Source organism: Nerophis ophidion, linkage group LG07 (assembly GCF_033978795.1).
Source record: "Nerophis ophidion isolate RoL-2023_Sa linkage group LG07, RoL_Noph_v1.0, whole genome shotgun sequence".
Lineage (NCBI taxonomy): Eukaryota > Metazoa > Chordata > Actinopteri > Syngnathiformes > Syngnathidae > Nerophis > Nerophis ophidion.
In genome coordinates this window covers 30,725,224-30,797,312 of record NC_084617.1, presented here as the reverse complement: position 1 = coordinate 30,797,312, position 72,089 = coordinate 30,725,224, and the positions used below count along the sequence as shown (strand labels likewise).

Sequence of the window (72,089 nt, the reverse complement as noted above, 5' to 3'; positions counted from 1 at the left end):
ACACATATATATATATATATATATATATATATATATATATATATATATATATAGGAAGTACATGTTATTGAATATGAGAGGGTGAAATCCTTGTTTTGAAAGTGTTGAAAACAAAGGTTATAAACAAAAAGACTGAAGGGGAGTCAGCCAAATGAGAATAAATATGAAAAACAACAAATATTAACACTTAATTAGTAATGTAACTTTTTAATTTGATCATATTCAATAAGTATGTCTACACTTGTGAGAGCACAAACATTATTATCAAGGCTTAGGTCAGACCGATTACTTGAATAAATACTTAAATCAAATATACTGCATAAGGAGGACTCGTAAAAATGTCAAAACACCTCATGTGTCTTGTCATTCATCTTTATGGTGTACAAAGTGTGGCCCAAAATCAATCAATCAATCAATCAATGTTTATTTATATAGCTCTAAATCCTAAGTGTCTCACAGGGCTGCACAAGCCACAACGACAACCTCGGTTCAGAGCCCACATAAGGGCAAGGAAAAACCCACAACCCAGTGGGATATCAATGTGAATGACTATGAGAAACCTTGGAGAGGACTGCAGATGTGGGATTTCTTGCCGGGACATGTGGTACAGTACAATCGGCAAGATAGGATGGAGCTAGACCGTGTAGTATTTTATACATAAGTAGTTAAACCTTAAAGTCACATCTTAAGTGCACAGGAAGCCAGCTCAGGTGAGCCAGTATAGGCCTAATATGATTAAACTTTCTTGTTCTTGTCAAAAGTCTAGCAGCCGCATTTTGTACCAACTATAGTATACCAAACACTGTATATAGGACTTTGGGAAGGCCATTCTAAAACCTTCATCATAGCCGGATTTAGCCATTCCTTTACCACTTTTGACGTGTGTTTGGGGTCATTGTCCTTTAGGAACACCCAACTGGTTCAAGACTCAACCTCCGGGCTGATGATTTCAGCTTGTCCTGAAGAATTTGGAAGTAATTCTCCTTTTTCATTGTCCCACCTGCTCTCTGTAAAGCACCAGTTCCATTGGCAGGAAAACAGGCCCAGAGCACAATACTACCACCACCACAACGGTAGGGATGGTGTTCCTGGGATTAAAGGCCTCATCTTTTCTCCTCTAAATATATTGCTGAGTATTGTGGCCAAACAGCTGATTTTTTCTGACATCACATGGACAAAGATAATGCCTTTTGAAAGAAAGTTCTGTGGTCAGATGAAACACAAATTGAGTTGTTTGGCCACAATACCCAGCAATATATTTCAATCATCAATCAATCCATGTTTACTTATATAGCCCTAAATCACTAGTGTCTCAAAGGGCTGCACAAACCACTACGACATCCTCGGTAGGTCCACATAAGGGCAAGGAAAACTCACACCCAGTGGGACGTCGGTGACAATGATGACTATGAGAACCTTGGAGAGGAGGAAAGCAATGGATGTTGAGCGGGTCTAACATGATACTGTGAAAGTTCAATCCATAATGGATCCAACACAGTCGCGAGAGTCCAGTCCAAAGCGGATCCAACACAGCAGCGAGAGTCCCGTTCACAGCGGAGCCAGCAGGAAACCATCCCAAGCGGAGGCGGATCAGCAGCGCAGAGATGTCCCCAGCCGATACACAGGCAAGCAGTACATGGCCACCGGATCGGACCGGACCCCCTCCACAAGGGAGAGTGGGACATAGGAGAAAAAGAAAAGAAACGGCAGATCAACTGGTCTAAAAAGGGAGTCTATTTAAAGGCTAGAGTATACAAATGAGTTTTAAGGTGAGACTTAAATGCTTCTACTGTGGTGGCATATCGAACTTTTACCGGGAGGGCATTCCAGAGTACTGGAGCCCGAAATGAAAAAGCTCTATAGCGCGCAGACTTTTTTGGGGCTTTGGGAATCACTAATAAGCCGGAGTCCTTTGAACGCAGATTTCTTGCCGGGACATATGGTACAATACAATCGGCAAGATAGGAGGGAGCTAGACCGTGTAGTATCTTATACGTAAGTAGTAAAACCTTAAAGTCACATCTTAAGTGCACGGGAAGCCAGTGCAGGTGAGCCAGTACAGGCGTAATGTGATCAAACTTTCTTATTCTTGTCAAAAGTCTAGCAGCCGCATTTTGTACCAACTGTAATCTTTTAATGCTAGACATGGGGAGACCCGAAAATAATACGTTACAGTAGTCGAGGCGATACGTAACAAACGCATGGATAATGATCTCAGCGTCTTTAGTGGACAGAATGGAGCGAATTTTAGCGATATTACGGAGATGAAAGAAGGCCGTTTTAGTAACGCTTGTTGAGACGCACTTTTAGTGCCGTCTCACCCGGGCCGGGAGCAGGAAAACAATTCGAGGAGGCAGGAGTTGAGTCAAGTAGAAGTATTTTATTGAACGCAGTCTGCAGAGAGCGGAGATCGTATAGTACACTTGAACAGTAGTACCAGTAAAACCCAAAGCGATCTGTCTGAGAGTTTGTTGTACAGCAGCTTATATACACTGTGCTAGTAGTTATCTGATTGGTCAGTCTACTGACTGACGTCAGTTGCTATGTGTCTCGTGTCTAGGAAGTACTCTTGGTTTCCTGTTAAGTTGGTTGTTGCTCAAGCATCTGTTTCCTGTATGTGCAATGTTTGCTTGGTTTCCTGTTATGTTCGTTATTGCTCAAACATCTGTTTCCTGTAGGTGCAGTGTTTGGCACACTGAGTCAAATTGAGGTCAGGACGTTTCCTGTTTTGTTTGGTACACTCTGAACTCTCAGACAACTCTGAACTCTCAGACATGAGGCTTTGTACACTCATTAATCCCCCTTTTGATCTCTATTAAAGAGATCACAAATCAAAACATCGTATAATATGTGAAAATTCGACTAAGTACTAATACTTAGTGGCACCTTAAACTTGAGTTGTACCCGTGATGGACAGATGTATCAGGGCCCAAAGAAAGACCATTAGTACCCCAAACCAACAGAGAATAAGGAGGTCGATGGTTGTCATGATCTTCTTGGTCCCTCGACGAATCTGGTTGGTGGTTTGGCACACCACGTGTAGGAGAGGAGCGCTATTTCACCTCCTCCCACAGGGATTTTGGGTAGACTACCTCACCCTGATGCCACCAGGGGATTATTCTGCCCCTTGTTGATTGGTGGTCTTCTCCCGTTGTTGTTGTTCACGTAACTCGGTACGTGTCCCTCTCAACGTGCGTGCAGGGGCGTCCGCCGCTGCACACTGGCTCCAGTAGAACCACGTGTCTCCCTTGCCGTTCAGCCGAACAGCATGCGAGGTGCGTTCAGTCACTCGATATGGACTGATCATCACCTTTGATTCCAATAAGCTTGGACTGGGGCCCTGGAAACCTCCTGCCTGTGGTCAGCTCAAAGGGAGTAAAGGCCGTGCTTTGGTTTATTGAGCTTCGAACAGACATGAGGGCAAGGGGTAGCGCATCTAGCCAATTCATTTTAGTCTGTGCACAGATTTTTGCCAATTTAGATTTGAGTGTTTGGTTCATTCTTTCAACCTTTCCTTGGGATTGTGGGTGGTAGACCGAACCAAACTTGTGTTTCAACCCCAGCATTTCTTCAACCTTTTGCAGATCATGGTTTTTGAAATGTGTACCATTATCTGATCGGATTTTCTCAGGAAAACCATGTCTGGGGATATACTGGTTTACCAAAAACTTCACCACTGTCTTACTGTCTTCCCTTTTTGTAGGGAGTACCTCTGGCCAACCTGAATACACATCCACACATACCAACATATACCTGTACCCTTTTACTGAGTTCACCATATCTGTGTAATCTATGATGATTTCTTTCCCTGTTTTCGTCTCGAGAGGGAAACGTCCAGGATGCGGTCTGACTGTTGGTCGTGCATTATACATGGTGCATTCAGGGCAAGTATGTACATGATATTTACACATATCCTTCAAAAATGGGTGCCACCAATTTTCGAGGTTTCTCTGCATCTGTGCAGCCCCGACATGTCCCACTCCGTGCGCCTCAGTTAGTGCTATGTTTTTTATTGCAGGTGGTAGCACAATCCGTCAAAACATCCTTTAATACCTGATTGAATAGGCCAGGGGATAGAGCAAATCCCTGATGAAGACAAGAATAGGTCAGTTGGACCCCTCGGTAGGTGAAGGCAAAAATGTTTCTACATTCTTCGGCTAGTCGTAGGCAGAAAAATGCATTAGCGAGGTCGATACAGGTGAACCATTGGTGGCTAGGATCAAGATTAGTCAACGCAACGTAAGGGTTGGGAACTGGGATGGTTTGCGTGTATAACGCAGAGTTAATGGCCCTAAGATCATGAACCATGCGATATTTACCAGTGCCCTTCTTTTCAATGGGCCATATGGGAGTGTTCCATTCCGAGGATGTTTCTACCAACACCCCCTTTTCAAATAGACCTTCAATGGTATCTGCAATGCCGATTTCGGCGTCTTTTTTACTTGGGTATTGGGGAACCCACACTGGGTTGTTATTTTTCAGCTTGAAAGTAACTGGGGGGCAGTCGACTAGGCCAACATCCGTGGGCCTAGTGGACCATAGTGAGTCAGGCAGTGAATCTAACAACAATGCTGCTTCGGGGTGATCTGTTTTCTCTCGGCCATGGTGGCGGGAGATTTGAGCGTGTTCAAGGAGAGCGTGGTCAGTGCAAGAAACCTGTATTTTGTAGATTTGAGTTGCGGGTGAATACCACAATGAAGAGCCAACCCTCTGCCAATCAGGTTGCAGTTGTGCTGTTTTAACTATAGAACCCAGCTCTTTGGCTTGGTGCTCTGGATGTAAGGCTAAAGACACATGGGGGGAAGCCTCGTCACTCATCATGTACCACTGTAGTTGTTCTGGGGTGAGAGAAACTTCTGCCGCTACACCTATGGGAGCCACATAAATGTTATTAGTGGAAAGAGCCCAATTAGTTCCCTCCATGTCCCTGCTAAACTGTTCCTCATACCACTGTGTATCCTCTCTATCATAAAACAATGTCATATGAGGAGGGTCAGGAGGGGCCACATAGGGGTGTATTTGGGAGATCCAGGGTTTCCAAGTCAGGTAAGCCGACAGGATTCCACCTTTATCACTAGTTTCACTGTGTAGGAGACCCTAGTAGATGTCAGCCGATCTGTCTGCAACTGGCTGAATCATGTATTGGCTTGAATGTGAAGACTCAATACTGGCGCAGGGTAGAGATGTTCCATCAGGGAATGAGACTGTTAGTCCGTCAAGCGAGCAGAGAATAGTAGCCCCAATCGAGTCAGGAGGTCTCTCCCCAACAGGTTGGAAGGTACCTCAGGGGAGTAGATGAAAGGATGCAACACAGTCTGATTGCCAAGCCTTGTTGTGAGAGGCTTGGTGTAAGGCAGCGTAGTAGGAACCCCAGAGAAACCCATGACTGTTATGACGTCTGATGTAAGCAGCTTCTTTTCCACAGTCTTGATAGTGGAGACGGTAGCACTGGTATCCACTAAGAAAGGCAGCAAGTCCTGATTTACTGTCACTGACAGCACTGGTTCTGCCGTAAGGTGCTGTCCAGGGCTTCTCTGTGGGGCGTGTCACTCAGTGTCTTGCCACAAGGGGAACTGTGGTGCGGGTCCTCTCCCTTGAGACTGAGGAGGGTGTGTTCCTCCCCTGTTCTGAACTCCTCCTCTCTGTGGAAACCCTCCTTGTGCAGGGTTATATGGGCACTCCCTCACCCAATGGGAGGAGTCCCCACACAGGAAATAGCCTTGGTTTCCTCCTTGAGGCCTTCCCCCGCAAAACCCTCTCCTTCCTCCACCCCGTGGGCCTCCCCTTCCCCTATTTTGTCCTCCCCTTCTTCTGAAATGTGGCGTCCCAGACTCCTGAACGTTACCGCCGTCCCACTGCTGTACAGTTTGAGACATAACCTTGACCTGATCTTTCTTGCCCTTCTTTTTGTCGTTTAAGTCATCTCTAGCTTTGGCTAGTTGTAACTTCAGTAATTGTGCCTGCAAATCTGCTTTGTCTTTCTCATCTTGTTGTGTTTTGTCTTGAGCCGTGGTAAGGTGATGAACGAGATGCTTCTCCCACGTACAAAGTTGACATCCTAACATGTCAGGGTTACTTTTCATGGCTGTTTGCACTGACTCAGGCACTCCACTCAGAACTGCTTGTCGGAACTGCTTGTCGGAACCACTCGGCCTGTGACCCAGTGTTACCGGGGTACTGGCCGGTTTGATTGGTCCAGGCCTCTTTGGCTTCACATAAACACTGCCTGGGGTTTTGTTTGGGGTCCCATCTAATTCTAGGCATAACGGCTGAATTAGGCAGTGGGAAATGACTACGCATTGCAGCACCAAGAGCAGTGCATGGTTGGGTGAATCAGTGTTAGAGTTTTTGTGTCCGTCTCTACATCTCTAAGATTAGTCTGGGTCATGCACCGAGCAGCAACAGCGCGGAAATCTCCTAATGCCAGAGTGTGCCTCTTTCAATGTAAAATGTGGGATATATGCCGTGGGTTGGAGGCGCATAGGGTGGAGGACATGTGGGGACATGAGGTGCAGTTACTGATTTGGAGTGAAGCTCCTTTTGGTGCAGATGTTTGGTGCTTTGTCAGCAGATCAACAGTTCAGCACACTCCCGTCGCTCCTTCTCCCAGTCGCGCTCCTTTTTCCTCCAACTGGACTTCTGCAACAAACCTGCAATCTTTCCATGCTCTTCCGCTTCATCTCTCTTTATAGCGGCTGTGTTCATCTTATCAAGTATCAATTGTCCTAAGGGCCCTATATGTTCCAATGTTTTCCCCATGTCCTGAATAAGTTGTTCTAATTTTTGTTTTGCTTTTGTTACTTTCTTCTCTTTATCCGTTGGCTTTGATGTGGCAGCTAGGGCATTAGCTGTGGATCCAATTTGGGTCAATAGGGTGACATATGGGCTGACCGGGCCCCATCCATCATCATCTATTTCTCTATCAAACTCTCCTTCCATTTTTTAACTAGACTCTGAGCTCCACAGTTTAATTGCGACAACAATCTTCCCGGAGGTAGCTGCGTTAGCCCAATGCGGTTCTCTGAGAGACAAGCTTCTAGGCCGGCCCCAAAGGTCGGTCCGGTCTCCCACTAGGTGTCCTATCACAAGAACCACAGCGTTTACTCCAAGGATAAGATGTCTCGCTTATCAACTGGGTGATTTAGCCCTCGCTGCGTGTCTGTTGGTCAGATATGGACGGTTTTCACCGCCCACCCCGCCCTAAACTGTAGCGAATGAACGACGTTCGTTTACACCGTTAGGTATCCCGTCAGTTCATCAGCCGCAGACTCAGCACACAACGAGTATTCACACAACGATTTACTCAGAGTCTTATTCTCCCCACTTCCCTTCTTACCTCAACAACACTTAAAATACACACACAAAGTTAGTGCCACATGCACATTTGATACCCACACAGTATTTTCTTTAGCTTAAAGTTGTGTTATCGAAAGACTACTCAGTCTCTGTTTTCAACTGCAGTTTCCTTCGACTGTATTTTTCTTCTCCCCTCATTTTTCCCACGTAAAACAACCTATTTTGTTGTTTTGAGGAGTTTTATACAGCGATATTTCAATCTCTCCAAGGTTTATAAACCTATTTTCCCAAACGTTTTTGGAGTTTTCATATCGTAACAACAACTAGAATTTAGGGACCTCAACCCCCGGGACTCTAACCCAGCCGCGGTACTAACCGCTCCTGGACCCCGTCGGATCTCAGGTGGAGTTACACCACTCTCAAGGTTACTGTGTATTCCTCCTGTATCGAAGTTATTTACACTTCTACTGACTCTTTTAGTTTTTATGTTTTCTTACAAGTACATAGGACAGGACACTATTTTAGTAGTTTCCAATATGCAGAATTTGTTTTAACAGGTTTCTGCTTACCTTATTTGTAACTGCCGGCTAGTGTCTTTGTCCTTTGTCCATGAAGAAAATGTTTAGGTCCGAATGGTCCTCTCGATGTTCTCCTCACAACTCCCTGTATCCCCGGACGAGCCCCCAAATTGTTGAGACGCACTTTTAGTGCTGTCTCACTCGGGCCGGGAGCAGGAAAACAATTCGAGGAGGCAGGAGTTGAGTCAAGTAGAAGTATTTTATTGAACGCAGTCTGCAGAGAGCGGAGATCGTATAGTACACTTGAACAGTAGTACCAGTAAAACCCAAAGCGATCTGTCTGAGAGTTTGTTGTACAGCAGCTTATTTACACTGTGCTAGTAGTTATCTGATTGGTCAGTCTACTGACTGACGTCAGTTGCTATGTGTCTTGTGTCTAGGAAGTACTCTTGGTTTCCTGTTAAGTTGGTTGTTGCTCAAGCATCTGTTTCCTGTATGTGCAATGTTTGCTTGGTTTCCTGTTATGTTTGTTATTGCTCAAACATCTGTTTCCTGTAGGTGCAGTGTTTGGCACACTGAGTCAAATTGAGGTCAGGACGTTTTCTGTTTTGTTTGGTACACTCTGAACTCTCAGACAACTCTGAACTCTCAGACATGAGGCTTTGTACACTCATTACGCTTTTAATGTGTGACTCAAAGTAGAGAGTTGGGTCGAAGATAATACCCAGATTATTTACCGTGTCGCCTTGTTTAATTGTTTGGTTGTCAAATGTTAGAGTTGTATTATTAAATAGAGGTCGGTGTCTAGCAGGACCGATAATCAGCATTTCCGTTTTTTTGGCGTTGAGTTGCAAAAAGTTAGCGGACATCCATTGTTTAATTTCATTAAGACACGCCTCCAGCTGACTACAATCCGGCGTGTGGGTCAGCTTTAGGGGCATGTAGAGTTGGGTGTCATCAGCATAACAATGAAAGCTAACACCGTATTTGCGTATGATGTCACACAGCGGCAGCATGTAGATGCTGAAGAGTGCAGGGCCAAGGACCGAACCCTGGGGAACTCCACACGTTACCTTAACGTAGTCCGAGGTCACATTGTTATGGGAGACACACTGCATCCTATTAGTAAGATAAGAGTTAAACCAAGACAGGGCTAAGTCTGACATACCAATTCATGTTTTGATACGTTCTAATAAAATATTATGATCGACGGTATCGAAAGTAGCGCTAAGATCGAGGAGCAGCAACATAGATGACGCATCAGAATCCATCGTTAGCAACAGATCATTAGTAATTTTTGCGAGGGCTGTCTCCGTGGAGTGATTTGCCCTGAAACCGGATTGAAAGGTTTCACATAGATTGTTAGACGCTAAGTGTTCATTTAACTGCTCCGCAACAATTTTTTCGAGGATTTTTGAAATAAAGGTAGTTTACCATGAGGTCAGGATCGAGGTTAGGTCTTTTAAGAAGAGGATGAATAACCGCTTTTTTGAATGCTAGGGGAACAGTGCCAGAGGAAAGTGATAAGTTTATAATATTTAGCACTGATGGACCTAATAATACAAAGAGCTCCTTGATCAGTTTCCCAGAAAGAGGGTCAAGTAAACATGTTGTTTGTTTTATTCAATTTACACGTTGTAACAACTCCTCTAATGTTATTTCCTCAAAACGAGAGAAACTATTTTGGAGGGCAGTATCCGCCGTATATAGCTAGGACGCATTGTCTTTAATCTCCTTTCTAATGACTTCAATTTTCTTACTAAATAATTGCATAAAGTCATCAGCTGAGTGAGTGGAGCTACTGGAAGGGGTCCCTTGTTGGGTTAGCAATGCTACCGTACTAAACAAAAATTTAGGATCGTTTTTATTTCGGTGGATGAGATTTGAGTAATATTTAGCTTTAGCTAAGGTAAGCATGCGTTTATAGAGGAGAAAAGATGAGGCTTTTAATCCCAGAACACCAAACCTACCGTCAAGCATGGTGGTGGTAGTATTATGCTCTGGGCCTGTTTTCCTGCCAATTGAACTGGTGATTTACCGAGAGTAAATGGGACAATGGAAAAAGAGGATTACCTCCAAATTCCTCAGGATAACCTAAAATCATCAGCTTGGAGGTTGGGTCTTGTGCGCAGTTGGGTGTTCCAACAGGACAATGACCCAAAACAACAACAAAAGTGGTAAAGGAATGGCTAAACCAGGCTCAAATGAAGGTGTTAGAATGGCCTTCACAAAGTCCTGACTTAAACGTGAGGACAATGCTGAAGAAACAAGTTCATTTCCGGTGGCCATGGATGACGTACTGGCTGTCCAGAGTCGGGACCCAGGATGAACCGCTCGTCCAGAGTCGGGACCCAGGATGGACCGCTCGCCTATGTATCAGCTGGGGACATCTCTGCGTTGCTGATCCGCCTCCGCTTGGGATGGTTTCCTACTGGCTCCGCTGTGAGCGGGACTCTCGCTGCTGTGTTGTGTTGGATCCGCTTTGGACTGGACTCTCGCGGCTAAGTTGGATCCATTATGGATTGAACTTTCACATTATCACGTTAGACCCGCTCGACATCCATTGCTTTCGTCCTCTCCATGGTTCTTAGTCATCATTGTCACCGAGGTCCCACTGGGTGTGAGTTTTCCTTGCCCTTATGTGGGCCTACCGAGGATGTCGTAGTGGTTTGTGTTGTGGTTTGTGCAGCCCTTTGAGACACTAGTGATTTAGGGCTATATAATTAAACATTAATTGATTGATTGATTGATTGATGTCAGAAAACCAACAAATTTAGCTGAACTGCACCCATTTTGTTAAGAGGAGTGTTCAAATATTCAAGCAGAAGCTTGTGGATGGCTACCAAAAGCGCCTTATTGCAGTAAAACTTGCCAAGGGACATGTAAGCAAATATTAACATTGCTGTAAGTATACTTTTGACCCAGCGGATTTGGTAACATAATAGATTCATAAAAGAACCAAACTTCATGATTTTTTTTTTGTGACCAACAAGTAAGTGCTCCAATCACTCTAACACACACAAAAAAGAGTTGTAGAAATTATTGAAAACTCAAGACAGCCATGACATTATGTTCTTTAAAAGTGTATGTCAACTTTTGATCGCGACTGTATATATAGTGTTTTATATATCAATCAATCAATGTTTATTTATATAGCCCCAAATCACAAATGTCTCAAAGGACTGCACAAATCATTACGACTACAACATCCTCGGAAGAACCCACAAAAGGGCAAGGAAAACTCACACCCAGTGGGCAGGGAGAATTCACATTCAGTGGGACGCCAGCGACAATGCTGACTATGAGAAACCTTGGAGAGGACCTCAGATGTGGGAAACCCCCCCCCCTCTAGGGGACCGAAAGCAATGGATGTCGAGCGGGTCCAACATGATACTGTGAAAGTTCAATCCATAGTGGCTCCAAGACAGCAGCGAGAGTCCCGTCCACAGGAAACCATCTGAAGCGGAACAGCAGCGTAGAGATGTCCCCAACCGATACAGGCGAGCGGTCCATCCTGGGTCCCGACGAGCGGTCCATCCTGGGTCTCGACTCTGGACAGTCAGTACTTCATCCATGGTCATCGGACCGGACCCCCTCCACAAGGGAGGGGGGGACATAGGAGAAAGAAAAGAAGCGGCAGATCAACTGGTCTAAAAAGGAGGTCTATTTAAAGGCTAGAGTATACAAATGAGTTTTAAGATGAGACTTAAATGCTTCTACTGAGGTAGCATCTCGAACTGTTACCGGGAGGGCATTCCAGAGTACTGGAGCCCGAACGGAAAACGCTCTATAGCCCGCAGACTTTTTTTGAGCTCTAGGAATCACTAATAAGCCGGAGTCTTTTGAACGCAGATTTCTTGCCGGGACATACGGTACAATACAATCGGCAAGATAGGCTGGAGCTAGACCGTGTAGTATTTTATACGTAAGTAATAAAACCTTAAAGTCACATCTTAAGTGCACAGGAAGCCAGTGCAGGTGAGCCAGTACAGGCGTAATATGATCAAACTTTCTTGTTCTTGTCAAAAGTCTAGCAGCCGCATTTTGTACCAACTGTAATCTTTTAATGCTAGACATGGGGAGACCCGAAAATAATACGTTACAGTAATCGAGACGAGACGTAACAAACGCATGGATAATGATCTCGGCGTCTTTAGTGGACAAAATGGAGCGAATTTTAGCGATATTACGGAGATGAAAGAAGGCCGTTTTAGTAACGCTTTTAATGTGTGACTCAAAGGAGAGAGTTGGGTCGAAGATAATACCCAGATTTTTTACAGAGTCACCTTGTTTTATTATTTGGTTGTCAAATGTTAAAGTTGTATTATTAAATAGAGGTCGGTGTCTAGCAGGACCGATAATCAGCATTTCCGTTTTTTTGGCATTAAGTTGCAAAAAGTTAGCGGACATCCATTGTTTAATTTCATTAAGACACGCTTCCAACTGACTACAGTCCGGCATGTTGGTCAGCTTTAGGGGCATGTAAAGTTGGGTGTCATCAGCATAACAGTGAAAGCTAATACCGTATTTGCGTATGACGTCACCTAGCGGCAGCATGTAGATGCTGAAGAGTACAGGGCCAAGGACCGAACCCTGGGGAACTCCACACGTTACCTTAACATAGTCCGAGGTCACACTGTTATAGGAGACGCACTGCATCCTATCAGTAAGATAAGAGTTAAACCATGACAGGGCTGAGTCTGACATACCAATTCGTATTTTGATACGCTCTAATAAAATATTATGATCGACGGTATCGAAAGCAGCGCTAAGATCGAGGAGCAGCAACATAGATGACTTATCAGAGTCCATCGTTAGCAATAGATCATTAGTCAATTTTGCGAGGGCTGTCTCAGTCGAGTGATTTGCCCTGAAACCGGATTGAAAGGTTTCACATAGATTGTTAAACGCTAAGTGCTCATTTAGCTGCTCCGTAACAATTTTTTCGAGGATTTTCGAAATAAAGGGAAGGTGAGACACCGGTCGGTAGTTTACCATGAGGTCAGGATCGAGGTTAGGTCTTTTAAGGAGAGGATGAATAACCGCTTTTTTGAATGCAACGGGAACAGTGCCCGAGGAAAGTGATAAGTTTATAATATTTAGCACTGATGGGCCTAATAATACAAAAAGCTCCTTGATAAGTTTCCCAGGAAGTGGGTCAAGTAAACATGTTGTTTGTTTTATTCCATTTACACGTTGTAACAATCCTTCTAATGTTATTTCATCAAAACGAGAGAAACTATTTTGGATATTTGCAGTATCCGCCGTATATACAATCGTATCTGTGTTACTATAACCCCGTTGTAGCTGGGACGCATTGTCTTTAATCTCCTTTCTAATAAGTTCAATTTTCTTATTAAAGAACTTCATAAAGTCATCTGCCGAATGGGTGGAGCTACTGGAAGGAGTCCCTTGTTGGGTTAGCGATGCTACAGTACTAAACAAAAATTTTGGATCGTTTTTATTAATGCGGATGAGATTTGAGTAATAATTAGTTTTAGCTAAGGTAAGCATGCGTTTATAAGTTATTAAACTATCACTCCATGCTTGATGGTGCACCTCAAGTTTAGTCGTGCGCCATTTGCGTTCCAGCTTTCTACATAATAATTTCTGAGCTCTAGTTTCTTCAGTAAACCATGGCGTACGCCTTTTTGGAGCCTTTTTTAACTTCAGCGGTGCTATACTATCAATGGTTTCGCGCAGGGCGTTGTTAAAGTTGTTAGTGAGGTTATCAATAGAGCCCACATACTTTGGGAACGGTGCCATTACCGAGGGCAGTAGGTCCGCAAGAGTCGTCGTTGTGGCAGCATTAATGTTGCGGCTGTTATAGCAGTTATTATTCTTATTAGCTTGCCGAACATGAGTCTGAACTTCGAATTTTATAAGGTAATGATCGGACATTACTTTAGTATACGGGAGTATCATAACTTTGGAGACGGTGATACCTCTGACAAGCACTAGGTCTATCGTATTGCCGCTGCGATGCGTCGGTTCATTTATTATTTGTGTAAGACCACAGCTATCAATTATAGTCTGGAGCGCCACGCACGGTGGGTCCAATGGGGTATTCATATGGATATTAAAGTCCCCCATTATAATTATATTATCGGCGTGCGTCACTAGATCAGCAACAAACTCTGAGAATTCACTAATAAAGTCCGAATAGGGCCCTGGGGGGCGGTAGATAACGGCCAGGCACAGAGGCAGAGGTGTGGCAGACTTCATAGAAAGCACCTCAAACGATTTATATTTATTATTTAAGTTAGGACTAAAGTTAAAGTTTTCGTTGTATATTAGTGCGACACCCCCTCCCCTTTTGAGGTGACGGGCAATATGCGCATTCGTATAGTTAGGAGGGGATGCCTCATTTATCGCAAAAAAGTCGTCTGGTTTAAGCCAGGTTTCGCTAAGACCGATGACGTTAAGGTTGTTGTCTCTAATGACCTCATTGACTAATAACGTTTTGGGAGACAAAGATCTGATGTTTAGAAAGCCCATATTATAGGTAGTGGGCTGTTTTAAGGAGTTGTTGATGAAATTATCCGTCGTAGCAATATTAATAATGTTACGTTTATTATGCGCAGTGTACTTAAAATAATTACGACCATATCTAGGAATTGATATGACGGGAATTTTCAGATTGTCTACTTGGCGCTGCGATAAACTGAACGCATCATAATTTGCCACCTCAGTAGAGCGCATGTCTAACTCTGACGTAGTCATAGACACAGTAGAAAAAACATTTTGTGAGTTGTGTATTATTCTACGAAAATTGCTATGTGTACAGGGATCATCCAGCCTGGCGCTGGCTAGTTCTAACTTAACTGACTCCATACCCAGGCTAGCAGGCTCTGTAATTGCCTGTGACCGGGCTTGCTCTAGTGCAGTTAGTCAAATGTGGCTCAATGCGAAGTCTATGTTCCGAGACAAGAGGATAGCGCCTTCCTGGTTAGGGTGAAGGCCGTCTCTCCTCAGCAAGCCAGGTTTTCCCCAGAAAGAGGGCCCATCCATCCATCCATTTTCTACCGCTTATTCCCTTTCGGGGTCGCGGGGGGCGCTGGCGCCTATCTCAGCTACAATCGGGCGGAAGGCGGGGTACACCCTGGACAAGTCGCCACCTCATCGCAGGGCCAACACAGATAGACAGACAACATTCACACTCACATTCACACACTAGGGCCAATTTAGTGTTGCCAATCAACTTATCCCCAGGTGCATGTCTTTGGAAGTGGGAGGAAGCCGGAGTACCCGGAGGGAACCCACGCATTCACGGGGAGAACATGCAAACTCCACACAGAAAGATCCCGAGCCTGGATTTGAACCCAGGACTGCAGGACCTTCGTATTGTGAGGCAGCCAATTATCAATAAACGTAAATCCCTGTTGTCTGCAGAAGCTATCCAGCCACCTGTTAAGAGAGACTAATCTGCTATATCTCTCATCATTGCCTCTCCCAGGCAGGGGGCCAGAGACAGTTACTCGATGCCTGGACATCTTTCTGGCGAGATTACAAGCCCTGGCTATGTTTCTCTTTGTAATCTCTGATTGTCTCATCCTAACGTCATTGGAGCCAACGTGTATTACTATATTCGCATAACTAGTGGTGCGGTTAGCCTGCCGTACGTGTTTACTAGACCTGTTGCGAGTTAGCTCCCTAAGATTAGCTTCAATGTCAGGTGCTCTGCCCCCGGGAATACACTTAATTGTGGCTGGTTTGCTAAGCTTTATGTTTCGGGTGATGGAGTCCCCTATGACTAAAGTGTGGTGCCCGGTAGACAGGGGTGTAGGACTAGCTAAAGGGCTAAATCTATTATGCGTCTCAACCGGTACACCGTAGCTTGTAGGCCGATTAGGGCTGCTACAAGCTGGGCTAGTTAGCTCGCTACAGCTAACGCTAGCAGATGTGTCCGCAACATCTAAAGTTACGAAATTACACTGCTCTAACTGGCGGACACGGCTCTCTAGCAAAGCCAACCTATCCATGAGTAAAGTGCACGAAGCGCAGGAAGCCATACTCACAGAAACTTTCCGTCGCCGAGTGGGGTGCCAGCTGTCTTCGGGAAGTGGTGGTCACGGTGGCGGGGGAGAAGCTTCCTTCAGACCGGCGCTGCCTTTCTCCGCTAGCCTCGTTAGCTTAGCAGCTAGCTAGCTGAGGGCGGAGTGGTGAGACAGAGATCGGGTGATTTGCAAGTTAAATGGAACTATTAAATATGTTCGATAAGTTGTAAATAAAGCTGCAAAACAGTTAAAATCACACAGATAGAACGATACTTAGCTTTTTTGCAACAAGAGCAGTCGGCGAGCAGTCATTCACGTTCTGTAGTATGAAACACTAAATATGTATGAAACACTACATATATATATATATATATATATATATATATATATATATATATATATATATATATATATATATATATATATATATATGTCTTGATTGGATTATCCGGAGAATAGTGCTCGATACCGTGGTAGAGCGCAATATGTAGGTGTGGGAAAAAAATCACAAGACTACTTCATCTCTACAGATCTGTTTCATGAGGGGTTCCCTCAATCATCAGGAGATTTTAATGGAAGCATTCACATACAATGGTTTATATAGAGCACAGAGTGGGTGGGTACAAGCAGGCGTAGGGTGTGGTGATTGGCTCATGTGTTACCTAGGAGGTGTTTCCGCCTGTGGCGGCATGTTGAAATGATTTCACTGCGCTTGTTGAGGGATGATAGCTCTGGATGATATATAATAAACAGTTTCTCTTTTAAGCATAGGTTGCATCTTTTATTACCACTGTTGTAAGGTGTGCTGGATGCAAGAATTTGCCATGTTATTGAATATTCAACATTATTGTCTTTGAGGTTCCAAATGTGTTTGCTGAGTTCGGTAGAATTCTGCAAAGTCTGGTTTCTAAAGGAGGCGTTGTGATTATTCCATCTTGTTTTGAACGCTCCTTCGGTTAATCCTACGTACGTGTCGGATGTGTTAATGTCCTTGCGTATTACCTTTGCTTGGTAAACGACTGATGTCTGTAAGCACCTTCCGTTGAGAGGGCAATCAGGTTTCTTGCGACAGTTACATTCATTATTGGTTTCAGAGTCGTTTAGTCTGGGGGTAGGCAGTCCTTTTGCAATTGCTTTGTTGTGGTTTGAAATGATTTGTTGCATGTTATTCATACAGCTGTAGCTCAATTTAATGTTGTTCTTGTTGAATATTTTTCTTAGGGTGTTGCCTTTGGGGAAGTGTTTGTCGATCAGAGTGAGGAACTTGCGGCCGATGTTGGTTGAGACGTCTTTGCTGAATGGCGGATTGTACCAGATGATGTTGTTTCGTTTTCTGCTCTTTTTTGGTTGGTTTCCTGGGGTGGGTTCATAGGTGAGGGTGAAGTTGTATCCGCTTTCATCAAGTGCTTTCTGGTACGGGGGGGTTGCTTGGTCGAATTCAGCTTTGCTGGATGACAGCATCAATAGCCTTTTATTAATTCCGGTAGGTATTCTTTTCGTGGTGGTGGGTGGGTGGTTGCTGTCGTGGTGCACGTATTGGAGTGTTGTGTTGGGTTTCGTGAATGGTTGGTAGCTGTTATTTCTCAGGTTGAAAGTGACGTCGAGGAAGTTGACGGTTTGCTTGTTGGCTTCAATCGTGATCCGTAGGCCGTTTTCTTTGAAGATTTGGCATATGCGCTTCTTGGTGTTCTCGCTGCTCCTTGGCGAGGCGCGGCACACTGCCAGTCCATCATCACGGTAAATACCAAGGTTCAGGTTGAGGCTAGCAAGCTGGGAGAGGAGGAAACTCCCAACGAGTTCGCACGTTTCTGCTCCGTCAAAACTCCCCATAGTAACGTCAAATGTTGAATTGTTCTTTTTTTGCCATGGTGTACTGTTGTGGATGAGTATGGAGTTCTTTGCGTGGATGATGATGTTTCTTTCGTTGCCTGTGATTGAGTCGTAGTCCGAGGCGAAGTTTAGTGCTTGGGTCAGTAGGTCTTGCGTGATGGAAGGGTAAAATTCTTCGATGTCGAAGGAGATAAAGTTGTGTTGTTGTTTGTCTTGGATGTTGTTGAACCATTTGATTACTGCTGCTGTATTTCTCCATTGGTTGAGTGGTGTTTTGTCCTTGATTTTTGCGTTGATTCTGTCCAGGATTATTTTGCTGATTTTTCCTATTTCGGATTTAGTTGGGTTTATTAGTCGGCATGTTGGGTTATTTGCGAAGTTGGGTTTGTGGTCCTTCAGTGTGATGAAGGCTTCTTTGTTGGCTGTGGCGTCCACCCTGTCCTCAATGTCCAGTTCGGTTGCGATCCGCTTGCTTTCCAGGTGGATGTTCTGTAAAGTGTTGGGTTGCGCTTTTTTGTATGATTTGGTGATGCTTTTGTCCAGTAAAGAGTTATGTTCTGGTATGTCCATTCTGTAGAAGTTTGTGGTTTTATCGGCGGCTATGATGAGGTTGCTTACTTTCTTGATGCGCTCCGTGTCATTTTTCAGCTTGGTGAGGAATGGGTTGCGGGCTGGCTTAAATTTGACTGATTGTATCATTTTGAGCATGTCGTTCTCAAAGTCCTTTAATTCCTTGACTGTGGGTGGGTTCTTGGTAGATTTGAATCCGTAAGTTTCCTTTTGCGTTCCTTTTGTTTCAGGGTGGAGGAAAAAGTGTGCTTTCCACCGCATCAACTGCACTAGAGCAAGCCCGGTCACAGGCAATTACAGAGCCTGCTAGCCTGGGTATGGAGTCAGTTAAGTTAGAACTAGCCAGCGCATATATATATATATATATATATATATGTTGTATATATATGTATATATATATATATACACATATATATATAGGGCTTCACGGTGGCAGAGGGGTTAGTGCGTCTGCCTCACAATACGAAGGTCCTGCAGTCCTGGGTTCAAATCCAGGCTCGGGATCTTTCTGTGTGGAGTTTGCATGTTCTCCCCGTGAATGCGTGGGTTCCCTCCGGGTACTCCGGCTTCCTCCCACCTCCAAAGACATGCACCTGGGGATAGGTTGATTGGCAACACTAAATTGGCCCTAGTGTGTGAATGTGAGTGTGAATGTTGTCTGTCTCTGTGTTGGCCCTGCGATGAGGTGGCGACTTGTCCAGGGTGTACCCCGCCTTCCGCCCTCCGCCCGATTGTAGCTGAGATAGGCGCCAGCGCCCCCCCGCGACCCCAAAAGGGAATAAGCAGTAGAAAATGGATGGATGGATATATATATATATATATATATATATATATGTAGTGTTTTGTAAACAATATTGGTATGTTATTGTTTTAATGATGTCTTGTAATATATTTCTATTATAAATATTACATAAAGGAAATATTAACATATTAACTTTGTAAATGAATAACCTCAATGTCTGTGTACAATGTATGCTTTTTTACAATTTATGCATTCAATATGAATAATATACATTATATAATACCTATAGTATATATTATATACTCACACCCCCTGAGTCAAGTGTATTTCGAAATAAAGTCTTGTGTCATAAAAGTACGTTGATGTGTTCAAGTAAATAAGATCAGATCACAGAACAGTCATTCATTCATATTCATATGAATAATGTTCATCACTGGCTCACGTTAGTACCATCTTGGTGTGTTTATCTTTGACGATATATACTCTAAATATATATATACTTTGAAGATATATACTTTGAAGCTACATACGCTGAAGATATATACGTTGAGGATATATACTTTGAAGATATATATTCATCCAAACTCCAATTATTTGTATATCATTTATATCAAATTATTCTTATATTTTCTTGAACTTGTCGTAACCAGAAAGTATAACAACTCCAAATACAGTAGTACTACAATTATAGTACTACAGTATTTTATCATTGATTTAACTATTTTTTTATTATTATTATTTTTGCTGTACGCGTTGTTTCGTCACCGCTCCAACAATATTTAAATGTATTTTCTCTTTCACATTTGCTTTAGTCCTTTTCAAACACGCCCATAAAAGTGTCACGTGATCCGTGGAGTTCATCTTTTCCTTCCTATTTCCCAGACTATGTGTTTGGGATGGCGTTCCCTGCAGGCAAGAAGCAGTACTGCACACGGGAAGGTGACGTCACCGCTGGATGATCTGTCATCGGTAACGAAACAAAAAGAGAAAATGCAAAGAATGAGAAACAAGACATATTGAACTCAAACATCACATTTTAAGGATTACACCCAAAATGTGATTTATTTCGCCATTTCAATGTTTATTTGTATTTGTTTGACTTTCTCCTGTTTCCTAATATTATTATTGTAGTCTGTTTTTGTCAAAGCATCTTTTTAATTTGTTCCTTCCTTCGGTTGTTATTTGTATTATCTTTTGTGTGTGTACAAAACACAGTCGCAAACAAAACTAACTTGAAGTCCTTTGTAACTTTACACATACACATTCATCAGTATTGGTCCCAGTATGGATCCCTGGGGTACACCACAATGTATATCTAGTTCTGTATTCATGTATTACTTCCTGTTGGTTAAAGTACTTCTATTTGTTTTTTGTTTTTTGTTTGTGTGTTTTTTTGTGTTTTTTACGGGGCGACAGTTGTATCTTTTCATGCAAACAAACAAAAAAGGATTGTCAAGATTGAAGAAAAAAATGCAATAAAAAACTTCTTAAAAACTAAATGAATTGTTTTGATTTACAAATGAAAACAATTCTCATGAAACCATAACTTTTCTTTGCATTTTATCAAATTTTGTTTGTATTTTAGTAAGTCTTGTTTGCAGTTTATCAACTTTTTTTTTTACATTTGGTAACGTTTTGTTTGCATTTTTTTTTTGTTAGCATTTTGTAAATTTTTGTTTTCATTTTATCAACTTTTGTTTGCATTTGATTATGTTTTGTTTACATTTTTTATCAACTTTTGTTTGCATTTTTATAAGTTTTGTTTGCATTTTTATAAACTTATGTTTGCATTTGATCAACTTTTGTTTGCATTTCTATAAGTTTTGGTTGCATTTTATCAACTTGTGTTTGCATTTGATCAACTTTTGTTTGCATTTTTTAAACTTTTGTTTGCATTTCATCAACTTTTTATTTGATTTCATCAATGTCAGTTCGCATTTTATTAAGTTTTGATTGCATTTTATGAACGTTTGCATTTTATCAACTTTTGTTTGCATTTTATCAACTTTTGTTTGCATTTTATCAACTTTTTAATTCATTTTATCAACATTTGTTTGCATTTTATTAAGTTTTGGTTGCATTTTATCAATGTTTGTTTGGATATTTTAAACTTTTGTTTGCATTTTATTAAGTTTTGGTTGCATTTTATTAATGTTTGTTTAGATATTTTAAACTTTTGTTTGCATTTGATTAAGTTTTGTTTGCATTTGATTAAATTTTGATTGCATTTGATCAACTTTTGTTCCCATTATATCAACTTTTGTCTGCATTTTATAAGTTTTTGTTGCATTTTCATCAACTTTTGTTCACATTTTATCAGCAATTGTTTGCATTTTATACATTTTAGTTTGAATTTTATTAAGATTTGTTTGCATTTTATTAAGTTTTCTTTGAATTGTTATCAATTTTTGTTTGCATTTTAATAAGTTTTGTTTGCATTTTTTATTAACTTTTGTTTGCATTTGATAAAGTTTTGTTTGCATTTAATTAAGTTTTGTTTGCATTTGATTAAGTTTTGTTTCCGTTTTATCAACTTTTGTTAGCATTTTTATAGTTTGTTGTTGCATTTTTATCAACGTTTGCTTGCATGATATCAACTTTTAATTTAATTTAATCAACGTTTGTTCACATTTTATTAAGTTTTGGTTGCATTTTATCAACATTTGTTAGCATTTTTTTTTAACTTTTGTTTGCATTTAATTAAGTTTTGTTTGCATTTTATTAAGTTGTGTTTGCATTGTATTAAGTTTTTTTTACATTTTTATAAACTTTTGTTTGTTTCTTTTTATTTTGTTGGCATTTTATTAAGTTTCGTTTGCATTTGATTAAGTTTTGATTGCATTTGATCAACTTTTGTTTGCATTTTATCAATGTTTGTTCGCATTTTGATAAGTTTTCGTTGCATTTTTATCAACGTTTGTTTGCATTTTTTAAACTTTTGTTTGCATTTTATTAAGTTTTCGTTACATTTTAACAATGTTTGTTTGCATTTTTTTTAACTTTTGTTTGCATTTGATTAAGTTTTGATTGCATTTGATCAAACTGGCAGAGTCTCCTGTCAGAGAGAGTTTCAATTCACACCTCCGGGAGAACTTTGAACATGTCACGAGGGAGGTGCGGGACATTGAGTCCGAGTGGACCATGTTTCGAACCTCTATTGTCGAGGCGGCTGATTGGAGCTGTGGCCGCAAGGTTGTTGGTGCCTGTCGTGGCGGTAATCCCAGAACCCGTTGGTGGACACCAGCAGTGAGGGATGCCGTCAAGCTGAAGAAGGAGTCCTATCGGGTTCTTTTGGCTCATAGGACTCCGGAGGCAGTGGACGGGTACCGACGGGCCAAGCGGTGTGCAGCTTTAGCGGTCGCGGAGGCAAAAACTCGGACATGGGAAGAGTTCGGGGAAGCCATGGAAAACGACTTCCGGACGGCTTCGAAGCGATTCTGGACCACCATACGGCGCCTCAGGAAGGGGAAGCAGTGCACTATCAACACCGTGTATGGTGCGGATGGTGTTCTGCTGACTTCGACTGCGGATGTTGTAGATCGGTGGAGGGAATACTTCGAAGACCTCCTCAATCCCACCAACACGTCTTTCTTTGAGGAAGCGGTGCCTGGGGAATCTGTAGTGGACTCTCCTATTTCTGGGGCTGAGGTCGCTGAGGTAGTTAAAAAGCTCCTCGGTGGCAAGGCCCCGGGGGTGGACGAGATCCGCCCGGAGTTCCTTAAGGCTCTGGATGCTGTGGGGCTGTCTTGGTTGACAAGACTCTGCAGCATCGCGTGGACATCGGGGGCGGTACCTCTGGATTGGCAGACCGGGGTGGTGGTCCCTCTCTTTAAGAAGGGGGACCGGAGGGTGTGTTCCAACTATCGTGGGATCACACCCCTCAGCCTTCCCGGTAAGGTTTATTCAGGTGTACTGGAGAGGAGGCTTCGCCGGATAGTCGAACCTCGGATTCAGGAGGAACAGTGTGGTTTTCGTCCTGGTCGTGGAACTGTGGACCAGCTCTATACTCTCGGCAGGGTTCTTGAGGGTGCATGGGAGTTTGCCCAACCAGTCTACATGTGCTTTGTGGACTTGGAGAAGGCATTCGACCGTGTCCCTCGGGAAGTCCTGTGGGGAGTGCTCAGAGAGTATGGGGTATCGGAATGTCTTATTGTGGCAGTCCGCTCCCTGTATGATCAGTGTCAGAACTTGGTCCGCATTGCTGGCAGTAAGTCGGACACGTTTCCAGTGAGGGTTGGACTCCGCCAAGGCTGTCCTTTGTCACCCATTCTGTTCATAACTTTTATGGACAGAATTTCTAGGCACAGCCAAGGCGTTGAGGGGTTCCGGTTTGGTGGCCACGGGATTAGGTCTCTGCTTTTTGCAGATGATGTAGTCCTGATGGCTTCATCTGGCCGGGATCTTCAGCTCTCACTGGATCGGTTCGCAGCCGAGTGTGAAGCGACCGGAATGAGAATCAGCACCTCCAAGTCCGAGTCCATGGTTCTCGCCCGGAAAAGGGTGGAGTGCCATCTCCGGGTTGGGGAGGAGACCCTGCCCCAAGTGGAGGAGTTCAAGTACCTAGGAGTCTTGTTCACGAGTGGGGGAAGAGTGGATCGTGAGATCGACAGGCGGATCGGTGCGGCGTCTTCAGTAATGCGGACGTTGTATCGATCCGTTGTGGTGAAGAAGGAGCTGAGCCGGAAGGCAAAGCTCTCAATTTACCGGTCGATCTACGTTCCCATCCTCACCTATGGTCATGAGCTTTGGGTCATGACCGAAAGGATAAGATCACGGGTACAAGCGGCCGAAATGAGTTTCCTCCGCCGGGTGGCGGGGCTCTCCCTTAGAGATAGGGTGAGAAGCTCTGCCATCCGGGAGGAGCTCAACGTAAAGCCGCTGCTCCTCCACATCGAGAGGAGCCAGATGAGGTGGTTCGGGCATCTGGTCAGGATGCCACCCGAACGCCTCCCTAGGGAGGTGTTTAGGGCACGTCCAACCGGTAGGAGGCCACGGGGAAGACCCAGGACACGTTGGGAAGACTATGTCTCCCGGCTGGCCTGGGAACGCCTCGGGATCCCCCGGGAAGAGCTAGACGAAGTGGCTGGAGATAGGGAAGTCTGGGCTTCCCTGCTTAGGCTGCTGCCCCCGCGACCCGACCTCGGATAAGCGGAAGATGATGGATGGATGGATGGAAACTTTGTTTGCATTTGATTACGTTTTTTTTGCATTTTTATAAGTTTTTGTTTGGATTTTATCAACTTTTTTTAGCATTTGATTAACTTTTGTTTGTATTTTATTAACTTTTGTTTGCATTTTATCAACTTTTGTGTGCATTTTATCAACATTTGTTTGAATATTATTAAGTTTTGTTTGCATTTGATCAACATTTGTTTGCATTTTTATAAGTTTGCTTTGCATTTGATTAAGTTTTGTTTGCATTTTATCATCTTTTGTGTGCATTTTATCATCATTTGTTTGCATTTGATTAAGTTATGTTTGCATTTTATCAACTTTTGTGTGCATTTTATCAACTTTAGTGTGCAATTTATCAACTTTTGTTTGCATTTTATTAAGTTTTGTTTGCATTTTATCAACTTTTGTGTGCATTTTATCGTTTGTTTGAATTTTATTAAGTTTTGTTTGCATTTCATCAACTTTTGTTTGCATTTTATCATCTTCTGTTTGCATTTTGTCAACTTTTGTTTGCATTTTATCAACTTCTGTTTGCATTTTATCAACTTTTGGTTGCATTTTATCAACTTTTGTTTGCATTTAGATAACTTCTTATAAAGTTCTATGATGCGCCTATTTTTTTAAAGGAAAACTAAATGTAGATGTAAATATTGCACTATGTAAAGTCGTTTATGGGCGTGTTTGTACATTGTTTGCTGTGTTATTGCAAATATTTAGAAGATGTGCTCTTAATTCTTACTAAACTTGCTTTCACCAAGTTTGAAGCAAATCCATGCCTTGCAGTAAAGTAAAACATTTAGAAATGTGCTTGGATTACATCCAGAAGACAACATTTTATAAGTTTTGGTTGCATTTCATCAACTCTTGTTTCCATTTTGCTAAGTTTTGTTTGCATTCTATCAGCTTTTGTTTGCATTTTGTTAAGTTTTGTTTGCATTTTATTACGTTTTGTTTGCATTGTATCAACTTTTGTTTACATTTTATTAAGTTCTTTGCATTTAGTCAACTTTTGTGTGCATTTTTGTCACCTTTTGTTAGCATTTTATTAAGTTTTGTTAGCATTTTATCAAGTTTTGTTAGCGTTTTATCAACTTGTGTGTGCATTTTATCAATGTTTGTGTGCATTTTATTAAGTTTTGTTTGCATTTTATCACCATTTTTTTGCATTTTTATCACCATTTGTTTGCATTTTATGAAATTGTATTTCCATTTGAGTAAGTTTTGTTTGTATTTTGATTAAGTTTTTATGCATTTTATCAGCGTTTGTTGAAATGTTCATATTTCAGTTTTACTATAAAAAACTAAGTTGTCTTTGACAGAAAAGGCATAAGACCTTGTTTTACTTTATATCAACCTCAAGTTGATATAGAGATTTACTGTAAGCATTAAATAAAAAATAATAAGAATAATTTGACTTATTTTTAACATTTTAGTGACTGAAACCCTCTCTGCTCCCCAGGAGCCCTAAGAATTAAAAAAAAAAAATCCATATATTTTGTTATGCTTTGAAAATGAAAAATATCAAAATGGCACCCACATGCTTAATTTTTTCCGTGTGCGGCCCTCTGTGGAAAAAGTTTTGACATCCCTGGTCTACTGTAACAAAAATGAAAATCATCAATCAGCAGAATTAAAAAAAAAAAAAACGGAAGTTTATCTTCAAAGTAGCAAAAAATATATATATAAAACAGTTTTTCCTATATACACGTTAGTTGTAGTATAGCGGATAAGTACTCAAATTCTAAAACATTGTGCACTTTTTGATAAAAGCACAAAACTTCTAGCATAGTTAATATATGATCATTTTCAGATGTGGAGGGAAGTCAGATTAGACCTCTGAGGACCATGAGAGGTCCAATTCAAGATGGCCACCAGTCCACCAGGTTTAATGTTCAAACGTGCTTACATTTGGAACCCTAGTAGTGAAGTAATGTAATGTGTCATTTTCTACTAAATTGGGGGTGCCCATTCATTTGGTGATACTTTTGAGACCACCAGAATTTAAGAAAATGCACTTAGGTCAAAGTCAAGGTAAACATTCGCTAAAAAAATAAGCAGTTGACATCTAGAAATGGACATCTAATAGTGTCACTGTGGCAAATTGTGTTTTTTAGTGTGTGCATGTGTGTGTCTGTTTGTGTGTTGTGTTGTGTGTTGGATGTGGTGACATTGTATTGTATAGAGATTTTCTCTTTTTTCTTCTTTAATGAATGACAACATCATTGAAAATGTCTATGTGTGTTTGTGTGTGAGGTCTGAAAATACAGAAACTAAATAAAATATGTTACAAACATAGGCTATATTAGAGGAATAAGCAATGTGATCTCTAGATATGCTTAATATCCATGTGAATGTAAGGATGTATTGGCTATAAGCATTATTATGACAAACATAACCTGTTTGCAAACTATGCATGACAAAGGAAAATATCCATAATTATATCCAAACAAGCATTAAAATCAAACTGCAATGCTAGCCACTGACAGAGCATGGCAACCGTTTCGTAGCAACCACTACTTAGCCACTTTGCTTAAAGTTAACTTAAACTCAGACAAAATCTCTTACACGGTAGTATCTTCAAATGATCCATTTCTAAGAAGCATACATTTCCTCAAGAACGCACAAACTAAAGTTAAAGTTAAAGTACCAATGATAGTTAGCCTCTAGAATGGAACCTAGGTAGGTGACCTCATTTTTCTTGGTGATAACAATGTCACCCACTTTTATAGTGAAGTCACTGACTTTCTTAAGGTTGATATGGGACCCAAATAGGATGGATTCCGTTTTACCTAAGTGTATGGATATGTTCTTGTCAGCAAGCCAGGTGCAAATAATAAGGAGTTCAGCACTGAGGATTTGTTCCACCAGTGACTTGTCCTTGCCGTATACCAGCAAGGCCGAGTCATCCGCAAACAGGAACAACAGGTGTGCCTCGCTGGGGACTAATTGACAGAAGAAAAACAGACACCATAGAAGAGAAGTCAGGGAAATGACAAAAGCGTCTCATCCTAATTAGTGTTGGGTTAGTTACTGAAAACCAGCAACTAGTTACAGTTACTAGTTACTTTGTTTCAAAAGTAACTCAGCTACTAACTCAATTACTTACACCAAAAAGTAATGCGTTATTGTGAAAAGTAACTATTTAGTTACATCTTTTTTTTTTTAAGGCTCACATTAATGCACTTTTAGCCTTCATTTCAGTACTGTTATTGCACTGGAGAATAATACAATCTTGGCATTCATCAGCATCACTGAACTCTGCTAAGCAATGTGGTCTACATACAACACACAAAGACAAAGATATGTTTCTAAGGGCCAATTTATTTTGGGCCAGAACAAATTGACAAAACTATTTTAAATAGCAACAACATAACATACATAAGTAACAAACCGCATAATAACAACATAGCTGTAAACCTGGCTTCACCCAAGGAAAGCACACATAGCATAAACAAAAATAACCAGGCATATTTTTTCTCTCAAGGATTTCGGAAATAAAATCATGTCTTCATGAGATAAACACTCTACTGAATCCCAGAACAGTCTACGCATTTCCCCAGTTTTGGTTTAGAGAAAAGGAAAGATTTGCCTGGCCCAATAGGATCCCTCTTTATGTTTGTGAACTTAATAGTCTGTACATTTAGAGTGATGTGATAATCAAACACTCTAGAAGTCTAGACTAAAAGAGTATATAAGAGAATTGACAGAGTGTGCAGTACGCAGTGCTGAATGATGAGCAGAGGCAGAGTTTGTAGTGTCTTCTTTAGCTCGCTGTCCATATTTATGTACTCACTGTCCACTGTGTCCAGCTGCCTGAAATTGGGTGACTCCACTATAGAAATAGCCTGCATGTCTTCTATCACAAACGCTGCCATGGCTCTATCAATGTTGTCCTGGGTAGCAGTCCCTCCGTTAAAATCCAGCCGCTGTTGGAAATGGATGTGAAGTGTGACTCTCTTTACTAGCTTCTTCGAAGCATGTTGCTTTAGTAGCTGTTTCAGATTTTAATTTCTGTTTTGGGGCAGTAGATAGGATCTTTAAACCAAGACACAACTTACATTTAACAAAAATGTTATTTTCTTTGTGCTCGACAAAAGAAAAGTAGTGAGAATATCTTCATGTTAAGAAACTCGACTTCTGGCTCCCATATGATGTCTTGTTAGCAAACCCAGACACGCCACCCCCACCTCACCCTCACCCACACCCACACAAAGCGCGCCTCTTCTCTTCCTTGTGACACAGAAGGACGACACAGAAGGACGACACAAAAGAACGACACCACAGCGCTCCAATAAAACACACTCAGATCTTCTGTTTCTAGCCGATACTACATAAAAAAATTACGTAAAATAACGCAGTAACGCATCATGTATTAACGGTAACTGAGTTACTGAATATAAAACAATAATGCATTAGACTACTACTTACCGCCGAAAATAACGGCGTTACAGTAACGCATTACTTCGTACAGTGTTTTTCAACCTTTTCTGAGCCAAGGCCCATTTTTTCCATAGCAAAAAATCCCGAGGCACACCACCAGCAGAAATCATTGAAAAGCAAAACTCAGTTGACAGTGAAAAGTCGTTGTGACAATGGTTGGGTATGACTTTAAACCATAACCAAGCATGCATCACTGTAGCTCTTGTCTCAAAGTAGGTGTACTGTCACCACCTGTCACATCACTCCGTGACTTATTTGGAGTTTTTTGCTGTTTTCCCATGTGTAGTGTTTTTATTCTTGTCTTGCGCCCGCCGCTTCTATTCTAGTGGCTTTTTATCTTTTTTTGGTATTTTCCTGTACCCATTTCATGTCTTCCTTTGAGCGATATTGCCCCGCATCTACTTTGTTTTAGCAATCAAGAATATTGCAGTTGTTTTTATCCGTCTTTGTGGGGACATTTTTGATTGCCATGTCATGTTTGTGGACGCCGTCTTTGCTCCACAGTAAGTCTTTGCTGTGGAGCCTCTCCCGAAAACCTCCCGGGACAAATTTTCTCCCGAAAATCTCCCGAAATTCAGGCGTAGCTGGAAGCCACGCCCCCTCCAGCTCTATGAAGACCTGAGTGATGTGTCTGAGAGCGTGTCTGCCCAATGACGTTATAACTGTAGAATGATCGAGGGCGAGTTCTTGGTTTCTTATGTGGGTTTATTGTTAGGCAGTTTCATTAAGTCCTCCCAGCACAGTAACAACACACAACAACAGCAGTCACGTTTACGTCTACCACTCTACCGTTAAGCAGTTCGTCTGCCGTAAACAGCATGTGACACTCTTAAACATGACAATACTGCCATGTACTGTACATGATGCACCAAAACACCTCCAGGCAACTTCAACCCTTTACTAATCCTCCTCCAATCACATCCCATCTCCCCGGATTGTAAATAACCTAATGTCCATCCATCCATCCATCCATCATCTTCCGCTTATCCGAGGTCGGGTCGCGGGGGCAGCAGCCTAAGCAAGGAAGCCCAGACTTCCCTCTCTCCAGCCACTTCGTCTAGCTCTTCCCGGAGGATCCCGAGGCGTTCCCAGGCCAGCCGGGAGACATAGTCTTCCCAACGTGTCCTGGGTCTTCCCCGTGGCCTCCTACCAGCTGGACGTGCCCTAAACACCTCCCTTGGGAGGCGTTCGGGTGGCATCCTGACCAGATGCCCGAACCACCTCATCTGGCTCCTCTCGATGTGGAGGAGCAGCGGCTTTACGTTGAGCTCCTCCCGGATGGCAGAGCTTCTCACTCTATCTCTAAGGGAGAGCCCCGCCACCCGGCGGAGGAAACTCATTTCGGCCGCTTGTACCCGTGATCTTATCCTTTCGGTCATGACCCAGAGCTCATGACCATAGGTGAGGATGGGAACGTAGATCGACCGGTAAATTGAGAGCTTTGCCTTCTGGCTCAGCTCCTTCTTCACCACAACGGATCGATACAATGTCCGCATTACTGTAGACGCCGCACCGATCCGCCTGTCGATCCCACGATCCACTCTTCCCCCACTCGTGAACAAGACTCCTAGGTACTTGAACTCCTCCACTTGGGGCAGGGCCTCCTCCCCAACCCGGAGATGACACTCCACCCTTTTCCGGGCGAGAACCATGGACTCGGACTTGGAGGTGCTGATTCTCATTCCGGTCGCTTCACACTCGGCTGCGAACCGATCCAGTGAGAGCTGAAGATCCCGGCCAGATGAAGCCATCAGGACTACATCATCTGCAAAAAGCAGAGATCTAATCCCGTGGCCACCAAACCGGATCCCCTCAACGCCTTGGCTGCGCCTAGAAATTCTGTCCATAAAAGTTATGAACAGAATGGGTGACAAAGGACAGCCTTGGCGGAGTCCAACCCTCACTGGAAACGTGTCCGACTTACTGCCAGCAATGCGGACCAAGCTCTGGCACTGATCATACAGGGAGCGGACTGCCACAATAAGACAGTTCGGTACCCCATACTCTCTGAGCACTCCCCACAGGACTTCCCGAGGGACACGGTCGAATGCCTTCTCCAAGTCCACAAAGCACATGTAGACTGGTTGGGCAAACTCCCATGCACCCTCAAGAACCCTGCCGAGAGTATAGAGCTGGTCCACGGTTCCACGACCAGGACGAAAACCACACTGTTCCTCCTGAATCCGAGGTTCGACTATCCGGCGTAGCCTCCTCTCCAGTACACCTGAATAAACCTTACCGGGAAGGCTGAGGGGTGTGATCCCACGATAGTTGGAACACACCCTCCGGTCCCCCTTCTTAAAGAGAGGGACCACCACCCCGGTCTGCCAATCCAGAGGTACCGCCCCCGATGTCCACGCGATGCTGCAGAGTCTTGTCAACCAAGACAGCCCCACAGCATCCAGAGCCTTAAGTTTCAATCAATCATGCATATGTGACAATGACATCTACTTTAGAAAGTGCAGTGCACAACTGCACACACAAACGTAAATAAACTCCTCACCTCTTAACCACGCCCCAACCACGCCCCCCTGCCCCCACCTCCCGAAATCGGAGATCTCAAGGTTGGCAAGTATGCATTAAGTTATATACGAGCTATGCTAGAAGTTTCATGCTTTCATCAAAAACTGCACAATACGTTTGGGTATCCACTGTACTTATGGCAGTATTTTCTTTAAACAGCATCTTCCGGTTTTGATGCTGGCTCAGTCTGTGGTTTCTGCTGAACATTTATTTTCCACATTGAGAAAGATGTTTTTTTTTGTATTGAAATAAAGCGAAGGAAATGACTGGAACATACGGCGGTGTTGCACTTCCGGTAGCTTTCAGAGACGTATATTCAGACTTTTATTGTGAAAGGCCAGAAAGGAAACGTGTCCCGAAAGAGCGGATCGGCTCGCAAAAACAGCAACCAAAAAAGAAGGGATCGATGTAAACATTAAGTTATCTAAGAGGAAAGTCGAAAGTAGCGTATTAGAAATAGTAGAACATGTTTTTTGTGGAATACACTCAGTATATTATAGAACAAGTGAGTATGAGGGCAAAACTGAGGCTACGGGACGGGACGCGGAAGAGCCTCGAGGTGTGACTGTAATGTAGTTCTAGAATAAAACTACAGGTGGCAGTAATCCAACAACGCTGCCGTCAACCTGTAAAGAAGAAGACGAAGAAGAAGAAGAGTGACAGCAAGAAGTGTCCACGTCAACATGGAGTCTTCGTGTCTGGTCAGCATCTTTTATTCACCTTTCATCTTTCTTATTATTCACATCTTTAGTGCTATTACCCTTTTATTCACTTGCACGCTTTTCTGACGCACTTTCGATGTCGAGGGCTTAGATTTTGCGACTCTTGATTCCGTGACATATGGCGGAGTGCTCGCCTTTTAATAAGTAATGTGACATATTTAATATAAAAATCATATATGACACTTGTGTTCTTCACATGTAAAAATATCATACATGAGACTTGTGTTCTTCACATGTAAAAATAATAAATATACATGACACTTGTGTTCTTCACATGTAAAATATAAAAATCATACATGACACTTGTGTTCTTCACGTGTAAAATACAACAATCATACATGACACTTGTGTTCTTCACATGTAAAATATGAAAATCATACATGACACTTGTGTTCTTCACATGTAAATATAAATATCATACATGACACTTGTGTTCTTCACGTGTAAAATATAAAAATCATACATGACACTTGTCTTCTTCACATGTAAATATATAAATATACATGACGCTTGTGTTCTTCATATGTAAAATATAAAAATCATACATGACACTTGTGTTCTTTACATGTAAATATATAAATATCATACATGACACTTGTGTTCTTCACATGTAAATATATAAATATCATACATGACACTTGTGTTCTTCACGTGTAAAATATAAAAATCATACATGACACTTGTGTTCTTTACATGTAAATATATAAATATCATACATGACACTTGTGTTCTTCACATGTAAATATATAAATATCATACATGACACTTGTGTTCTTCATGTGTAAAATATAAAAATCCTTCATGACAGTTGTGTTCTTCACATGTAAATATAATAGATATCATACATGACACTTGTGTTCTTCACATGTAAAAATATCATACAAGACACCTTTGTTCTTCATATGTAAAAATATAACTATCATACATGACACTTTTGTTCTTCACATGTAAATATATAAATATCATACATGACACTTATGTTCTTCACATGTAAAAATATAAATATACATGACACATGTGTTCTTCACGTGTAAAATATAAAAATCATACATGACACTTGTGTTCTTCACATGTAAAAATATAAATATCATACATGACACTTGCGTTCTTCACGTGTAAAATATAAAAATCATACATGGCACTTGTGTTCTTCACGTGTAAATATATAAATATACATGACGCTTGTGTTCTTCACGTGTAAAATATAAAAATCATACATGACACTTGTGTTCTTCACATGTAAAAATATCATACATGACACTTGTGTTCTTCACATGTAAAATATAAAAATCATACATGACACTTGTGTTCTTTACATGTAAATATATAAATATCATACATGACACTTGTGTCCTTCACATATAAATATATGAATATAATATATGACAGTTGTGTTCTTCACGTGTAAAATATAAAAATCATTCATGACAGTTGGGTTCTTCACATGTAAATATAATAGATATCATACATGACACTTGTGTTCTTCACATGTAGAAATATCATACATGACACTTGTGTTCTTCACATGTAAAAATATAAATATACATGACACTTGTGTTCTTCACATGTAAATATATAAATATCATACATGACACTTATGTTCTTCACATTTAAAAATATCATACAAAATACTTGTGTTCTTCACATGTAAAAATATCATACAAGATACTTGTGTTCTTCACATGTAAAAATACCGTACAAGACACTTGTGTTCTTCACGTGTAAAATATAAAAATCATACATGACACTTGTGTTCTTCACATGTAAAAATCATACATGACACTTGTGTTCTTCACATGTAAAAATATCATGCATGACACTTGTGTTCTTCACATTTGAAAATATAATATCATACATGACACTTGTGTTCTTGTGTGACAATTATTGGCACTTTAACTTTAACTCATGTAAATGTATAATATTGTTGGCCTGCTTGTGTTTGACATGTAGCACACTCGAGTGCCACGTCCACCTCTCTCTCGCTCTCTCTCTCTCTCTCTGTCTCTCTCTCTCTAGCTCCCTCTCTCGTTCCCTCTCTCTCTTGCTTCCTCTCTCTCTTTAGCTCTCTATTTTGTTTGCTCTAAATGTCTCTGTCTCTCTCTCTCTCTCTCTCGCTCTCTTTCTGAGATAGCCCTGAGATAATACGTGTGAGGGGAAAATGGCAGAAAAAAGTCGGGTTCTTTCAAGTACAATTATCACTGGAGGACTAGCTAACCATGCTACACTAGAATATGCTAACGCACTAAGTAAAATGAAGCTGGTCAATAATACAGTAATTAATTAAATATTTGTTAAATGTAAAAAAAATGTGGGTTGTATTGTTATTGGTTACAAACTTAGGGAATAAGTACCTGGACACAGGAGGACTTTGAAGGCTAAAACCAAAATATTTCATTCAGAGCCAATGGTAGGAAACAATTCAAAAATTGAATTGGTAGTGTTACACCGCCATCTTGTGTTTTGTTTCATTATAATTGTGGCCAAAAAATGGAATAATTCCATAACATTAAAAATGTAGAGTATCATAGTATTGGTATGATACTGCCCCTGTTACTACTACTTGGTGTTGGAGCCATAGCCACATTTGTAGTACCGCCCAGAACGTATGTAACGTATCCAACAACAAAGAATAAGTGATGATTCTATTTTATGTAAAGTATTCAACAACAGAGATAAATTATACTTCAAATAGAATTGTAGATAGAACATGTCACAACAGAAAGTAAGCAGATATTAACAGTAAATGAACAAGTAGATTAATCACAGATTTTATAAAATAATACAATTAGAAATCATTTAATATATTATTGCGTTGGTCAGAAGCCTTTTTAATCCTTTTTGAAATAATTATATTATCATTTACAGTATATACCAAAATATATATGTATGTATGTATGTGTTAAATAAAGTAATACGATTATAGTTAGAGGTTTGGTTCTAACTCGACAAGGGAGAAATGTTAGCTAACATTCTTTTAACCTTATGTGTTAGCGCGGACAGAGGAAGGAGTTGCAGGCCCGCTACGCTAGCTGTGGCGCTAAGCTAACTTGAATGTGAAGTAGTTAAAAAGAATCAAATAAATGTTTTTTTTTAAATTAAACAGAAGGCTAACAGGAAGCGTGTTACCGCAGAGATTGAGCAGCAAATAAATGAGCAAAGTCAATGACTAATTTGGGAGAGACAATAAAATCCAAGTTGTCTGTCGGCCATAGGTATGAATAATTGGATGGACGACACGTCTTTGGGCTGCTATGTAACTGTGTCTCAACATTTGTTTTTGTTTTTTACAAGGCACACATATTTAAATAAAGACGACTTTTTTTTATTTTGTCACTTATTAGTTCTCACATATCTAGTCTTCCATTTGTATATATATGCTGTGCGCACAAAATGCAAACAAAGGGTACTGAAGCAGCAGTGCATATGTCAGTGGCCAAATATTAATAATAATTAAGTAAGATGTAGGGCTCTCAAAAATAATTAGATAACTCATATGATTCATTTAAAAAAATATCACTATAGAAAATAGTTGCAGATTAATCATGTGTTTTATTTGGATTTTTCAAAAACTATTTTACTATGGCTTTCAGAAATAATGAGTCAACTCGTGGTTAATCACAAAATTGATCACATTCATTGGAAATACGTGCAGTTTTATTTAGATTATTTTTTCGATTTTTGATTTTTTAATGATCACATTAATTGGGAATACTTCCATTTTTATTTAGATTTTGTTTTGTTTTGTTTTTTTAAAAACAATTTTTACTAAGACTGTAAAAATAACTAGTCAACTCATGTTATTAATACAAAAAAATTATCACATTAATCACGAATAGTTACTCAGTTGTTATATTTGTATTTGTTTTTTGTTTTTTTACCAAGGCTGTCAGAAATAACGACGTAACTAATGTGATTAATCACAGTTATCACATTACTCTGGAATAGTTGCTGATCAATCATGTGTTTTATTTGGAATAAAAAAAACTGTTTTACTGACGCAGTCAAAAATAATGAGTTAACATCTGATTAATCTCAAAAAATGACCACATTAATCCGCAATAGTTTAAGACTAATCATGCCTTTTAATTAAGATTTTTTTTTTAACTTTCTTTACTATGGTTTTCAGAAATAATGAGTCAACACATGTGATTAATCACAAAAATTATCGCATTCGTCGTAAATAGTTGCAAACTAATCATGCGTTTTAATTTAGATTTTTTTTAAACTATTTTACTATGGCTTTCAGAAATAATAAGTCAACTCATGTGATTATTCACAAAAGTGATTACTTTAATTGGGAATACTTGCAGTTTTATGATTCTTTATATACATGAATGTTGTATATGCATTGAATACATGAATGTTGTACACAGGGGGTATACATGAATTTTGTATACACACTGAATACATGAATGTTGTACACAGTGTGTATACAGGAAAGTTGTACACGGTGTGTATAGATGAATGTTGTACACTGTGTGTACATGAATATTGTACACTGTGTGTAGTGTATAGAAGAATGTTGTATACACACTGAAAACATGAATGTTGTACACAGCGTGTATACGTAAATGTTGTATACACACTGAAAACATGAATGTTGTACACAGTGTGTAAATGTAAATGTTGTACACAGTGTGTAAATGTAAATGTTGTACACGGTTTGTATACGTGAATGTTGTACATGGTGTGTGTACGTGAATGTTCATGTACACAGTGTGTATATGTGAATGTTATACACAGTGTGTATTTGTGAGTGTTATACACAGTATGTATACATGAATGTTGTATACATGAATATTGTACACGGTGTGTATACATGAATGTTGTATACACACTGCATACATAAATGTTGTATACACACTGTGTATGCTTGAATGTTGTATACCCACACTGTCTACATGAATGTTGTACAGGGTGTGTATGAATGTACATGTATTGAGTGTGTATCCGTGAATGTATACAGTGTGTATATGTGCAACTTACATGTACAGTGTGTATACGTGAATGTACACGTACACAGTGTGTATACGTGTATGTACACAGTGTGTATACGAGAATGTGCATGTGCACAGCGTGTATACGTGTATGTACACAGTGTGTATACATGAATGTACATGTATACAGTGTGTATACATGAATGTACATGTACACAGTGTGTATACGATAATGTACATGTACACAGTGTGTATACATGAATGTAGATGTACACAGTGTGTATACATGAATGTACACTGTGGGTATTTCTTGAATGTACACAGTGTGTATACGTACAAATACACAGTGTGTATATCTTGAATGTATTGTCTTGCTGAAGCTGAAGGGTCTGGTCTAAGTTCTGTGATTCACTAAGACTGTGACTCCATGCTAGTCAGTGCATAACAGAACTTTGACCCGGCTCCAAGAAGTCTGCACAGAACGTGAAGTGGAGGAGTCGCTTCTTAAGTTAATATCTTTAATATTTCCTTCTGTGTGTGTTTCATTTATTTGTGGCGGTCTATATGTATTTATGGTCTTGGTAACATCCACACTTTATTACTGACATGGGATGGACATTTTTAACAGCCACAATATTTCCAATAATCCACCATTACTGTTTATTACAAATATCTTAGAAAATAGAACTTGAAAATGTCTCCTAAAACTGCCCCTTGAAGTGAAATGCCAACATTAATTCATGTCATTCAACTAAAAGTTTCAAAATGCAATTAATTGTGTACCAGGTGAGAAAGTTCAAGGTCAAGTAAGTACGAAAAACAAGTTCATTTAAATAGAATTTCCGTATACTGTGATTTGTTAAAGCTAAAGTTAGCATTCGCACAATGGTTTTCTGTGCTGTGACTCGGCTTTTGGACATCAACTGCTAACTGACGCTAGGGACAATAAAGCTAAGTTAGCATTAGCACAATCTTTTTCTGTGCTCTAACTCAGCTTTTGGACAACAAGTGCTAACTGACGCTAAACACAATAAAGCTAAGTTATCATTAGCACAATGTTTTTCTGTGGTGTAACTCGGCTTTTAGACAACAAGTGCTCACTGACGCTAAATACATTAAGGCTAAATTAGCATTAGCACAATGTTTTTCTGTGCTGTAACTCGGCTTTTGGACAACAGGTGCTAACTGATCAACAGGCTGTCCCATCCATATCAATATTGATACCAAATATAGCTCCCAATACCCGAGAAACAAATCACAGAATACGTGAAGTCCCATTTATATGAATTTGTTCTTCGTACTTCTTTGACCTTGATTTTGCTCACCTGGTACACATTTAGTTGAGACTGAAACCTTGAGTTCCTAAGTTGATGCAGCAGTGTAGGCTGGCTCCTGCCCCTGCAAACTGTCAATTATTTTCTCTTACGCACCTACTTGGCCCCGCGACTATAAATAGCCAAATTTGTCTATATAATTGTGATAAGTACACCTCTGCATAACATTGTGTTTTTATTAACATTCAAGACAACAAACAAAAAAATAAATATTGATCAACTTATAACAAAAAAACGCGAAAGTTCCATCGGAAACCTGAACCTCTGGCCTGCATACTTAGAAGATGGCGCCAAGAATCCAAATCTATGATATTTTAGGTTTACAGATACAGAACTAGTTCAAAAAAAGCTTGCAAAAAAACGTTATTGTGCTAACAGTATCATAACAATTAACATACCGTATTCTTCGGACTATAAGGCGCACTTAAAATCCTTTAATTTTCTCAAAATCTACAGTGCGCCTAATGTATGAAATAAATTTGGTTGTGCTTACCGACCTGGAAGCAATTATATTTGGTACATAGTGTGATGATAAGTGTGACCACTAGATGGCAGTCACACATAAGAGATAGGTGTGGACTGCAGGCTGACGCCATGCTAATATAAGAGACCTTGGCATACTTCGAAGACGACGCCAAATATCAAAATTATGTTTTTTAGGTTTAAACAAATTAAAGTAGCTAAGAGCTAGCAACAAATGTAGCATGATAATGTTCTTACAAGTGTGCTAATTGCTTGACAGTCACAAACTGTGATTTTTAGGTTTAAACATACAAAATTATCTTAAAAACTTGCATAAAATGTTAGCATTTTAACCTTTGCATGATAACAGAACAAGTTTGCATTCTTTTGAGATGGTGCTAAGTATTAAAATGCACAATTTTTAAGTGACAAATTAAAGTAGCTAAGAGATAGTAACAAATGTTAGTATGTTAACGTTCTTACAAGTTTGCTAATTGTTTGACAGTCACAAACTATGATTTTTAAGTTAAAATTAAACAATTGACTGAAAAGCTAGCATAAAACGTTAGAATATTCACATTTGCATGGTAACACGGAACAAGTTTGCATTCTTCTAAGATAGCGTTAAGTATTCAAATGCATTATTTTTAGGTGAAAACATAAAATTAACCAAAAAACTAGCATAAAACATTAGTATACTAAGATAAGAGACCTTAGCATACTTCCAAGATGGCACCAAGTTTAAAAAATCATGATTTTTATGTTAAAAAAAATGTTAAGTAGCCAATAGCTAGCAACAAATGTTAGCATGCTAACATTTTACACTTGTGCTAATTGCTTGACAGTCACAAACCATTATTTTTAGGTTCAAACATAAACAATTGACTGAAAAAATAGCATACAATGTCAGCATGCTAACATGAGCTTGGTAATATAAGAATTGCATACTTCCAAGATGGCACCAAGTATCAAAATTCATGATTTTTAGGTGTAAACATATACAATTAGTTAAAAAGCTAGCATAAAACATTAGCATGCTAATATAGGAAACATTAACATACTTCCAAGATGGCAAAAAGTATCAACATTGATTTAGGTATAAACATACCCTTTTTTAATTGTGAATTCTTCATTGAACTATGAAATAATTGTTGTTGTCTTCCTTGCAGGAACCTTCACTTTACACAATAAAGGCTCTTTTCATTCTTGACAACGATGGCAACAGACTTCTGTCAAAGGTAATCAATTTCTATATTTAATATACAATACAGACTTTTGTCAAAGGTATTTAATATACATTATTATTGTATTATATTCTGTTTTCATCAGTACTGCGTGTATTCTTGTATTATAGTAATAATAAAAAATATAAATATGTATTCATGTTTCTATGTAGTACTACGACCCAGACTTGTACTCCTCCATGAAGGAGCAGAGGAACTTTGAGAAGAACATTTTTAACAAGACTCACAAAGCCGACAGTAAGTTCTTCTTTGTTTTGGCACACATTATTGAACACATCACACTTCCAAGTGTCACATGGTGCCCCAAGTGTCACAATGTTCCCCAGGTGTCACTTTGTACACCAAGTGTCATTTTGTGTCCCAAGTGGCACTTTGTGTCCCAAGTGTCACATTGTGCCCCAAGTGTCACTTTGTGCTCTAGGTGTCCCTTGGTGCCCAGGTGTATCTTTGTGCCCCAAGTGTCACTTTGTGCCGAGGTGTCACGTGGTGCTCCGAGTGTCACATGGTGACATTCATCTTTAACCGTTCGTTAGCTATAGTGACACACACATAGTGACACACTTAGTGACAGCTACACTCACTGTAAATGTGTCCAAATAAACTTGAATTGAAGTCTCAAAGTGACGTTCAGGAAACATTTAGTCATGTGACTGTCACTTATTGCCACCTGACTGTCAATTATTGTCACATGAATGTCACTAATTATCACGTGACTGTCAGTTATTGTCACGTGACTGTCGTATTAGGTCACATGCCTGTTACTTATTGCCACTCGACTGTCACTTATTGTCACGTGACTATCAAGTGACTGTCACTTATTGTCATGTGACTGTCACTTATTGTCACGTGAATTTCATTTATTGTCCGGGGACTGTCACTTATTTTTAGGGGACTGTCACTTATTGTCACATGAATGTTACTTACTGTCACATGAATGTCACTAATTGTCACGTGAATGTCCCTAATTGTCACGTGACTGTCACATTATGTCACATGACTGTCACTTATTGTCACGTGACTGCCACCTATTGCCACGCAACTGTCACTTATTGTCACGCGACTGCCACCTATTGTCACGTGACTGTCACTTATTGTCACGTGACTGTCACTTATTGTCAGGGGACTGTCACTTATTGTCACATGAATGTCACTTACTGTCACTTGAATGTCTCTAATTGTCACGTGAATGTCACTAATTGTCACGTGGCTGTCACATTATGTCACATAACTGTCACCTATTGTCACGTGACTGTCCCTTGTTGTCACGTGACTGACACTTATTGTCACGCGACTGCCAACTATTGTCACGCGACTGCCACTTATTGTCACGTGACTGTCACTTATTGTCACCTGACTGTCACTTATTGTCACATGAATGTCACTTATTGTCACGCGACTGCCACCTATTGCCACGCGACTGTCACTTATTGTCACGCGACTGCCACCTATTGTCACGTGACTGTCACTTATTGTCACGTGACTGTCACTTATTGTCACGTGACTGTCACTTATTGTCAGGGGACTGTCACTTATTGTCACATGAATGTTACTTACTGTCACATGAATGTCACTAATTGTCACGTGACTGTCACATTATGTCACATGACTGTCACTTATTGTCACGTGACTGTCCCTTATTGTCACGTGACTGCCACCTATTGCCACGCGACTGTCACTTTTTGTCACGCGACTGCCACCTATTGTCACGTGACTGTCACTTATTGTCACGTGACTGTCACTTATTGTCAGGGGACTGTCACTTATTGTCACATGAATGTCACTTACTGTCACATGAATGTCTCTAATTGTCACGTGAATGTCACTAATTGTCACGTGGCTGTCACATTATGTCATATAACTGTCACCTATTGTCACGTGACTGTCCCTTGTTGTCACGTGACTGACACCTATTGCCACGCGACTGCCACCTATTGTCACGCGACTGCCACCTATTGTCACGCGACTGCCACCTATTGTCACGCGACTGCCACCTATTGTCATGTGACTGTCACTTATTGTCACGTGACTGTCGCTTATTGTCACATGAATGTCACTTACTGTCACATGAATGTCACTAATTGTCACGTGTATGTCACTAATTGTCACGTGGCTGTCAGATGACTGTCACCTATTGTCACATGACTGTCCCTTATTTTCACGTGACTGCCACTTGTTGTCAGGAGACTGTCTCTTATTGTCAGGGGACTGTCACTTATTGTCACGTGAATGTCACTAATTGTCACATGGCTGTCACATAATTCACATTATGTCACATGACTGCAGGGTTTCCCACACATTCATTTATTAGTGGCGGCCCGCCACGAAAGAATTACGGCCGCCAGAAAAAATAAATAAATAAATGGAATATATATATATATATATATATATATATATATATATATATATATATATATATATATATATATATATATATATATATATATATATATATATATTTATTTATTTATTTTTTCTGCTTTTGACTCGCTCGAGCGCTCATAAAAGCAATGGGACTCTGTCTGTGAATGGAGCTTGTAGTTACATATTATATAAATATGTATATAAATATGTACATAAAGTGTTGTAATTATATTCCAACTCCGCGTTCTTCTTGGTCATCGCCACCGCCGCTGACTATGCGACTGTCACTTATTGTGACGTGACTGTTACCTATCGTTACGTGAATGGCACTTATTGATGTCGTCATAGTACATGATGTCATCATAATACATGATATCGTCATAATACTGATGTCATAACAAAACATGATGTCGTCATAATACATGTCATCATAATAATGGTGTCATAATAACACATGATGTCATTATACTACAAGATTTCGTCATAATACATGATATCATCATAGTACTTTTAGTCATAGTACATGATGTCCTCACAATACATGATTTCATCATAATACATGATGTCATCATAGTTCATGATGTCATAATACATGATGTCATCATAATACAGGATGTCCCCATAATACATGATGTTGTCATAATACATGGTGTCATCATAATACATGATGTCATCATAATACATGCCATCATGTTTTATGATGACATCATAAAACATGATATCATCATAATACATTATCTTTGCTCTGCCAGCATGTCTTGTAAAGCATAGGGAGCACAGCCCATAGGGGGCGCTACTAAAGTAATTGACTGTCTGTTAAGCTTCTGATAAGCTTTTTAAAATATGTTTTGTTGTGAAATAAAATATTTTTATCGTGCTTCTTTTCAGATGAAATTGCTTTCCTAGAGGGCCTGACCGTGGTCTACAAGAGCAGTATCGATCTTTTTCTCTACGTGGTTGGCAGCGCTCAGGAGAACGAGGTAGGATGGACTCCCCTGGTCCGTTTACAATGTTTCCACACTTTTTGGTTCCAAAATTATACATGTTTGAAAATTAGACCGTTTGGGCTTGAATTTTACCTCTCACTGTCATCAGAGGTCAAATTTTGCTTCCCTCCACATATGAAACTAAACGTTAAGTTTTGTACGAGCTATCCTAGAGGTCTTATGCCAGGGGTCAGGAACCTTTTTGCCTGAGAGAGCCATGAAAGTCAAACATTTAAAAATGTATTTCCGTGAGAGCCATATCATATTTTTTAACACTGAATACAACTAAATGCGTACATTTTTAAGTAAGACCAACATGTTTAGAGTGTAATAAATCCCTTATTCTTTTTAATAACATTCTTATTCTGAAGTTAACCAATAATAAATCAAATACTTCTTACCATTAATGCAACTTCTTGAACAAGTCTGGTAGAAAACGAATGGATGGATAAAATGCATGAGAATGTTTTATATTTTGAAAAGTATTTTTAGCACTGTGATTACAAGCGGAATTATTCATAATTATCGTGTTAAGCCAGGGGTGTCCAAACTTTTTCCACTGAGGGCCGTACACTGAAAAATCAGAGCAAGCGGGGGCCATTTTCATAATTTTTATTTTAAAAACCAATACTATATATGTGTAAAAAATATACATTTAGGCCTCCACTCAGTTATGATCCCCGGGATCCCAAAGGGTTTTGGTCAAAAAAAATATTAAAAATGTGTCATTATTCAGTATTATAATTTTTGTTATTATGCAAGTTTTAAATCTCTAAGTCAACATTAGAAAAAAAAATGGAAAAAACACAAAATATGCAATATTTTCACCCATTAACTTTTTTAGGTGGGATATTTGAGATTATAAAATAGTTGGAGTCTTAATTTTGGATTTTGATTCATTATTATTTTTTGAGCAATGATACTTATAAACAAATCACACTAAAATAATTGGGGATCCAAAAGTGTCCTACTTATTAAAGTGTTAAAAAATAAATTATACATTTTATTTACCGTTTACTTTTAGCACAATAATCTCGAGATCAACTTCAGATATGGCCGTCAATTTTAAGTTTTATTGTTGTTTATGTTTTGTTTGTTTGTTTTAGGCCCTTCTTTAAAAAAAAAATCAGCTCAGATTTTTATATGGTAAAACACAAAATATGCAACATTTTCCCCCCAAAATATCTCAAAGTGGAATATTTAATGTGATGTAATCGAAGCCTTGAATAGGTAAATAATTCAAAATGACATTGATTTTGATTCATTATTATTTTTTAAAGAAAGAAACAGCCTGCATGTCAGCTTTGTGTTATAAGAGTAAACATTGCAACAAGGTGGGGTACACCCTGGACAAGTCGCCACCTCATCGCAGGGCCAACACAGATAGACAGACAACATTCACACACTAGGGCCAATTTAGTGTTGCCAATCAAGAATACTGAGTGGCCAATAGCTGATTGTAGCTGAGATAGGCGCCAGCGCCCCCCACAACCCCAAAAGGGAATAAGCGGTAGAAAATGGATGGATGAATGGATGGATGTATTCTTAAAATGTGCCGTGGAGCTGTTAAAAAATGACCCGCGGGCCGCACTTTGGACAGCCCTGTGTTAAGCAATGTCAGCTAAGATTTATCTGAGAGCCAGATGAAGTCATCAAAAGAGCCACATCTGGCTCTAGAGCCATAGGTTCCCTACCCCTGTTTTATGCTTTCATCAAAAAGTGCACAATACGTTTGGTTATCCACCCTACTAACAACAGTATTTCCTTTAAATAGCATCTTTGGTTTTGGTGCTGGCTCAACGTAAAAATAGTAATCTCTAGCGGGGATTTTTGTTAGTAAATGAGATGAGAGATGATCATCACACTTCAACATCTCTAACATGTAAATGCTGCCTCTTTGCTGGGTCAGCATTGCACATGAAAATATGTTCTTCTTTGTCTTACCCTGGATAAATATATACGTATATACCTACGTGTCAACTACAAAGTACATGTTATGTACTACGTTACCCGGAAGGCTTAGTGTTGCAGAACAGGAAGTATATGGTTTGATCAATAAAGACTTGATATATTGTTGCACCTACACAACAACAAAGTGGTATTGGACAGTTGACACATGGTAGCACATTTTATTTATTTACAGATACACATAGTTTTGTATTTCATTATTGTTTATTTTGTTAATATCAGAGTCCGTTCTGTAAAAAGGTCATCCCTAGAAGCACACAGCTTATGGAAAGGGAACCACAGTTAAAATATACATCATCATATAATATACAAAATACAATACAGTGCAACACAATATATTTCAAAATCTACCCACCAAATACCCATTTACATTTTCATTTATAAATAAAAAAGGAATCTTTAAATCCACCAAATCAATCTCAATATCCTATTATTCAATATTATTGAACAGTTGACACAAAGTTGCACATATTGGACAGTTGACACAGGTTGGCACATATTGGACAATTGACACAAATTTGCACATATTGGACAGTTGACACAAGGTTGCACATTTTGGACAGTTGACACAAGGTTGCACTATTGGACAGTTGACACAAGGTTGCACTTATTGGACAGTTGACACAAGGTTTCACTATTGGACTAATGACACAAGGTTGCACATATTGGACAGTTGACACAAGGTTTCACTATTGGACAGTTGACACAAAGTTGCACTTATTGGACAGTTGACACAAGGTTTCACTATTGGACTAATGACACAAGGTTGCACATTTTGGACAGTTGACACAAGGTTTCACTATTGGACAGTTGACACAAAGTTGCACTTATTGGACAGTTGACACAAGGTTTCACTATTGGACTAATGACACAAGGTTGCACATTTTGGACAGTTGACACAAGGTTTCACATATTGGACAGTTGACACAATGTTTCACTATTGGACTATTGACACAAGGTTGCACATATTGGAAAGTTGACACAAAGCTGCAGCTATTGGACAGTTAACTTTATAGTTGGAAGAAGGTGATTGCTGCACATATTGGACAGTTGACACAAGGTTGCACATTTTCGACAGTTGACACAAAGTTGCACATATTGGACAGTTGACACAAGGTTTCACTATTAGACTGTTGACACAAGGTTGCACTTATTGGACAGTTGACACAAGGTTTCAGTATTGGACTATTGACACAAGGTTGCACATTTTGGACAGTTGACACAAGGTTTCACATATTGGACAGTTGACACAATTTTTCAGTATTGGAGTATTGACACAAGGTTGCACATATTGGAAAGTTGACACAAAGCTGCAGCTATTGGACAGTTAACCTTATAGTTGGAAGAAGGTGATTGCTGCACATATTGGACAGTTGACACAAGGTTGCACATTTTGGACAGTTGACACAAGGTTGCACATTTTCGACAGTTGACACAAGGTTGCACATTTTCGACAGTTGACACAAAGTTGCACATATTGGACAGTTGACACAAAGTTTCACTATTAGACTATTGACACAAGGTTGCACATTTTGGACAGTTGACACAAGGTTGCACATATTGGACAGTTGACACAAAGTTGCACATATTGGACAGTTGACACAAAGTTGCACATATTAGACAGTTGACACAAAGTTGCACATATTGGACAGTTGGCACAAGGTTGCACATATTGGACAGTTGACACAAAGTTGCACATATTGGACAGTTGACACAAAGTTGCACATATTAGACAGTTGACACAAAGTTGCACATATTGGACAGTTGGCACAAGGTTGCACATATTGGACAGTTGACACAGGGTTGCACATATTGGACAGTTGACACAAAGCTGCACCTATTGGACAGTTAACCTAATAGTTGGAAGAAGGTGATTGCTGCACAAATTGGACAGTTGACACAAGGTTGCACATTTTGGACAGTTGACACAAGGTTGCACATTTTGGACAGTTGACACAAAGTTGCACATATTGGACAGTTGACACAAGGTTTCACTATTGGACAGTTGACACAAGGTTTCACTATTGGACTATTGACACAAGGTTGCACATTTTGGACAGTTGACACAAGGTTTCACATGATGGACAGTTGACACAATGTTTCACTATTGGACTATTGACACAAGGTTACACATATTGGAAAGTTAACACAAAGCTGCAGCTATTGGACAGTTAACCGTATAGTTTGAAGAAGGTGATTGCTGCACACATTGGACAGTTGACACAAGGTTGCAAATTTTGGACAGTTGACACAAGGTTTCACTATTGGATTGTTGACACAAGGTTGCACTTATTGGACAGTTGACACAAGGTTTCACTATTGGACTATTGACACAAGGTTGCACATTTTGGACAGTTGACACAAGGTTTCACATGATGGACAGTTGACACAATGTTTCACTATTGGACTATTGACACAAGGTTACACATATTGGAAAGTTGACACAAAGCTGCAGCTATTGGACAGTTAACCTTATAGTTGGAAGAAGGTGATTGCTGCACATATTGGACAGTTGACACAAGGTTGCACATTTTGGACAGTTGACACAAGGTTGCACATTTTCGACAGTTGACACTAAGTTGCACATATTGGACAGTTGACACAAAGTTTCACTATTGGACTATTGACACAAGGTTGCACATTTTGGACAGTTGACACAAGGTTGCACATATTGGACAGTTGACACAAAGTTGCACATATTGGACAGTTGACACAAAGTTGCACATATTAGACAGTTGACACAAAGTTGCACATATTGGACAGTTGGCACAAGGTTGCACATATTGGACAGTTGGCACAAGGTTGCACATATTGGACAGTTGACACAAGGTTGCACATATTGGACAGTTGACACAAGGTTGCACATATTGGACAGTTGACACAAAGTTGCACATATTGGACATTTGACACAAAGTTGCACATATTGGACAGTTGACACAAGATTGCACATATTGGACAGTTGACATAAAGTTGCACGTATCGGACAGTTGACACAAAGTTGCACATCGACTTTGCGTGAAATAATAATCCTAATATTAACCATATTAGTACAAATATTAATCATACTAATCCTAATATTAATCACAACAATCCTAATAATAATAATAAGCCAAATATTAAACATAATAATCCTAACAGTAATCATAGTAACACTAATATTTACCATAATAAGCCTAATATCAATTCTAATTATCTTAATATTAATCATAATACTACTAATATTAATTATGATAATACTCATGTATTAGATTAATGTGCACAATCCTGCAGGGACTGAAGTGTAAAATGAAGAAGAGTGAAAGATACATTGAGCAAAAACATAAACTTCCTAGATGGACACATGCACCAATATGATTTAAAATCTATTTATTGATTGTTGATTTATTGATCATCCAGACTGACTCTTTTATTTTGTGTCCTCCAGTTAATGCTGACGTCTGTCCTCAGTTGTCTCTTTGAGGCCCTTACTCACATCCTCAGGTAAGAACAAAACAGTCGCACACACTGGTGTGTATTGTTGATGTTGTTTATTGTTGTTGTTAAACACAGTCAAACATTTTACTTTGTTACAAACTGTACACTAGAACGTGTTGTAATTGTTGTTGTTGTTGTGGTGTAGTGTTGTTGTTAAACACAGTCACATGTTTTACTTTGTTACATACTGTACACTAGTGTATTTGTTGTTGTTGTTGTTGTCTAGTGTTGTTGTTAAAAATAGTCAGACTTTTGACTTTTTTACATACCGTACACTTTTGTGTGCTGCTGTTGTTGTGTAGTGTTGTTATTAGACATAGTCAGACTTTTGACTTTGTTACATACTGTACATTAGTATGTGTTGTTGTTGTCTCATGTTGTTGTTAAACATAGTCAGACTTCTGACTTTGTTACATACTCTACACTAGTGTGTGTTGTTGTTGTGTAGTGTTGTTAAACATAGTCAGACTTCTGACTTTGTTACATACTCTACACTAGTGTGTGTTGTTGTTGTTGTTAAACATAGTCAGACTTTTGACTTTGTTACATACTGTACACTAGTGTGTGTTGTTGTTAAACGTAGTCACTTTTTTGACTTTGTTACATAGTTCAAAGTATAATCCATAGTATATTTACTCTATATTTAATGTGTAAATATATTTTATATAAATGGATTTAAACGTACATATTCAGCATATTACTAGTGTACATATATTTTATAGAAATACATTTTAACGTACATATTCAGCATATTATTAAACTGTAAATATATTCCATTTAATGGATTTAAACCTAAATATTTACTATACTATTAAAGTGTAAATATATTTTATACATAAATGGATTTAAACCTTCATAATCTGCATGTTATTTAAGTATAAATAAATGTACATTGTGTTTTTGCTGCAGAAAAAATGTGGAGCGCAGAAGTTTATTGGAGAATATGGAAGGGGCGTTTCTTGTTGTTGATGAAATCATCGATGGCGGGTAAGAAAGCATTCCACTGGTGATAATATTACCATGCTGTACATACTGTGCATGCTGTACAATATACTTCAGTATTACAATAATGTAGGATTGTCACATCTTCTTTCCAGAGTGATTCTGGAGAGCGATCCTCAACAGGTCCTCCAAAAGGTCAATTACAAGGTAACCATTAGTGCTTTGAATAGACACGGTCCAGTAAACGAGTACTTTTTCAAACAAGTACTTTTACGAACGAGTACTTTTACAAACGAGTGCTTTTCTCAAATTAGTACTTTTTTTCCGAGTACTTCGAGTACTTTTCTCCAACGAATACTTTTCTCAAACAAGTACTTACTCAAAAAGTACTTTTCTCAAATAAGTACTTTTTCTCAATTAGAGTACTTATTTAAACGAGTACTTTTTATACAAGTACTTTTTCAAACAAGTCCTTTTTTCAAACGATTACTTTTCTCAATGAAGTACTTTTTCTCAATAGAGTACTTTTTCTCAATCAAGTACTTTGGTCAATCAAGTACTTTGGTCAATCAAATACTTTTCTCAATCAAATACTTTTTCTCAAGCGAGTACTTTTTCTCAATCGAGTACTTTTTCTCAAACAAGAACTTTTTCTCAAACGAGTACTTTTCTCAAACGAGTACTTTTTCTCTAACGAGTACTTTTCTCTAATGAGTACTTTTCTCAATCGAGTACTTTTTCTGAAACAAGTACTCTTCTGAAACAAATACTTTTCACAAACAAATACTTACTCAAACAAGTACTTTTCTCAAACGAGTACTTTTTTCAATCAAGTACTTTTTCTCAAACGAGTACTTTTCTCAATCGAGTACTTTTCTCAATCGAGTACTTTTTCAAATGAGTACTTTTTCAAATGAGTACTTTTTCTCAATCGAGTACTTTTGTCAATCAAATACTTTTTTCAAACAAATATTTTTTTTCAATCAAGTACTTTTTCTCAATCAAGTACTTTTTCTCAAACGAGTACTTTTTCTCAAACAAGTACTTTTTCTCTAACGAGTACTTTTCTCAAGTGATTACTTATTCAAGAATACTTTTTTGAAACAAGTACTTTTTCTCAAAAGAGTACTTTTTCTCAAAAGAGTACTTATTTCAAAGACTACTTTTTTCAAACGAGCAGTTTTTCCTCAATTGAGTACTCAAACGAGTACTTTTTTTAAACGTGTACTCTTTCTCAAGCGAGTACTTTTTCTCAAACGAGTACTTTTCCCTTACAAGTACTTTTTCTCTAACAAGTACTTTTCTCAATCAAATCCTTTTTGTCAAACGAGTACTTTTTTTGAGTACTTTTCTCTAACGAGTACTTTTTCTGAAGTGATTACTCATTCAAAAGAGTACTTTTTTTAAACGAGTACTTTTTCTCAAATGAGTACTTTTTTCATGCGAGTACTTTTCTCAAGCAATTACTTATTCAAAAGGCTATTTTTTACAAACAAGCCCTTTTTCCACATTTGAGTTTGAGTACTTTTTTATAAAGTTTTTTTTTCTCAAACAAGTACTTTTTCTCAAAAGAGCACTGTTTCTTTAACAACTACTTTTTCAAATGACTTGTGCTTTGCTCACTGCTTCCTTTTCTTCCACTCAACATTTATCTTCTTCCCGTCGCTTCTGATTGGCGGCAGCTTGCGTCAGAAGCCACCTACGGTTTTGTGCTTTTTGATCACATGACTGCTAACCTGCAGACAGACAAGAGCCAGCTGTCGTAGCCACAGACGGGGAGAAAGAGAGAGGTAGAGGAGATGAGAGAGAGAGAGAGAATGCGTGACTAACAGCAGCTCGTCCGTAGGGCTGGGCGATAGGGCAGGAAACTGTATGACCATATAGGGGTTTATATTCTTAATTATTGACAAGTTTAGGACCTGTGAAAAACAAGGAGCAGGACTTAAATATGTTTCATTTCAAATGTAACTTCCTGTGGTTATAACCCCTCAGCTATCAAGGCAGAAAGGAAAGGTCAACACAGACATAGAAAATACAATGTCAAGAAAATGGTAATATTGAACAGTTAACAATAAGCTCTAAAAATGAATTTGCAAAAATAAGGAATATGTGAGAACTTCCTAATAAAGTGTAAGAAAGGGTGACAATGTAAACATAAACAAGCCTGAGAAGAACTACCATATTTTCCAGACTATACAGCGCACTAGTATATAAGCCACAGCCACTACATTTTAGAAAAAAATATGTTTCTCTATATTAGCCGCACTTGACTATAAATGCCAGATATATATGTGGTGAAATGACTTATTTACACAGAAATGTTCATTTACATATACGAAACGGTGTCTGTAACACGGCAGTAAAACGGTTGATCAAACAAAATATCAGTCGTCGTCATGGACCCACTAGCTGCGCAAACTAGCTCCCCAGTCAGCTACACGTACTCAATAACTCCACGGTGACGTTTTGGTGAATTTACTGAGAATTTGTGAAGGTGAAACAATGCAAAAAGAATGCCGTTGTAAGTTCATAATACTCACACGGACACTTGTAAACGTGTTAGCATATTAGCTAATGCTAAAGACACTAGCTTGATAACATATCACGTGCAAATATGCACGAAAACACTCCTACAGACCTCTCCCATGCTTTAATAAGTAAGAATTGTTTGTAATATCGTAAAACTTACCGACGAGCGACGAATGAAGAATCCATATGTGTAGAAACGCTGTGGACGGTCTAAGGCATCAAAACGGGAAGTACATTTTTAACCTGTAGCACCTGCAGGGAGTGAACTCGTCCAAACAATGGCGCCGTAGCACAAACGATAAATGTTTTCAGTGTCTCTGCTCGAGTTTAATTAAAATCGTCGCACCATTTTATAAGCTTAAGTTTAGAGGCAAACAAGTAGCGGCTCATAGTCTGGAATTAACGGTATTTCCTGCAGGTTTAGTGTCAGGAAGTTACAACTGTTGTCTAAAGGGTGAGCGAAGGTGGTGTGGTATTAGCGGTCTTGCCTTGCATCACTGACAGACCACTTGATAGTTGATACTGTTACCTTATTGCCTATTATCGTGTCACGTGATCATCCTCTGCGTTGCTGGGTTACCAGAAAGCGAGTGTCTTTGTTTATGCAACCAACCTTGCTTCTAGGCCTGGGCAATATGGCCTTTTATTAATATCTCAATATTTTTAGGCCTTTTCACGATACACGATATACAAACCCCGTTTCCATATGAGTTGGGAAATTGTGTTAGATGTAAATATTAACGGAATAAAATTATTTGCAAATCCTTTTCAACCCATATTCATTTGAATGCACTACAAAGACAAGATATTTGATGTTCAAACTCATAAACTTTTTTTTTTTTGCAAATAATAATTAACTTAGAATTTCATGGCTGCAACACGTGCCAAAGTAGTTGGGAAAGGGCATGTTCACCACTCTGTTACATCACATTTTCTTTTAACAACTCTCAATAATCGTTTGGGAACTGAGGAAACTAATTGTTGAAGCTTTGAAAGTGGAATTCTTTACCATTCTTGTTTTATGTAGAGCTTCAGTCGTTCAACAGTCTGGGGTCTCCGCTGTCGTATTTTACGCTTCATGATGTGCCACACATTTTCGATGGGAGACAGGTCTGGACTGCAGGCGGGCCAGGAAAGTACCCGCACTCTTTTACTACAAAGCCACGATGTTGTAACACGTGGCTTGGCATTTATTTGCTGAAATAAGCAGGGGCATCCATGATAACGTTGCTTGGATGACACATATGTTGCTCCAAAACCTGAATGGACCATTCAGCATTAATGGTGCCTTCACAGATGTGTAGGTAACCCATGCTTTGGGAACTAAAACACCCCCATACCATCACAGATGCTGGCTTTTGACCTTTGCGCATATAACAATCCGGATGGTTATTTTCCTCTTTGTTCCGGAGGACACCCCGTCCACAGTTTCCAAATATAATTTGAAATGTGGACTTTTTAGACCACATAACACTTTACCACTTTGCATCAGTCCATCTTAGATGAGCTCGGAGCCAGCGACGTCGGCGGCGTGCCTGGGTGTTGTTGATAAATGGCTTTCGCTTTGCATAGTAGAGTTTTAACTTACACTTACAGATGTAGCGACCAACTGTAGTTACTGACGGTGGTTTTATGAAGTGTTCCTGAGCCCATGTGGTGATATCATTTACACACTGATGTCGGTTTTTGATGCAGTACTGCCTGAGGGATCAAAGGATCGTAATATCATCGCTTACGTGCAGTGATTTCTCCCGATTCTCTGAACCTTTTGATGGTTTCACTGACCGTAGATGGTAAAATCCCTAAATTCCTTGCAATAGCTCGTTGAGAAATGTTGTTTTAAAACTGTTCGACAATTTGCTTACAAAGTGGTGACCCTCACCCCATCCTTGTTTGTGAATTACTTAGCATTTCATGGAAGCTGCTTTTATAACCAATCATGGCACCCACCTATTCCCAATTAGCCTGCACACCTGTGGGATGTTCCATATAAGTGTTTAATGAGCATTCCTCAGCTTTATCAGTATTTATTGCTACCTTTCCCAACTTCTTTGTCACGTGTTGCTGGCATCAAATTCTAAAGATAAGGATTATTTGCAACAACAAAAATGTTTATCAGTTTTAACTTCAAATATATTGTCTTTGTAGCATATTCAATTGAATACGGGTTGAAAATGATATGCAAATCATTGTATTCCGTTTATATTTACATCTAACACAATTTCCTAACTCATATGGAAACGGGGTTTGTAAATCCCCATATTTTTGCCTTAGCCTTGAATCAACACTTGATACATATAATCACAGCAGTATAATGACTCTATGTGTCTACATTAAAACATTGTTGTTCATACTGCATTAATATATCCATCCATCCATGTTCTACCGCTTGTCCCTTTTTGGGGTTGCGGGGGGTGTTGGAACCTATCTCAGCTGCATTCGGGCGGAAGACGGTGTACACCCTGGACAGGTCGCCACCTCATCGCAGGGCCAACAGCATTAATATATGTTCATTTTAAACTTTCATGCAGAGATGGAAATCACAACTAAGTCAATTTAGCAAAACTGTTTTTACTAAACATTTATTAAGCAGAGGCACAAACATTCATGTAATTTCCAAAACAGAAAGTGCAAGATTGTCAGAGACATTTTAAAACAAGCTATTAGTGCACTTTTGTGAATGATGTCACCAAGATGACATATTAAAACAACACTAAATTAAAGTGTACTTTTTGTGCAGAACGCCATATCAATAGTAAAAAAACAAAGAAAGAGCACTTTTGTGCATGATGTGACACACAAGATATTTCAATTTCTGTCAAATAAAAATGAGCTGCATAATAGGAAATCAAATAGCTTATGTCCTTCGCTATGTGGTAGGTTCCTGAGGAAATTATCTCCTTCTGTTGTTGACTTTTTTTTTTCATACAGTGTTGATCTGGAAATAGTTGCTTTTGCATTTTGTTGGTGTGGCACCGGCCGAAGATGTTGACATGCAGAGTTTCAAGCACTCTTCATTCTCTTGCGGGTGACTTTTCAAATGATGCTACACATTAGGAAGGCCGCTACTTTTTGTAGCAACGCTTTTGCCGCTTAAATGGTGAACATATTCCCGCGTGAAGCCAAACCATCGCCGGACGATGGATCTCGTGCTGTTCTTGGTAATTAATTCTTACTCCAGTTGTGACCAGATTTGCACCTTCTCTCTCTCGTATTATCACCCGCACCTCACCGTTAGCATCACAGCTAACGTTACCACGTCGATACCTCTCTGCTCCGCGGAAGCGTGTGACGTGTATAAGAAGGTGCGCTTGATTTATGTCTCTGTGAGAAGGATAGACAACAAAGAGTGGGAAACGCTTGTAGTGTAATGCCCGCAGCTAAAAGCAACTGCGTGAGAACGTATACTCGAATATCACGATATAGTCATTGACTGTATCGCACAGAGACAAACCCGCGATATAGCGAATATATCGATATATAGCCCCGCCCTACTTGCTTCCATACTTCTGCTTTCTTACGACCAAGACAATTTTTGTATTCAACGTTTCATCAAACGCAGTTTTTATTGATATCGATTACGTGTCTTATGTGATGTCTACTGATATCCTTTTATCGCCCAGCCCTCCTTGTGAAGATTGCTCCCCATTATTAATAATCATGTTGGAGGGATGTAATGCACAAAGCAGCCTGTGTGTGGCACACTTTCACTCATTTTTAGACAAGCAAACGTTCTTCTTACTTCAGGAGGAACACGTTTCATATTTGAATATGATTTATGACACGTTATAGTTGTGAAATAATCCATAAACTATAACTAAAACATGATTTATGACATGTTGTTAGAGTCGTATAAAAATCATAAAGTATAACTAAAATATGATTTATGACATCTTATAGTTGTGTAATAATCCATAAACTATAACTAAAATAGGATTTATGAGATGTTATAGTTGTATAATAATCCATAAACTAACTGAAATGGGATTCATGATATGTTATAGTCTGATAATAATCCATAAACTATAACTAAAATATTACTTAAGACATGTGATAGTCTTATATTAAATCACAACTTATAACTAAAATGATTTTTGACATGTTATAGTCTTATAATAATCCATGAACTATAGCTAAAGTATGATTTATGACATGTAATAGTTGTATAGTAATCCATAAACTATAACTAAAATCTGATTTATGAAATGTTGTTAAAGTCATATAATAATCCATAAAATATAACTAAAGTATGATTTATGACATGTTATAGTCGTATAATAATCCATAAACTATGACTAAAATATGATTTGACATGTTATTTCGTTTAATAATCCATAAACTATAGCTAAAATATAATTTATGACATGTAATCGTATAATATTCCATAAACTATAAAATATGATTCATGACATGTTGTTAAAGTCTTGTAGTAATCCATAAACTATAACTAAAATATGATTTATGACATGTTATAGTTGTATAATAATACATAAACATAACTAAAATATGATTTATGACATGTTGTAGTCGTATACTATTCTATAAACTATATTTAAAATATGATTTATGACATGTTGTTATTGTCGTTTAATTATCTATAAACTATAACTAAAATATGATTTATGACATGTTATAGTCTTTTAATAATCCATGAACAATTACTAAAATATTGTATGACATGTTATAGTCGTATAATAGTCCATAAGCTATAGAATATGATTCATGACATGTTGTTATAGTCATATAATCATCCATGAACTATAACTAAAATATGATTAATGACATGTTGTTATAGTTGTTTAATAATCCATCAACTATACCTAAAGTGACATGTTACAGTAATATAATTAATTAAAATCAATGTGATGTAGCAGTGCCAACTGGCCACAAGGTGTCAGTAACATTCCGAAAAAGACAACGTGTGTCTTTTTTACACTTCAAAGAAAAATGCATAAACGTAAACAAAGTAGAAATGGGATATTTGCCAAGGTGTTGTTAGCATTATATCCCTCTCTCTTCGTCTTTTACAACATAATCATGTACACTATTCCTGTGTGTAACACACACACACACACACGTACAGACACAAACACGTTTTTCATTGTTTCTTGTCTTTCATTATTTTTTTCTTTCCTCCTGTAGGTGGACGACAACCCACTGTCTGAACAAAGTGTCGCCCAGGTAACTCACACATGCACTCACACATGCGCATGCACGCACACACACACACACACACACACATACACACACTGCATGTGTTTATGTACGGCATGATCATAACTGCATTAACACTGCAAGATGCTGACTAAGCCATAAAGCTGTATTAATATTATATGAACACTATTAATATATAATAATATTAGTATTATATGACTATTATTATAGATATTCATATATAATAATATTAATTTTATATGACTATTATTATATTTTCATATATTATATTAAATTAAATGGGTTGCACTTGTATAGCGCTTTTCTACCTTCAAGGTACTCAAAGCGCCTTGACACTACTTCCACATTCACCCATTCACACACACATGCACACACTGATGGAGGGAGCTTGTACAAATCCCGTTTCCATATGATTTGGAAAATTGTGTTAGATGTAAATATAAACGAAATACAATAATTTGCTAATCATTTTCAGCCCATATTCAGTTGAATATGCTACAAAGACAACATATTTGATGTTCAAACTGATAAACACTTTTTTTTATTTACAAATAATCATTAACCTTAGAATTTGATGCCAGCAACACGTGACAAAGAAGTTGGGAAAGGTGGCATAAAATACTGATCAAGTTGAGGAATGCTCATCAAACACTTATTTGGAACAACTTCCCAAAAAATGCTCAGTCTTTCAGAAGAAAGGATGGGGCGAGGTACACCCCTTTGTCCACAACTGCATGAGCAAATAGTCAAACAGTTTAAGAACAACGTTCCTCAAAGTGCAATTGCAAGAAATTTAGGGATTTCAACATCAACGGTCCATAATACCATAAAAAAGGTTCAGAGAATCTAGAGAAATCACTCCACGTGGGCGGCATGGCTGGAAATCAACATTGAATGACCGTGACCTTCGATCTCTCAGACGGCACTGTATCAAAAACCGACATCAATCTCTAAAGGATATCACCACATGGGCTCAAGAACACTTCAGAAAACCACTGTCACTAAATAAAGTTTGTCGCTACATCTGTAAGTGCAAGTTAAAACTCTACTATGCAAAGCAAAAGCCATTTATCAAAAACATCCAGAAACATCGCCGGCTTCTCTGGGCCCGAGATCATCTAAGATGGACTGATGCTCAATCAAGGAAGGACATGATTGAGCAGGTTTGACTAGCTTTATTTTTCAATCAGCTTTTCAGCTCCTCCTCCACTGCTCGCTCTCCGGTCCACTCTTTAGCCACCTACGTCGTCGTCGTCTACTGCTTGCTCTCTGTCGCTTTCGCTCTTCCTGCACTGCTGCGGACTCTCCAACTTCTTCTGCCCTTTTATACATCGTGAGGAGATATGTCAATCGTATTCAGGTGCGCGATCCACACACCTGATCTTGCTTGCGGCGTTGCTCCCGGCACGGTCAACCCCGCCTTTCTCCCGCATTCTCCGCCTCCTTGCCGCCATCTTGGGCCGGGCTCCAGCGGGCCATGCCCCGCTGCTCGTTCGCCGCCTCTGTCTCTCCACACACCTCCATTGCCAGGCACAAGCCGGAACTCCAACCGGCTAAGCCAACTCCCCCCTACCGTTTATGAAGGGGCGGGAAATAAAGACTGCCACGGCCACCTGTCTTCTCTTCATTTTCTTCTTCCATTTCGTCTTTCTCCTTGTCTTTGTCTTTGTCCTTGTCTTTTTCTTCTTTGTCTTTGTTTTCTTTGTCTTTTTCTTCCACCACCACTTCTTCTTCTTCCACCACCACTTCTTCTTCCACCACTTCTTCTTCTTCCTCCACTACCACCACCACCTCTTCTTCTTCTTCTTCCACCACCACCGCTTCTTTCACCGCTTCTTCTTCCACCACTACCACCACCCCTTCTTCTTCTCCCTCCACCACCACCACTTCTTTCACCGCTTCTTCTTCCACCACTTCTTTGGGGGGGAGGCGTCCGACAGCACCTGCAGGAGCCGCAACTGTTGGCGGGACTCCTCTAACCGCTGCCGGCTGCCTGCAGCCAGCTCAGTTAACGCGCCGACGAGAGCCCAGAGGAGATCGTCCTCCCTCGCCTCCGATGGTCCATTCGGTTTGGGCGCCACTGTACCACTTTCTGATTGCGGGATCCTGGAGACAGGGAAGGATCAGGCTTGATTACCAGACATTTACAGAGTTTTTATTTTCTTGTACTTTCTACTGAGTCTCTCTCGTCCCCCTCAGTCTCTCTGTGCTCCCACCTCCACTGCTCGCTCTTCGGTCCACTCTTTAGCCGCCCACGTCGTCATTGTCTACTGCTCGCTCTCTTGTCGCTTTCGCTCCTCTTACACTGCTGCGGGCTCTCCAACTCCTTCTGCCCCGTTCTCTCCTCCTTCTCCCCTTTTATACATCGTGAGGAGATATGTCAATCGTGTCCAGGTGCACGATCCACACACCTGATCTCGCTTGCGGCGTCGCTCCCGGTACGCTCCGCCCCGCCGCTCGCCCGCATTCTCTGCCTCCTCGCCGCCTTCCTTGTGCCTTGCCCCGCTGCTCGTTTGCCGGCTCCATCTCTCCACAGAGATGTAACAGAGTGGTGTACATGCCCTTTCCCAACTACTTTGGCACGTGTTGCAGCCTTGAAATTCTAAGTTAATTTTTATTTGCCAAAAAAAATAAAAGTTTATGAGTTTGAACATCAAATATATTGTCTTTGTAGTGCATTCAATTGAATATGGGTTGAAAAGGATTTGCAAATCATTGTATTCCGTTTATATTTACATCTAACACAATTTCCCAACTCATATGGAAACGGGGTTTGTATAGTAATATTAATATTATTATATATTCATATATAGTAATATTTATATTATATGAATAATATTGTAGAATTATATATTGTATTAATATTATTATATAAATTCATGTATACTAATATTAATATTATTACTATTATTATATCTTCATATTTAATACTATTATTAAATATTCATATATAATACGAATATTATTATGTAATCATATATTATAATAATATTATATCAATATTATTTATTCATCTGTATAATAATATTCATATTGTTAATGTATTTTGATATTTGACTAAGTTTGTATGTATATTTATGCAAATCTTTCAACTCTCTGTCTTTTTTTCTTGCTTGAACCTCACAGCAAATCAGTGACAAACTGACTCTGACTTCTAATGTAAGTTTGACTAACTCTTCATCAATGACTGAGTCTGCTTTACTAATAGAAAAATGTTTCCAGTGTTGTCATGATTCAGGAATGTGTTGAGTCTGCTCTCTAGTGGCCACGTTGTGTTATTGCACTAATTCCTCTGTTTCCTTACATTGGAAATATTTCAACGTTACTTATTTTATCTTAGTCAAGTACAACATCCAAATACTTCCTTGTCACTACTTCCACTTATTACACACCTATGTACTCAAAATACTTTGCATGTGAATGAAAACTTTCACTGTGTACTAGAACAATTACTATCTTTGTTTACTGGTACTAATATATCACAAATTTGTATTCTGTAAAAGCAGTAGTATATATTACAGTTCTATTCTGTACTAGTAATAGTACACATAAAAGAGTAAATTGTGTGGTTGTTTCAGGTACTGCAGTCGGCAATGGAGCAGTAGTAGTATTACAAGTGGTATAAATACACAGTAAGGTACTAAACTGTATCTGTTTCAAGTACTGCAGTCAGTAAAGAGCATTAGTGGTATTACAAGTAGTATAAGAACACATTAAGGTAGTAAATTGTGTTTGTTTCAGGTACTGCTGTCGGCAAAGGAGCAACAGTAGTAGTAGTATTACGAGTAGTATAAGTACACATTAAGGTAGTAAACTGTGTGTTTCAAGTACTGCAAAGGAGCAGTTGTACTATAAAAAGTAGTATTAAAACACATTAAGGTAGTTAAGTGTATATGTTTCAGGTACTGTAGTCGGAGCAGTAGTAGTATAAGTACACATTAAGGTAGTAAACTATGTGTGTTTCAGGTACTGCAGTCGGCAAAGGAGCAGTTGTAGTATTACAAGTACTATAAAAACACATTAAGGTAGTAAAGTTTATGTGTTTCAGGTACGGTAGTCGGAGCAGTAGTAGTATAAGTACACATTAAGGTAGTAAACTATGTGTGTTTCAGTTACTGCAGTCGGCAAAGGAGCAGTTGTAGTATTACAAGTAGTATAAAAACACATTAAGGTAGTAAACTTTGTGTGCTTCAGGTACTGCAGTAGGCAAAGTAGCTGTTGTAGTATTTAAAGTAGTATAAGTACACATTAAGGTAGTAAACTGTATGTGTTTCAGGTACTGCAGTCGGTAAAGATCAGTAGTAGTATTACTAGTATGAGTACACATTAAGGTTGTAAATTGTGTTTGTTTCGGGTACTGCAGTCGGCAAAGGAGCAGTAGTAGTATTACAAATAGTCTGAGTACAAATTAAGGTTGTAAATTGTGTTTGTTTCAGGTACTGCAGTCGGCAAAGGAGCAGATCAAATGGTCCATTCTGAAGTAAGAAGTACAAAGTTTGTTTACAAAAAAAACACCAAAGTGAAAATCTTTCTGCAGTTTGTGTATTACTGTCATCGCACAACATGATTGTACTTATGAAGTACTTTGTAAAAAAAGAACATTGTTGTGTACTACATGAGTTTCATGTACTTGTTGCAAGTTGAAATATTGAAGAAGTATAATGTACATATTAGAGTGGATCAATATTTATTATTTGGAAGCTAGAAGAAAAGTATTTAAATGTTACGTCCTTCATAAAAAAATATATATTTTGCAGTACAAAAGTACATGTAGAGAACTAATAAAATATTTTTCTGCCCTCAAGTGTGTTTTTATTTATTGAAGATTTCACTAGATCTAATTTACTCCTGGTTGACACTCCTGATAAAGTTGGTTTTTCTTTCTTCACCATTGAAAGTTTGACGTCTTAAAGGGAAATTAAACTTGATTTATATTTGTAGTAAACAATTCCTCACATCTACACGTATGTATATTACATATATATTTAACTATATACAGGACTGTCTCAGAAAATTTGAATATTGGGATAGTCCTTTATTTTCTGTAATGCAACTAAAAACATGAAAATGTCATACATTCTGGATTCATTACACATCAACTGAAATATTGCAAGCCTTTTATTATTTTAATATTGCTGATTATGGCATACAGCTTAAGAAGACTCAAAGATCCTATCTCAAAAAATGAGAATATTTCCTCAGACCAAGTAAAAAAAAAAGATTTATGACAGCAAAACAAAATGAAACACTTGAAAATGTCAATTAATGCACAGTACTTGGTTGGGAATCCTTTTGCACAAATTACTGCATCAATACGGTGTGGCATGAAGGCAATCAGCCTGTGGCAATGCTGAGGTGTTTTGGATGCCCAGGATGCTTCAATAATGGCCTTTAGCTCATTTGCATTATTGGGCCTGGTGTCTTTCAGCTTCTTCTTCAAAATACCCCACAAATTCTCTATGGGGTTTAAGTCAGGAGAGTTGGCAGGCCAAAAGAGGACAGTAATGCCATGGTCAGTACACCAGTTACTGGTGGTTTTGGCACTGTGGACAGGTGCCAGAGCATGCTGGAAAATGAAATCATCATCTCCATGATTGTTTTTGTTTTGGTGGATCATGGACTGTCTCCAACCCGAATCCACCATTGCCCGATATGTACTCCCTTGTACCCTTAACGGGACACAATACAACTCCCCTGAGTCAGGGGCGGGCGCTGGGGGACCGACAACCCGCATCACTTGTCCCCCCTCATGTGACCAGGCTGTCCGCACCCCCAGCACACCGGCCCTGGTGTTCCAGGTGCCGTCTGCGGGGGAAGCGTCCCTTCAGCAGCGCCGGTACCCTGAAAGGAAGGAGCATAGTGACCATTACAATCCCTGAAACCCCGCCTTGTTACTGCTGATATTGGATACTTTGTGTGTGGTGTGGTGCGGTGTGTCCATGTCCAGGTCGGGACCCTGCTCGTGGGTCCAGGATACCCCCTCCGGTTGTGCGAGTCGTCGTCGCGGGGACGGGATGGGCCTTTCTCCCAGTCTCGGTGCTGGGGTGAGCCTTTCGGCCATTCATGGTGCTGGGGTGGGCCTTTCGGCCACTCTTGGTGTCGCCTCCCTGTGAACCGCTAGGTGGTCTTCAACCAGGGTCACTGCCGCCAACAGGTCCCACGGATCAGGATTTGCTCGAACATTTTTTTTTGTCCTCCCCCTCTGGCTGGAGTCACCGGGCCGCCATGTCCCGCAGTTGCTGGGCCAGAGCGAATGGCCGGTCCTCAGGTCCCAGCCGCATCGCACGGAATCGCCGTCAGTGGTCCTCCGGGTGGCTGCCGGCCCGATCCAGCACCGCGCGGTGGAGTCTGGGGAAATGCACCCGGGCGGGCGCCGAGAAACTGAGCGCCACCCGCTGCGCCTCCCCCGTCAAGAGCGGCAGCAGCTTCACGCCCCACTCCTCTTCTGGCCAGCCGCACGCCGCTGCCGTGGCCTCAAACACGCTGAGGAATGCCTGTGGGTCTTCAGACTCCGCCATGGAGGCAGAAGTCCCTGCTCCCGATGCCCCCCCCCCCCCCCCCCCCCCCGCGCTCTGCTCACCAGTGTCTGCAGTATCTGGGTCTGCTGGCGGCCCGCATCCATCTGCTGCCGCGAAGCCGCTGACACTTCCGCCAGGACTCTTCCCAGTGCCTTCAAGGGTGTCGGAGACGACATTTTTCGGTCCTGTTGCCTTGGGCGCCTAATGTGTCGCAGGGTTCTTCTCAGGACCGACAAACTGTGCCAAGCGTTTTGCAAGGTGTACAATATTGTAATTTAGCAAATTTTAATTTTCCCTCTTCACATGTGCCAACAGTTTTTGTCCTTCTCCCCTCTCTCGCCTCTGGTTTCCCTCTTGCTTTTCAGCCCCGGATGTTGTCACCAACGCAGCTAAATAAGAGACAGGTGTGATTAGATAACTCGTTCCGGCTGAGGTATCCACTCACCTGTCATCTGCTTCCAGCCGGCTCCTGCGCATGCCCTGCTCACACATACATATATATATATATATATATATATATACAACACTTGAGTATGGGGAACATATTTTTAGTAGCAAAGACTTAATTTAGAGTTATTAAGACACTAGGGGAACATATTCTAAGTACACTAACTCTAACCTTATTGAGGGACGACTCTTCGTTAATGGCTTACTGCTTGTATAATAAGGCCATGCACAATAAGGCATTAATAAGTACTTTATTACTCATCAAGAGCCAATATGTTACTAATTTGCATTAATAAGCAACTAATAATGGTGAATATGTTACCCATACTAAAGTGTTATCAGGTCTATATATATATATATATGTGTGTGTATATATATATAGAATCACACATTAAGAGTGTTACTAAAACAGTTTTCAGTAATATCATTAAAATGTGTCCCATGTTGTTCACCAGTGACACTGAGATCATTTTTCATGTGTTCATCATTATTCCGTCCTACGTGTCTGTGCCCGTGACGTAAACAATTTGACAGATAGTTAACATGAAGATCCCAAGGAAATGGAAGAAAGAGTCCAGGCCTTTTATCTTTAAGAAGTTTTAGTGGTTTTCACAGAGAATGCACTTTTCCTTTCTTGTAGTCTAATTGGTCATTTCTTTCTTTATTTTGTCTTTTCCTAGTATTGATTTGTTTTGTTTTCGTTTCTTTTCTTTTTTGTAAAACTGTATAAAGAGACACAAAATTTATGTCAAACAAACATTACTAAGTAACATGTCCATACATTTTTGCTGCATAATGTGTTTTCACACATACACACACAGCCCATACAATAGCAAGTAAACAGTGCTCATAAATGTATGCAAATAGTCCTAACACTCAAAGCCACACATGAATGATATTAACATATGGAATGCCTGTAAACAACACAGGATAATATACATTATATACTGAGGAGGAGAGACACAAACATTGCACCCTCATTTAGAGGAGTGAGCTAGCGAGCAAAGAAGCTACATGCTAAGTAGCAACAAGCTAAAACATGAGAACAAGCTATCTTCACACAGTACTATTTTTTACATTTACACGCACACACAACGTCTTCATGTTACTCGTAAAACAGACACAAGACTTACAGACAATGTTTCCAAGGCACTTTGTGGGAAGAAACAACAAACTTTGAACGCTGAAACACGTAAATACGTCTCGTGTGTAAACAAGTGAGCGTCAGACTGACACGCGCAGACTTCCGGAAACCAGAGGAAGGAGCAACTCGCCTTCAAAATAAAAGTCCCTTCTTAATATCGAATAATGTTACATCACAATCATATTCATGTGTTCTTACGTCTCTTCTCCATTACTGTAACAGATTATTTTCATGTCTCCCTATGTCTTGCATTAAAATATTATTCTCAGCAGCTAACACTGCCGGTAATTATGTAATACGCGCTGGTGCCTATCTCAGCTACAATCGGGCAGAATCATTATGACTAAATCAATAAATGATCATGACTAAATCAATAAATGATCATGACAAAAACATGACTACCAGTAAATCATATGACGAAACCATCACAATAAATCATCACGATAAACTGTCATGATCAAATCATCAAGATAAGTGATGAAAGTATTATGACTAAATCATTACAATAAACCGTCATGATGAATAATTACGAAATCATCATGATAAATTATGATAGAATCATCTTGATAGAATCATGATCAATCTCAATGATGAATCATGATAGAATCATTTAGATATAATCATGATAAAAACATAATGATAAATCATGATATAATCATATAAATCATGATATAAAATCATGATAAATCACCATGATATAATCATCTAGATACAACCATGATAAATCACTATGATCTGCGATGAGATGGCGACTTGTCCAGGATGTACTCCGCCTTTTGCCTGATTGTAGCTGAGATAGGCACCAGCACCCCCCGCGACTACAAAGGAAATAAACAGTACAAAATGGAGGGACGGATGATGGAAATCACTATGATCAATCACGATAAAATCCCCATGATAAATCATGATATAATCATGTAAAATCACCATGATATAATTATCTAGATATAATCATGATAAATCACCATGATAAATTATGATAAAATCACCATGGCAAATCATGGTGTAATCATCATACAAAATCACCTTGATACAACCATCTGGATATAATCATGATAAAACTACCATGATAAATGATGATGTTTTAATCATATGAAATCATAGTATATCGCCATGATAGAATCACAATGATCAAATCATGATAAATCACCATGATAAATAAATATATAATCATCATATAAAATCACCATGATAATATCACCATGACAGAATCATGATATAATCATCATATAAAATCAGCACGATTAAAGCAGCATGATATAATCCTGATAAATCACCATTATAAATCATGATATAATCATTTAGATAATCATGATAAAATCACCATTATATAATCATATAAAATCATGATAAATCACCATCAATCAATCAATCAATCAATGTTTACTTATATAGCCCTAAATCACTAGTGTCTCAAAGGGCTGCACAAACCACAACACAAACCACTACCACATCCTCGGTAGGCCCACATAAGGGCAAGGAAAACTCACACCCAGTGGGACGTCGGTGACAATGATGACTATGAGAACCTTGGAGAGGACGAAAGCAATGGATGTCGAGCGGGTCTAACATGATACTGTGAAAGTTAAATCCATATTGGATCCAACACAGTCGCGAGAGTCCAGTCCAAAGCGGATCCAACACAGCAGCAAGAGTCCCGTTCACAGCGGAGCCAGCAGGAAACCATCCCAAGCGGAGGCGGATCAGCAGCGCAGAGATGTCCCCAGCCGATACACAGGCAAGCAGTACATGGCCACCGGATCGGACCGGACCCCCTCCACAAGGGAGAGTGGGACATAGGAGAAAAAGAAAACAAACGGCAGATCAACTGGTCTAAAAAGGGAGTCTATTTAAAGGCTAGAGTATACAAATGAGTTTTAAGTCACTATGATAGAACCATTTAAATATAATCAAGAGAAATCACCATGATAAATCATGATACAATCATGTAAAATCACCATGATATAACCATCTGAATACAAACATGATAAATCACCACGATTAATCATGATAAAATCATCATGTAAAATCACAATGATAAAATCACTAAATCATTAAATATATATTCTATCATTAAATGTCACTTCGATCATTACATATAATTTCTATCATTAAATGTCATTTCTATCATTAAATTTAAATGTTATCATTAAATGTATATTCAATCAATAAACGACATTTTTATCATTAAATGTATATTCTATCATTAAATATCATTTCTATAATCAAATGTCATTTATATCATTTTCATTCCAACATGAATAAAAAAGAAAGCTGTAGAGATTTAACAAACACATATGCAAGCTGTGCTTTATGATCCATTTTGATGAAAAATCTCTTTTGAAGGTCAAAAATGGAAGTTTGCGTGACTAAAACCCAGGAAAAAGAAAACTTTATTCAACTTTGATAGTCTGAAAACAAGAGTGCAATTTCAAATGTGTGAAATGTGTTCCATACATCTTATATTACTGTTATTGTTATTATTATATTATGATTATTATTATTATTATTATTATTATTCATGTGTGGTCAAAAGTGTTCCATACATCGCAGTGCTGGATTATTATTGTTATTATTATTATTACTACAAATATTACTATTATTATTATTATTATTTTGAATGTGTGGTCAAATGTGTTCCATACATCTTAGTGCTGGACTCCTTCCAGTCTTAGGTAAACACTTTATTATTATTACCGTTTTAATACTATTATTATTACTGTTGTTTTTATTATTGTTATTACAATTATTATTACTATTTTTACTATTGTTATTACTGTTATTAATATTATCACCGTTACTGTTATTATGATTATTACTGATATTATTATTATTAGTGTTATTATTATTATTATTCTTGTTATTGCTAATATTATTTTTAATATTATTATTGTCATTATTTGTATGGTTATTTTCAAATAGTACATCTGGAGGGTTTTTATCGACCGTGTTTCTGCAGTAGGTGCAAGTGTGCTCCACACAAGGTGTTGACATATTTGACTATTAGTAACTTTTGACAAATAACTCTTGGATTTGTTGTTAAAAAAGTATTTCACTTTGTCAATTTGGAATTGTTGTATCAATTGTTGTGTTCTATTGTTGCATCAAAGGTTGTGTTCTATTGTTGCATCGGGTTATATTGTTGCATCAATTGTTGTGTTATATAGTTGTATCCACGGTTGTGTTCCATTGTTGTATCTAATGTTGTGTTTTAGTGTTGCATCAAATGTTGTGTACTCTTGTTGCATCAATTGTTGTGTTCTATTGTGGTATCAATGGTTGTGTTCTATTCTTGCAATAATTATTGTGTTCTATTGTTGCATCAATTGTTGTGTTCTATTGTGCAGTTGTCATGTAGAACACACGTTTATTTGAGTATCTTTTATTCTCAAAGTTGTTTCTGAAGGTTCCAATTTGCCACAAAAACACACAGTACAGTATTTGTGCCTCATTCCTGTGAGAATCCTGCGTGTGACCGACGCATGGAGGAGTAGGACCAGCTGCAGTGTGCTCCAACGACCAGCAGGTGCCAGATAATACTGCATCATCTCTTTCCGACAGATCAGCTCACTTTCAGGGAGGGACCAGGCAAAAACCACGAAAGACCTCCACCAAGCCCCCTTGAAGAGGAGCCTTGTGGGGAGGAGTTACATTGCGAGTAGTCTTTGCTCATTCACCGGGTCTTCTACTAAGTTGGTACTTAAACGTTCCAGGAAACTGAAACTTTCCCCAAGTCCTCTGGTAATACTTGGCACCGCGTCCCTGGCCCCCCATTGGCCGGTCTCAGGGGCCTGAGTGTTGTTGTCAGAAGGCAAAATGGCCGACAAGACTTTCCTGAACTCAGCAAACATTAAAAGACAAACTTCAAGACTAAAAATATTCAAGACTTTTGTATAAAACGTCACAAAAAGAAGACTGAGGTCATAAAGGTCACAAAAAGAAGACTGAAGTCACCTGAGGTAGATTCTTTGATTACATCCTTCTCTAAGCAGTGTTCCCTTTAAATCCTTCCCCGTCATCCATCACAAGCTGGAAAGTTCCGCCTGGAAGCTTTTTGCAGACGAGGAGAGAAAAGTGATGGAAGATGTTTGAGGAACTTTAGTCCCAAAGCTGCTGTGTCACTGGCAGATTATAATCATTATTATTACTATCATTATTCATATTATTATTATCATTATTATTAATTTGTAATATTCTCATCATCAGTTATTAATAGTATTATTCTTAATTCTTAATTATCATCCTCATCATCATTATCAATATCAGCATTATTTTCATGATTATTATTAATGTTATTAGTATTTTCATTATTAATATTAATATTATTATCATCATTATTACATCAATATTATCATTCATTAATCATAATAATGAATTATAATATAATAATAATAATGATATTAATGATATAACAATGATGATAATGATAATACAAATATCATTAATTATCATCATTACTATATCATTATTATAATTACCATAATCATTATAATTATTCATTATATCATCATCATCATAAATATTATCATTATTATTATCATTATTATTGTTATTATCATCATCATTATCATTATTATATCTGTCCCACTTCAAAGGGTCACCATAGTCCTCAGGTAGAAAAGGAGTTTTTAAAAAGGAGTTTCCACCATTTTTTATTTCCTTCATGTGAAAAATGTCACATGACAAATGAGAGCCAATCAAATCTCACGTTTCACTTCTGATTCATAGATACATCAACAGTTATTTGTCAAAATGCTTCTATAAAACAACTACAGTCGGAGTTTGTTCTATAAAACAACGACAGTGGGAGTTTGTTAAATAAAACTACAGTGGGAGTTGGTTCTATATAAAAAAAACTACAGTGGGAGTTTGTTCTATAAAACTACAGTAAGAGTTTGTCCTAAAGAACAACTACAGTGGGAGTTTGTTAGATAAAACTACAGTGGGAGTTGGTTCTATATAAAAAAAACTACAGTGGGAGTTTGTTCTATAAAACTACAGTAAGAGTTTGTTCTAAAGAACAACTACAGTGGGAGTTTGTTCTATAAAACAACTACAGTGGGAGTTTGTTCTATAAAACTACAGGAGTTTGTTCTATAGAACAACTACAGTGGGAGTTTTTTTCTATAGAACAACTACAGTGGGAATTAGTTCTATAAAACAACTACAGTGGGAGTTTGTTCTATAAAACAACTACAGTGGGAGTTTGTTCTATAAAACTACAGGAGTTTGTTCTATAGAACAACTACAGTGGGAGTTTTTTTCTATAGAACAACTACAGTGGGAATTAGTTCTATAAAACAACTACAGTGGGAGTTTGTTCTATAAAACTACAGTGGGAGTTTGTTCTATAAAACAACTACGGTGGGAGTTTGTTATATAAAACTGCAGTGGGAGTTTGTTCTATAAAATTTCAGTAGGAGTTTGTTCTATAGAACAACTACAGTGGGAGTTTTTTCTATAGAACAACTACAGTGGGAGTTAGTTTTATAAAACAACTACAGTGGGAGTTTGTACTACAAAACTACAGTGGGAGTTTGTTCTATAAAACTACAGTAGGAGTTTGTTCTATAGAACAACTACAGTGGGAGTTTTTTCAATAGAACAACTACAGTGGGAGTTAGTTTTATAAAACAACTACAGTGGGAGTTTGTTCTATAAAACTACAGTGGGAGTTAGTTTTATAAAACAACTACAGTGGGAGTTTGTTCTATAAAACTACAGTGGGAGTTAGTTCTATAAAACAACTACAGTGGGAGTTAGTTCTATAAAACAACTACAGTGGGAGTTAGTTCTATAAAACAACTACAGTGGGAGTTAGTTCTATAAAACAACTACAGTGGGAGTTAGTTCTATAAAACAACTACAGTGGGAGTTAGTTCTATAAAACAACTACAGTGGGAGTTAGTTCTATACAACAAGTACCGTGGAACCTCCATTTAGAAACTCTTCTATTTGCGGTTTGCCAACTTTTAGATGGCACCAAAGATGTTTGAGTGTGAGATCAAAGTCTTGAGCGTAAACATTTAGTGTGAAGATGAAGGCTTTGGGTGCTGCCATTGTGATGACATCACTTCCTGTGCAGTAAGGACACACAAAGCGCAGCCATTTTGGAGAGTCTCAGCCCCCTAAATCACATTCTGCTGACATAAACTCAGGACATTCACTCATTCACAACTGGCCTGTTTGGTTGGTCTTAGAAGACGTTTGGAGTCTTATCCGAGTAGACTTCATCACATCTAGTCTTAGACTTAGATCGGTCACATCTAGTCTTAGACTTACATTGGTCACATCTAGTCTTTGATCGGTCTTATGTAGTCTTAAACTAAGATCGAATATAGAAGATGTGTTTATTTTGTTATCCAATATGGCTCCAAAAAAGCACTCTGGAAGAAAGAGGAAATTGCTGTGGACTTACACTATATAAGAGAGGGAACCCTGGAAGAAGAGGACTCTCTTTCGGAGCAGTAACACACAGCCCCTGCTCCTGCTAACCCCTAGGTAAAAACAATTGTATTTTTTAACTTTTCTTATTATTGTAGCAACATGGTTGTTAACGGTTGAGAGCACCAAAAATACTTTTGTGCGTGTGCATGACGGTTTAGCATGCCATTGATGTGTTGTTTTGATAATAGAGAGATTGTTCCATTATCCTCTTATTGGGTTTGTTTAATGTATATATACACATGTACATATATATACATATACATACATATATGTATACATACATATGTATATATATATATATATATATA

General features: G+C 39.0%; 1 protein-coding gene across 8 annotated transcripts; it reads left to right on the top strand.

Annotated features, from left to right (window-relative positions):
* The first annotated feature begins 31,640 nt into the window (after positions 1-31,640).
* Positions 31,641-62,029, top strand: copz2 (COPI coat complex subunit zeta 2). Of its 8 annotated transcripts, none has more exons than XR_009807478.1 (11): positions 31,641-31,792; positions 39,716-39,784; positions 39,943-40,027; positions 43,040-43,131; positions 48,530-48,585; positions 49,489-49,566; positions 49,677-49,728; positions 51,204-51,311; positions 57,193-57,231; positions 60,352-60,384; positions 61,662-62,029. XR_009807478.1 is itself a non-coding variant. In XM_061905934.1 (11 exons), the coding sequence occupies exons 1-10, from the start codon at positions 31,775-31,777 to the stop codon at positions 61,219-61,221; spliced, it is 552 nt and encodes a 183-aa protein (XP_061761918.1). In that variant the 5' UTR covers positions 31,642-31,774; the 3' UTR covers positions 61,222-61,250; positions 61,662-62,029. The 8 variants fall into 8 exon arrangements, 6 of the variants coding, with proteins under 6 accessions (XP_061761918.1, XP_061761919.1, XP_061761922.1 ...); XM_061905934.1 differs by lacking the exon at positions 51,204-51,311 and adding an exon at positions 61,192-61,250 and having other exon boundaries at positions 31,642-31,792; XR_009807477.1 differs by lacking the exon at positions 60,352-60,384.
* Positions 62,030-72,089: the final 10,060 nt, after the last annotated feature.

What these genes read in the sequence shown, in the direction of transcription:
- copz2 (XM_061905933.1), top strand. An exon ending in GATGAAATCATCGATGGCGG is followed by an intron (nt 49,567 to 49,676) that starts GTAAGAAAGCAT and finishes TCTTCTTTCCAG; the next exon opens with AGTGATTCTGGAGAGCGATC. An exon ending in AACTGACTCTGACTTCTAAT is followed by an intron (nt 60,385 to 61,661) that starts GTAAGTTTGACT and finishes TGTTTGTTTCAG; the next exon opens with GTACTGCAGTCGGCAAAGGA.